The 72089-nt window shown below is 41.6% G+C and overlaps 1 long non-coding RNA gene across 1 annotated transcript; it reads left to right on the top strand.

Annotated features, from left to right (window-relative positions):
- Nucleotides 1–21088: 21088 nt before the first annotated feature.
- LOC122423213 lies at nucleotides 21089–33796 on the top strand. Its single transcript, XR_006264105.1, has 3 exons — nucleotides 21089–21150; nucleotides 27093–27095; nucleotides 33645–33796. It is a non-coding gene; the product is annotated as an uncharacterized LOC122423213 (long non-coding RNA).
- Nucleotides 33797–72089: the final 38293 nt, after the last annotated feature.

Raw genomic sequence — 72089 nt, 5'->3', positions numbered from 1 at the left:
AGGAATAGATATGCAGATATATAGGATGGACACGTGGACACTGGGGGTGAGGGGAGGGTGGGGCGGGTGGGGAGATTATGATTGACAAGTACACCAGCATATGTAAAATAGACAGCTCGTGGGAACTTGCTGCAAAGCGCCGGCGGCTCAGCTCAGTGCTCTGTGATGGACTAGATGGGTAGGATGGGGGAGGTGGGGGGAGACCTAAGAGGGAGGGGCTATGTGCATACGTACAGCTGATTCACTTAATGGTGCAGCAGAAACTGACGCAGCAATGTAAAGTAATTATACCCAGAAAAGAGGGTAATAGGTTTCTTGAGGTTTTCTTCATCTTCCTCTCCCATCATGCTTTCCCGTGAATTTTATCTTGTCATATGCTTAACATTTACATCCCTTTCTTTATATAGTATGTCCTGATCACTCTTAATGAGACAGTCTACCCCCACCAATCTATCCTTGTTAACCTGCTTTTCTTTTGTTTAGAGCATTTTTCACCTTTAAAAATAAATAGAATATTTTATTTTTAAATTATCTCTCCCCAACTAGAGTTTACATTTCATGAAAGGAGGGAACTTGTTTGTTTTGTTTAGTGCTATAATCCTAGCATCAAGAATTCTGTTGGCATAGTAAGTGAGGTGCTTAATAAGTACTTATTTAAGGAATAAATGACTTCTAATCATGCTCCATACCCCAGTTAACTCCTGTTGGCAGAAACAGCCCTTTGTGCCTGAGGAAGGCATCTGACCACCACCACCCCTCCACCCCTGCACCTCCCCACAATATGAAAGGACTACCTCACTTTCTGGTCCTCTAGGGCATTGAAAACTTCCACTGAAGGCATTGTCCAAACAGGATCCCACTAAAGAAAATTACTTATCATCTAGTTTGAACTTTTTAGGCATATTGGCTCCCTGAGGAAATGGAACCCAGAACAGGGACAGTTTGATGAGAAGGAGGAAGAAAAAGGGAAAATTTTCAGAACTTGAATTTGTTTAAGGAGGTCAAACTTGGGGCAATTTGGGATTATGAACTCAGAATATAAGCAGAGTTAGAAAAGGAAAGGGAACTTTACTTATTTAAGATATTTCTTCTTGGCTATTTCCTCTTGGAGTGACTAACAGCTATGTGTATAGCATCAGTGTTCTGAAAATACTGACCTTTTGAGTCAAACAGATCTGAGTTTCAGTTCTTTTCTGCTGTTGGTTGTGTGACATTCAATGAGTTACTCAACTTCTCTGAAAATTAACTAGCACTATTCATAAATATGAACCCATGTTTAACAACATCTACATACTCCTGCTCAAATGCTCAAGCATAAAATGAAAAATCTCTTGATTTTACTATTTACAAAAAGATATGGAAGCAAATTAAATAGCCAATGATGGATGAATGGATAAAGAAAATGTGGTATATATTTATACAATGGAATGAAGACAAGAAAATAAGGGCTGTATTGCCCAGTTATAGATGATAAATGTGTGTTAATCACTCAGTCATGTCTGACTGTCTGCAACCCCATGGGCTGTAGCCCGCCAGGCTCCTCTGTCCATGGAATTCTCCAGGCAAGAACACTGGAGTGGGATGCCGTTCTCTTCTCCAGAGGATCTTCCCAACCCAGGGGTGGAAACCAGGTCTCTTGCATTGCAGGCAGATTCTTCACTGTCTGAGCCAACAGGGAAGCTCTTAAAAATAAATAATGAGGGGGGCTCTATTTTAAGTGATGAAAGCACTTATCTTTCTCACATGACAAGCAGTGTGGTGCTAGGTCATTTTCAGGTTAGTTTGGTGGCTCTGTGGTGTTAATGAGTAAAGTCAGAGTCTGTTTTGGCTGTGTCCTCAAGACCTAATATGGCTGCAGCAGCTTGAAGTATATCCTTACATTCCAGAAAGATTAGAGAACAGGAAAGGGTTTTCTCCTTAGGTTCTTTCTTTTATCCGGGAAAACACTCCCTCCTATAAGTTCCCAGAAACGGTCATTTATGCTTAGCCCCAAGGCATGATAGGAAATGGTGATGGTGGTTTAGTTGCTAAGGCATGTCTGCCTCTTGCAACCCAATGGACTGTAACCTGCTAGGCTCCTCTGTCCATGGGATTCTCCAGGCAAGAATACTGGAGTGGACTGCCATTTCCTTCTCCAGGGGATCTTCCCGACCCAGGCACTGAACCCAGGTCTTCTGCGCTGCAGGCAGATTCTTTACTGACTGAGTTACGAGGGAAGCCTGATGGGAAATGAGTGTGTGGCATTTTGAGCCTCCATCGTGGAAGCAGGCTCCACCCAGAGGATGCAGGGGGTAGCTCTGGTTATTGAATAGACCACTGAACACCAACATACCGCAGGGATCAAGTGACTAAGGGAATGTGTTTGTAGCAGATATTTTCACTTGTCTTCAACACATGGTGCTACTCAGGCAATGGTAAACAACTACAGAGTATCTTTATGAAAATTCAAAGAGTAAACTCTTAATGCAGATTACAGAATACAAGGTACCATTTTCTACTGTGTATTAGACACTTTACCATCAACTTACTTACATTTTCCAACAAACGCTCATAAAGTAAGTGGTATTATCCCTCTATCACAGAGATCTAGCAATGTATATATAGCAAGTTGTCTAAAGCCCCCTAGCTAGTTAGTAGCTATGACTGGAAGCTACATATTTCTGTGTGTGTTATACTTCTCAGCCTCCATAACATTCTTCCCTAAATACTTACCTGCCCCAGCCAAGAGAGATGGTCTTCCTCTCAGATGCAATAAGGTGACCAGATGACTGCCTCTGAGGCCTTAACACAGTAATCTAAGAAGTGAGCATTCTTTGATGGTTTGAAATCTTTTGGTTATTTCTGTTTTTTTCCTACTGTCCTAAAATCATTTTTTAAAGTACATTTAGGTATGACTCAGTGATTCTGAATATTTTTTCTTCCATTTTTAATTTTTCTCTCTGCTGCTCCATTCCTGTTTGCAGCTTTTGTGGCTGGATAAAGCCTAAGCAAGTCTTTGGACGTCAATCAATTTGAAGGGTGACTTTCTTGCATGACTTGGTAAGATCTGAAAGGAGGATAACAGGATGGGGAGGCTCTGGTGAGCCAGCCCCAGACAGCTGGCAGTCTTGAGCATCCAAATGTAATTGCTCTATTTTATTCACCCCAGCCTGCCTGCTGTGTTCATCAGACTGCCCAGTGAACAGAGGGTAATCAGGGCTGAGATGGCCTCAGAAAGTCAGGCACGTACAACCAATGTTAAAAATACGTAAAAAAAAATTTCTTGGATGTGATTTGCTCTCATAGAACTCAATTTCTGGATAAGAACAGGAGGAAACAGTGCAAAACTGGGGCACTAAAATTCATCTTTGCTGAAGAAAATGCAGGGAGAGCTGTGAACATTTAATAACTTTGGTATCTAACAGCCCATAGTAAGTGCTTGCTTAATGCATAGACAAGACAGGGAGGTTCAGAAAGCAGGCGACTCAAGGCATTTCCAATTTATTTAAGGAACTCTTTGATCTGTTTTGAAATTTAGGATTCTGCTTTTGACTTTGCTAGATAAAGTTGGAGTAGAAATGAATTATTCATATGAAATATTGCCTCAATAACACTGCATCAAATAAACATAATGAAAAGCTGCCCATGTTATATAAGGGAAGCTAAGTCACAACTCTTTTGAATTGCAAAGCTAAGCACTCGGGGCTAGACTCTTCCCCAACATTACTCTACGGTAAGAATCTGCTTAGGAGGATGTAACACTCAGATCCTTTTTATTTCCGGTCAGACATGAATTTGCGGTTTATGGGTTTAAACTACAGTTGTCACCACGGTGTTATTAAATCTCACAGTTCTCATGCTGAATCCGTCCAAGTCATTGGAGGCCTGAGAGCAATTTCTGGGACAATGTGTCCTATACCACTTCAGCACTTTAAGTTTACCACAGAAATATGGTAAAAACCAGTATAATCCATGCTCCCCCCAACCATATCAGTGCAGTTCAGTCGCTCAGTCATGTCTGACTCTTTGCGACCCCATGAATCGCAGCATGCCAGGCCTCCTGTCCATCACCAACTCCTGGAGTTTACCCAAACTCATGTCCATTGAGTCGGTGATGCCATCCAACCATTTCATCCTCTGTCGGCCCCTTCTCCTCTCACCTTCAATCTTTCCCAGCATCAGGGTCTTTTCCAGTGAGTCAGTTCTTCGCATCAGGTGGCCAAAGGATTGGAGTTTCAGCTTCAGCATCAGTCCTTCCAATGAATATTCAGGACTGATTTCCTTTAGGATCAACTGGTTGGATCTCCTTGTAGTACCCCCACTATGGAAGGATGATGTTTTCAGGAATCACTGAAAGCATATCTATATCCATGCCTTGAAGGGAAAATTTTAAGGCAAATAGAAGCATCAGTTATTGGTAACCATTTCTTTTCTGACAATTCTTTGGATAATAGATTAAAAGAGAGAGAAGGATAGACCAAACCTAAACAGTGCACGTCTGGGGAATTGAGCTCTGCTGAAATTCAATAGATAACGCTTGCATTCTTGCTGACAATCCAGCTTTAAAGAATGGCAGTTCAATAAAGGTACAGAAAGTTGCCCGAGTCAGCCTTGGGCAAAATGGTGAGGAAGGCAGAGTTTGTCTTCAGAGCTACCCTTGTACCCTGTCCCTCCTTTCTCCATTCTTCCTTCAAAATTATTTATAGTCATGTGCAGTGTACTAGGCATCATGCTAGTAATTCAAGGTCTGTAATTCAAGTGCAAACAAGATGGCATCGGCTTTGCCTGCTGAGACCTGATGTTTTAGAAGGAAGAGAGGAAGCTAAGTAAGTAATGAACAGACATGTGCGATGAGTACAAGGCCAGGGGAATTGCAAGGTGCCTTGGGAGTGCATGGCTGGGTGACCTGTATATGAGGGCATGTGCCTTGAGGAAGGGTAATGTAAGATTGGAAGCTTACATTAGCTGGGGGAGAGGGTTGTTGATGAAGATTTGGGAGAGAGTGTTTCGTGCACAGGAAGCAGCGTGGGCAAAGGCCTGGAGGTGAGAGAGAATATAGCGTGCTGCAGAAATTGAAAAGAGTTTTCTGTTCCCGGGATGATATTTTCAAGGGGGAGACTGGAGAGGGATGAAAAGGAGGCTTCCTCTTCAGTGGTAAAGCATCTGCCTCCCAATAGAGCAGATGCAGGAGACATGGGTTCAGTCCCTGGGTGGGAAAAATCCCCTGGAGGAAGAAATGGCAACCCACTCCAGTATTCTTGCCTGGAGAATCCCATAAACAGAGGAGCCTGGTGGCCTACAGTCTGTGGAGTCGCAGAGTCGGACGTGACAGAACATGCACTCAGGGCCTTATCAGAGAAGAGAGGAGTTAAGAAGAGATCAGATTATAAAGAGTTTATATTCGAGGAGGCAAAGGGTTTGAACTTCATACTCAGAGTAATTGGGAGTTATCAAGGGTTTCAGCAGGGATGTGGCATGGTGAAATTAGTATTTTGAAAAGATCACACCATCGTCTAAGCAGTAATTGGAAGGGATGGAGGCAGAGAGATGATGGGAAGCCACTGCAGTCACCTGAGATAGGAAGAAGAGGGATCAAAGAGGTATTTTCAGTAGTACTTGGTGACTGATTGGGTGAAAGGTGACTGGGATACCCTCAGGAAAGCTCTCTTAGAGAATGGAGAATAAATTCATTGAGAGAACTGAGCATATTTAGTCAGAAGAGGTAAAGAGGATACATGAGAGACATTTTCAAATAGTACAGCATTGATTAAATAATGTTTTGATTAAATTCACTGTCTCCCTCTGAGTGACCAGCTAAGAGTAATGGCCATTTTAGATGGCCACAGGAAATGAGCGTAGGTGTTCTCTGAACTCACGCACTGTGAGACTGGGGGGTGTGTCCAGTCCAAACGTCCTCCCTCACAAACCCCGGGGTAGGAAGAGGGTCTGTGTGTGTTAGTCGCTCAGTGGTGTCTGACTCTTTGCGACCCCAAGGACTGTATTCCGCCAGGCTTCTCTGTCATGCGGTTCTCCAGGCGAGATTGGGCTGCCTTGATAGCTCAGTTGGTGAAGAATCCGCCTGCAATGTAGGAGACCGCGATTCGATTCCTGGGTCGGGAAGATCCCCTGGAGAAAGGAAAGGCTACCCACTCCAGTATTCTGGCCTGGAGAGTTCCATGGACTGTATAGTCTATGGGGTCGCAAAGAGTTGGACACGACTGAGCTACTTTCACTTTCTGGAGAGGATTGTTCTTTTCTGCAGAGGATCTTCCCGACCCAGGGACTGAACCCTCTTCTCCTGCATTGCAGGCAGATTCTGTACCATCTGAGCTACGGGGAAGTCCTTGGAAGACGGGTGCGGGGAGCTGAAGCAAAGGCCCACTGCGTCCCAGCTGTCTGCTGCACCTGCTGGGTACACGTGGGCACAGAGCCAGTGCTTCTCAACCTGAGCTGCACCGTGGGGCTTCAGAGGGGAGGGATGGAGTTACAGAGGCAGATATCAGCAAGGCATGAGGAGGGACTTTATGACAATTGTCTGGCACTTGTTTTAGAGAGGCGACTGCCTCGTTCCCAGGTGTATCCAGGTGGACCTGGCCACACACCTGTCAGGCGGGGTTTTTCTTGTTGAGGTCCGCATCACATGGTCTCTGTTGTCCCGCATGTCCTGGGTTCGGCCATGTCTGACTTTTTGTGGCCCCTGCACTGGGGCCCGCCAGGCTCCTCTGCCCATGGGTGTTCCCAGGCAAGAATGTTGGAGTGAGTCACCATTTCCTAGTGGGTCTTCCCTACCCAGGGGTTGCACCCGGCTCTCCTGCATTGCAGGCGGATACGTTACCACTAGCCACCTGGGCAGTCCACTTGTCCCTTATGAACTGTCTGAAAAGAAATGATTCTAAAGAATTACATTCCTGCCAGCCATGGGAAGCTGTCCTTCTCACCGGTCTCTGTACCATCACAAATCAGAATGAGGAACACAGGATTATTTCTACGGGAGCTTCGAGTCTCTCTGCAGAGGATCATTGTTCTGCCTTTCCAGATGTTTGCCATCTTGCAGCTGTATTAGTCTATGGTCTCTAGATATTGTCTTCATTTCTCTGAACAAAATGGGAAAGAGAATTTTCATTTTATCAAGTGAAAGCAGCCTCACTGAGTTCTTTTACAGAGATGTTTGTGTTATAATTCAGTGCATGATATCAATTTGGGAAAAATAATTAAGAAAGATCCAGAAGAAAATATTGTATCAGTTCTGCCTTTAGCTTTACTACATTACAGTAAAAACACAGAGAATCAATCTGCTGTTAGGGCTCAAAGTGAGCATGAGTTACATATGCTGTTTACAATTCCTTGTGAAAGCACTTAGGTGTTCTTTATAATATGAACAAATGGCTACTGAGAACTCTCCTAAAACTGTCAAATTCATTTTACTTATGTCCAAGTTTTTACCTATATTTGCTGAGTAAATAGAAGCCCATCACCTCTTGTGACACCTCTCTTCTTCAGGGTTATGCTTTTAAGAGCTTTTTCAACAGGAAATACGTTTCATTAGTGCTTGGAAAATAAATTGGTGAGGTGACAGATTCTGCGGTTTGATGGAAGCTCAATTATAATTGTATAACATAATACAGCAAGTGCAGATGAAATCCTATTAGGGTCTGAAAATCCAATATCTCATCTCTATGACTTTTAATTGATCTTTACACATATTGTCATTGCAGTCAAATATCTGAGCTGATTCCAGGACACGTAAACAAATGTAAGCACATTAACTCTGTTAATAATTTTAACAAGTAATCTGTATTTCCCTTTAGACTGTCTCCAATTTTGCCTTGGCATAATTAAAGATATCAGCAGTGATAAGTCTAATGTGTTATTTAAAGTATGCATGTATTGAAGTCCTGCTTTTATCATTAAGTACATCATGATGTAATCTGTGTAGACATCATTCAGAAATTAGACCTTCTCTTTCTCTGAAGTGAATATGGATGGTGGGGGCTGGGAGAAGGAGGCCCTGTGGAGTGGTGTAGAAGTGGCAGATGAAGACTAGAAAGTCTGAGTTCAAGTCTTGACTTTACCCCTCAAATACCCATGGGAGATCTTTAACCTTTCTGATCTTGCTTCATCACCTCCCTGAACAAGGAGATGGCCCTCATTTTTCCTCTTGGTGCTATGCTAACATTCTGGGTTCTATGAGGCAGACACTGACTCCGTACTTTGCTAATAATCGACAGTTGAACATAAAAACTCTTGTCTTTATGTTCATTTTTGCTCAAATTTCATCCAGTTGGACAATGTAAGCTCAGGGGTGTCTGGGGCGGTGGTGAGGGAACATGTTTCTCTTGCTGATGGTCATATCTGCAACATCAAACTCAGAGCCTGGAACTTGCTTAATCAATATTTGTTGAATGAATGAATGAAGGCATGCGTGTGTTCTAGTCATTCTACCTTCCCACGGAGATGGATTAGGGAGACTGACTGGGCATCCCCACTCGTATCCCTTGAGTTATTCTCCTTCAGTTAGATAAAAACATCATGAAGTTACCTCTGAAAGTATACCTTCATGACCTGACATAGCGTAACACTGAATGCCTTCTCCTATCCTTAATGAAATGGAAGTGAGTCACGACAGACTGCTGTCTCCCAGACTACTGCCTACATTTGCCTCTTAGTCAGAGCACAGCGTGGAGATGCTTCCGTCAGTCAAGGGCAAGTGGACACTTAATTTGTCAGTTTCCAGCTTGCTCCAAGTGGGAGCTAGCATGTGTTCATGACATTTGAGGATGCTCCTTGAGTATACCGAGAACATTAAAGTCCACACCGTGCTGTAAACAAAAACAACTTTTAATATCAGCTATGACTAACTCAGCGATCAATGCAAAGAAATAGAGGAAAACAACAGAATGGGAAAGACTAGAGATCTTTTCAAGAAAATCAGAGATATCAAGGGAACATTTCAGGCAAAGATGGGTTTGATAAAGGACAGAAATGGTATGGACCTAACAGAAGCAGAAGATATTAAGAAGAGGTGGCAAGAATATACAGAAGAACTGTACAAAAAAGATCTTCACAACCCAAATAATCACAATGGTGTGATCACTGTCCTAGAGCCAGACGTCCTGGAATGTGAAGTCAAGTGGGCCTTAGAAAGCATCACTATGAACAAAGCTAGTGGATGTGATGGAATTCCAGTTGAGCTATTTCAAATCCCCAAAGATGATGCTGTGAAAGTGCTGCACTCAATATGCCAGCAAATTTGGAAAACTCAGCAGTGGCCACAGGACTGGAAAAGGTCAGTTTTCATCCCAATCCCTAAGAAAGGCAATGCCAAAGAATGCTCAAACTACCGCACAATTGCACTCATCTCACACGCTAGTAAAGTAATGCTCAAAATTCTTTAAGCCAGGCTTCAGCAATACGTGAACCGAGAACTTCCAGATGTTCAAGCCGGTTTTAGAAAAGGCAGAGGAACCAGAGATCAAATTGCCAACATTCGCTGGATCATCAAAAAAGCAAGAGAGTCCCACAAAAACATCTATTTCTGCTTTATTGACTACACCAAAACCTTCGGCTGTGTGGATCACAATAAACTGTAACTGAAAGAGATGGGAATACCAGACCACCTGACCTGCCTCTTGAGAAACCTGTATGCAGGTCAGGAAGCAACAGTTAGAACTGGACATGGAACAACAGACTAGTTCCAAATAGGAAAAGGAGTACGTCAAGGCTGTATATTGTCACCCTGCTTATTTAACTTCTATGCAGAGTACATCATGAGAAACACTGGGCTAGAAGAAGCACAAGCTGGAATCAAGATTGCCGGGAGAAATACCAATAACCTCAGATATGCAGATGACACCACCCTTATGGCAGAGAGTGAAGAGGAACTAAAAAGCCTCTTGATGAAAGTGCAAGAGGAGAGTGAAAAAGTTGGCTAAAAGCTCAACATTCAGAAAACTAAGACCATGGCATCTGGGCCCATCACCTCATGGGAGATGGATGGGGAGACAGTGGAAACAGTGTCAGACTTTATTTTTTTGGGCTCCAAAATCACTGCAGATGGTGACTGCAGCCATGAAATTGAAAGACACTTACTCCTTGGAAGGAAAGTTATGACCTACCTAGACAGCATATTAAAAAGCAGAGACATTACTTTGCCAACAAAGGTCCATCTAGTCAAGGCTATGGTTTTTCCAGTGGTCATGTATGGATGTGAGAGTTGGACTGTGAGGAAAGCTGAGTGCCGAAGAATTGATGCTTTTGAACTATGGTGTTGGAGAAGACTCTTGAGAGTCCCTTGGACTGCAAGGAGATCCAACCAGTCCATCCTAAAGGTGATCAGTCCTGAGTGTTCATTGGAAGGACTGATGCTGAAGCTGAAACTCCAGTACTTTGGCCACCTCATGCAAAGAGTTGACTCATTGGAAAAGACCCTGATGCTGGGAGCGATTGGAGTCAGGAGGAGGAGGGGACGATAGAAGATGAGATAGGTGGATGGCATCACTGACTCGATGGGCATGAGTTTGAGTCAACTCTGGGAGTTGGTGATGGACAGGGAGGCCTGGCGTGCTGCAATTCATGGGGTCGCAAAGAGTCGGACACGACTGAGAGACTGAACTGAACTGAACTGATGACTAACCCAGTGCTTTTGTTCATTAAGTAGAAGGGACATTCTGATTTGCAATCAGGTATCTACAATCATCATGAAATACTGAGAAAAGTCCTCTCTGGCAGATCTTATCTCAGCACACAGAGCAGATAAGATCCATTTCTAGATAGATAATCTCCACACATAGGCAATCCCAGTAAAGTCTCTTCAGAGTGGTTTTTAGCAAATGGGTGACTTATTCAGGGGTTTATCTGTTTAAGTTCATAATTTTTTGAAATTGTCTTTGCATATATTAGCATATATTCATTTCACTGATTGTTTCTTTTGATGGGGATTCTCTGTCTGCTCCTTATTTCATCTGATTTGCTTTTGAAATGAAAAACCCTTTTCTTCTTTAGGTGTCCTTTGAAAAATAAATAGAATTTCCTGTACGTTAAAAAAAAAAATAAAGTTCTAATAACAAGCCTTCATTAAGGGCAAAACCCTCATGTGAAAAATTATTAGTACACTTCCTCCAGCATTAAGAACTTCTATGGAGAAGATGGAGAGAGTATTAGGAACTCCTGAAGTGAATAAGATCAACTCCAAGGTGACACCAGCCTCTCTTGGATTAGTGACCTTTTGCTTGGTTTTTCTTGTTTGCACAAGCAGAGGCTTTTGACATATTCCCCAAGACCCTTAATTCCTCTCTGTTTGGCATATTACCAGCAACATAAAAAAGAGAGAAAGAAGGAAGCTCTCATTTTATCTTTGAGCTGCTTAAATATTTATGTTCTAATTTGTTATTGACTTCATGTGGAGTTTTATCAAAATATAGATGGAAAAAGTTTAAAGATCGCTCCTGGGAGAGCACTTAATCCATTTAAAAATAAATTTCTAATGGCCAGATTTTCTGGGCTTAAAACATGAAGCTATGAAAGAAAGCAAAACCAAAGAGGCCCAGTTTATATGCTGACATTTGTAGACAAGGATAAAGGAAAATCGGTAATGAAAATGCTAATCAAATATCATTATGAATGCTCATTTTTTTTATTTTTTAAAAAATATTTGATGGAAGTCTTTACTAGATTTCTATTTTAATTACTTTTCATTTGCAAAGAAAAAAGAAAAGTGATTAAAAACACCCTGGATAAACCCTTGGGAATGAGTCTTTGTGGCATTTTGCCTCCTGTCTGTGTCTTACATTAAGTATACTTATGCTTTCTTAGACACTTAATATGTTGATTCTTTCAGAAATAGCTACATGTTAAATGTAAGGACTGGGCAATATCTATAGCAAAGGACTGGGTTTCTAATGGTGAAATTTCAGAGAACAAAAGGAGAAGTCAATTTAGACAGATCATATACACATATTCTTTCAACTCTAGCCATATGGATCTATGCTTGAAGCTGTATTCTCTATCACTGCTGCCTTTATGGCATAACCAACCTTATTTATCCTTCTATTCTAAGACCTTGCTGACTCTTTTTGACCAAAGTTCTTACAGCAACAAGCTGAATATTACACAGAAGAGCCTTATCTAACTGAGGAGATTGTTTGAATAGCTACTTCAAAATTCTAACCTAATAAGACTTACTTTATTGGCAAAAGTAGGATATACTTTAATTATTTATTTTTTTTAAAGACTAGATACTACTTTGTGCCTTGATTGCTAGAAGATTTTCTTATTTGCCTGGATCAGAGCTTCCCATATTTTAGGCCTCAGATCAGGTCCAGTTCAGAGAAAATTTTTATGGGTACTCAAACATAAGTTTGAATGGAAAAATAAAAGAAGGAGGGAAGGAAAGAAGGAAGGAACACAGTACATGAGCTGGCTGCTAGCTCTGAGGTTATAGGGTAAGCACAACTTTTAGAATTCCCCCAACTCCTTCATGTGAGATTTAATGGTATTATATCTCTTGTTGTTAATGGAGAGGACCAGGCATTTTGAAAGCCATGAAAAATGCCTTCTCAAGCCACTGGTACAAACTGCATGTTATCCATATCTAATATCAAAATTCTGGCCTAAATTTTTTTACTATTATACCAGGGCCACCCATGTTTGCTATTCATCTCACGCATCAGATTTGTGCAGTGTATTAGTCAGGGTTCTCCAGAGAAATGGAACTTATACTGGAGATTATCTAGCTATTTTTGCTATAATATAATACATATGTTTTTTAAATGTTTTATTTATTTATTTTATTTGGCTGTGCCAGGTCTTAGTTGTGGCAATAGGATCTTCAGTCGTCACTGTGGTGTGTGAGATCTTTTAGCTGGGACAGGCAAACTTTTAGTTGTAACATATGAATTATAGTTCCCTGACCAGAGATCGAACCTGGGCCCCCTGCATTGGGAGCTTGGAGTCATAGCCACTGGACTACTAAGGAAATCCCACAATACATATAATTATTATAAGGATTGGGTCATGCGATTCTGGAAGCCCACCATTTGCCATCTACAAGCTGGAGGTCTGGGCAAGCTTGTGGTGTAGTTTGAAGACCTGCAAACTGGAGAACTGGTCATGTAGATTCCAGTTCAAATCTGAAAGCCTGGGAACCAGGGCACTGAGGGCAGAAGAAGACTGATGGACCAGCTGACATAGTCAGGCAGAGAGAGGGGGACTTCAGCCTTCTGTCTTCCTGTCCTTTTACAGCCCTCAGCGTGGGATGACGCCCGTCCTCTTAAAGCCCTCGGTGTGGGATGTCTTCCTGTCCTCTTAAAGCCCTCGGTGTGGGATGTCTTCCTGTCCTCTTACAGCCCTCGGCGTGGGATGACGCCTGTCCTCTTAAAGCCCTCGGCGTGGGATGAGGCCCGTCCTCTTACAGCCCTCGGTGTGGGATGATGCCTGTCTGCATCAGAAAAGGATGTCTGCTTTACTCAGTCCAACATGAGTTCAAATGCTGATGTCTTCTGGAAGCACTCCCAAAGACACCTCCGGAAATAACATTTAATCAGATATCTGTCCTGGTCAAGTTGACACATGAAATTCACTCGCACATGCAGTCACCCTGAAACTGTCTACCTGGCTGTGAAATAGAAGATACTTCTCCAGGACCCCACGCAGCTCTCTGTTGGACTTAAGAGTAAATTGGACTTATGAACACACTCTTGGGATGTATCTCATTCATATATAGAGGACTTACTCGGCTTTCTTGGTGGCTCAGACAGTAAAGAATATGCCTCCAATGGAGGAAACCTGGGTTTGAGCCGTGGGTCAGGAAGATCCGCTGGCAAAGGGAATGGAAACACACTCCAGCATTCTCACCAGGGAAATCCCATGGACACAGCAGCCTGGCAGGTCGGATACCACTGTGAGTCGGACAAAGAGTCAGACATAACTTAGAGACTAGCACTTTCACTTCACTTGTACTCCTGGGGTCATAAAATTCTCTCTACCAGTTACTAGTGAAGCAAGAATCAGTTCTGATGACCACATTCATCTTGTCAAATATAATTTAGAGCTTGCAAGCCAGATACTGTGTGATCTTTCTCAGTATCCATTCCAAACTCTTTGCCTTACCCTTTTTTATAGAAGTTGTAAAGCTAACACATTTTTAGATTGCCCTGAAACTATGGGTGGCCATGTAACACTATTCTGGCCAATGAAACACAAGCAGGAATTCTTGCTTGAGATTTCTGATATGGTCTTGGCTTTCTTGATACAATGGACAGCACCATCCACCTTTATTTTACACTCTATCTTTCTTTTCTGCCTGGAATAAGTGTGATGGATAGGCTTCCCTGGTGGCTCAAAGAGAAAGAGAGTCTGCCTGCAATGCAGGAGACCCAGGTTTGATCCCTAGGTTGGGAAGATCCCCTGGAGAAGGAAGTGGCAACCCACTCCCATATTCTTGCCTGGAGAATTCCATGGATAGAGGAGGCTGGTGGGCTACTGTCCATGGGGTTGCAAAGATGCGGACATGACTGACTGAATCACACACACTGGAGCTCTAGCAGCCATAGCAAGACAAGGAGAGTCAGAGACCAATATCCTCCACTTGACAAGTCAGCAGTATCAGCTGCCTCTCAGATTTCTGGTGGAAGCCCTGACAAGTGGGTTTTCTAAGACTCGGAACCAAATGCAGTCCTTGACCGATGCAGGTAGGCACTGGGAAAACGGGGGGAAAAGAACAGGAGAGAGTCTCTGGCCCATGATGGTGTGAGCAGGGCATCTCTGTAGGAGTTGGAGGCTTTAGTGCAGTGTTCTCCGCAGACAAGCTCGGGGCTCATTTCCTGCCTGAGAAACCTGGAGCACGCGGGACGATGAAACACATTTCTGGCTATTAACGCAGAATCAGCGGCAACTCCAGTGTTAATCCTACAGGCTGGAAATAAATTATGCTCCGTCTCCGCCGGACCGAATCTCTACTAAAACAGCATTAATACCTATTTATATTTTTCTATCAATATTTCATAAATTTGAAGAGAAACAGCTTGAAAGAATTCAGATGATTTTTTTTCTCTGTGTGTGCTTTCAGAGCATCAATTATTGCTGTGGGGCACCTTCAGCCGAGCCTGCAGCTGCAGTAAATCCCCCAGTTCTAACTTTGAAGATTTTAGAAATGCTAATAGTGGAATGTGTATGAATTATTACTTTTGCTCTAGTGCAATGATACTTTGCTGAAGAGTAAACAAAATCCTCATTCAACTCAAGAATGAATGATCATTGGAGGAGGGGCTTGGGTTGGGAGATGTGAGTGGAGAGTAACAGGGAGGGTGCGTGAATTTCTTAATAGCTTTGAACCTAGTTTCTCACCAAGGGACGCATACAGATAGGTGAAAAGAGAGTGTTAGTATAATGTCTTTATGTGTTTTTTCTAAATATTTCACCTTTTCTAACTCATCTGATTCTTATAAAAATATTACTTGGCAGGCAGGTTAGTTACAGCTATTCACAGTTTTTAGATGAGGAAACCCAGCCATAAAGCATTATTTCCCCCTTGATGGGCTTCTCAGTGTTCTCACCACTCAGAATTGATATTACAATGGGGATCTATTGGTAGTGTCTATTACCTCATTGTCCTTCAAGCTTGGTAATTAAAAAAAACAACTTGACTAACTTCCCTCATTCAACTCTTGAAAACAACAACAACCAAAGGATAGAAATAATTGTGAATCTTTTTATATTTGCATCCAAATTGAACCAGAAGAGGTAAAGAGGGAATGAAAAAGAAAAGAAGGAGGATCAGAACTAGCAACTATTGAATACTTATTATCAAGATTGCTGGGAAAAATATCAATAACCTCAGATATGCAGATGACACCACCCTTATGGCAAAAAGCAAAGAGGAACTAAAGAGCCTCTTGATGAAAGTGAAAGAAGAGAGTGAAAAAGCTGGGCTCCATAATCGCTGCAGATGGTGACTGCAGCCATGAAATTAAAAGACGCCTGCTTCTTGGAAGAAAAGCTATGACAAACCTAGACAGCATGTTAAAAAAGCAGAGACATTACTTTACCAACAAAGGTCCATCTAGTCAAAGATATTGCTTTTCCAGTAGTCATATTTGTATGTGAGAATTGGGCCATAAAGAAAGCTGAGCATTGAAGAATTGAGGCTTTTGAATTGTGGTGTTGGAGAGTTCCTTGGACAGCAAGGAGATCAAAGCAGTCAATCCTAAAGCACATCAGTCCTGAATATTCATTGAAAGGATTGATGCTGAAGCTGCTGCTCCAATACTTTGGACATCTGACCCAAAGAACTGATTCCTTAGCAAAGACCCTGATGCTGGGAAAGACTGAATGCAGGAGGAGAATGGGATGACAGAGGATGAGATGGTTGGATGGCATCACTATCTCGATGGACATGAGTTTGAGCAAGCTCTGGGGGTTGGTGATGGACAGGGAAGCCTGGCAAGCTGCAGTCCATGGGGTCACAAAGAGTCAGACATGACTGAGTGACTGGACTGAATGGAATGCTTGTTACAGACTGGGCAGGTGTGGGAGGTGCAATGCATCATCTCAGGGACTAGGACGAGAACTATATCTGAGGTGTCTTATTCCCATCTTACAGGTGGAGAGATACACTCAGAGAGGTTAGTCACCTGCCAGAGGTCAAGCAGCTAGAAGAGTGATTATACTGAGGAATATGCTTTCAAAGTCTATGATCTTGATAAAGAAAATGTAGTATATACATAAATGGAATATTATTCAGTCTTAAAAAGAAGGAAATGTTGCCACTTGTTACAACACAGAAGAATCTGGATGACATTGTGCTAAAGTGAAATATACCATGCATAATTCCATTTATATAAGGTACCTAAAGTAGTGAAATTCATAGAAGTAGAGAATAGAAAGATAGTTGTCAAGTGTTGAAGAGAGGGGGGAATGGGAAGTTATCATTTAATTACTGTTATATATAATAAATAAGTTCTAGAAGTCTGCTGATAACAGAGCGCCCATAGTAATTAATACTGTATTGTACACTTGTAAATTTGCTGAGTGTAGATTTCCTATCAGGTGTTCTTACCACAAACAAAAATGCCTGTCACTTGTGCTTTTATAGGTACTTTTTGGGTTGTATCTAAGAAGCTTTTGTTTAACCCAAGGTCACAAAGATTTACTTCTATAAATCTAGCTGTTTTCTTCTAGGTGTTTCATACTTTCATACTCTATAAAATACTTTCATTTTTTTACTTAGAAGAGGGTCAGCCTTTTTGTTCTATTCAAACCTTTAACTGATTGGCTGAAGTCCATCACATTAGGGGGGGTAATCTGCTTTTCTCAGACTCCTGATCTAAAGGTTTATCTCATGAAAAATACCCTTACAGAAACACCAGAATTATGCTGATCGTATATCTGGGGTAACTTTTGGTTCTGTCAAGCTGACACATAATTACTATTAAGCTCCTTCACTCTCTCCTTTCTTCCCTTCTTGCCCCAGCTTTCTGGCTGTAACTGCCCATAATAGAGCTTCCATTGCACTGAGCTGGGGTGTGGAATGTATGAGCATGTTGTGACTCAAATGCCATGGATTCTTCTTATTCTTTTGAAGATTTATTAGAGTTTTCTTCAATACATGTTTCTCCATTTGCTGTATGCTGTTAAGATAATTTCTAGAGAATTTAAAATTTTGAATTCATCAGATAAAATGGAATCCATTCTCCCTCCCTCACTCCCTTTCTTCCTCCCTCCCTTCCTTCCTCCAACATGTGTTTATTAAGGTCTCTAGCCTTGACTTAGTCACATCCTTGTTTATCAAACTCTTTGGGGAAATAACTTGCAAAGATTGGAGGTCCAAGAACTCTGGATGTGAATGCTGAATGCCAGCCCTTGGATTACCAATGAAGAAAAGGTGGCCTGGAAAAGAGGTTTACACTGGTAAGCATCAGAGAGGGTCATTTTTTATAATGGACTGTTAACTTCAAAAATCATCTGTCTTATGAGAGAGGTGGGAGGGGACATATGTATACCTATGACTGATTCATGTTAATGTATGGCAGAAATCATCACAGTATTGTAATTATTCTCCAATTAAATATTAAATTAAAAAATCATGTATTCTGTGCCTTAGAGTAGTATATGGTCTAAAGCAGTAATCAAGTGTCTGTACTTATTGTCTTCTGCAAAGGGTGAGTTTTTGTTATTGATTATAACTTTTAGAATATCTTGTATCCCTAGATATAGCTAAAATTTCATTTTATAGATATTATACATTATGTGTTTTATGGTAGTGATGTATTTAGATTTTCTCTGTAAATTACTTGTGTTCCAACATCATAAAATTGAATAATGATTTTGTAATTTTCTTTATTAAAAGTAGCTAAAACAGTTGTTTTGAAACTAATGGGAGATGAACCGTCTTCAATTTAATCATGGATTTTAATCATGGATACTTGGGTGGGATATTTTGGAATCCAGATATTAAGAATAATTGTTAGCTCCTGAAACAATGGGTGTTAATTGTGTGTGCTTCTATGTACGTGTATTTATGTTCAATTCAAGAAATGGAGATTAAATGGTTTCTATGCATGAGAATCTGTGCCAGAGCCACTGAAGTCCTCCGTCAGCTTTCAGTCTACTTGGAGGGTGGGGAACATGCAAATAAGATGGTAGAGAGTCTAAGGAAAGTCACATCATAGGTTGGAATAAATTCTGTGGAGTTTCAGAAAGGAGAGTAATGCAATTTGTTGGAGGGCTCAGGATATGCACAGGGGAGGTGATATTGAGATTATAATATATGCACTTTGAGTCAGAATTAATTGCTTTCATGTTCTTTGCATTTTCGTTACAGTATTTGTTTCATTCAGCTTTAGCATACTTCATTGTTTGTATTTGCTTATTGACTAGTTTTAAAGCTTCTTGAGGACAGGGACCTTGTCTAACCATCTAATCTCCAGGGTAGTTGCTAAACAAATATTTGTTTAATTAAATGTAGCACTACTATGAAGAGAAAATTATTCAGAAGCTCAGAGCTCTAATCTATATGGGTCAAAGTACCTTTGATAAGAGGGTTTCAGATTAACATATAAATCCTATGCAGTAATTAACATGTTCATTTGAAGAGCAGTTAGGGCCCAGATAAAATCTGAGGTGATGAAAATATTTTTGAGTAGCAAAGGGGATGTGGCAGGATATCCTTGTCTACAGATACATGGGAGAAAAGGTGCTTGTAATAATTAAACAATGATTGATGCACTTATTTCATGCGCATGAGAATACATTTAACTTTTGCTAAGGATTATGTGCCCACCTCCCCATGCAAGGCTGTGTTACAAGGTGTGAGTAGCTAAAGAAAACTTGGTTCATGCCCACAAGGAGATTTTCAAAGTATGTTGACATCAGAAACACATTATCAGTGTTGTTTCTCTTGCTTCTGCCTTCTAGTTTCTCATTAGTTGATTCTCACTACCCAGCATGGAGGAGGGCATGGAAACTCACTCCAGTACTCTTGCCTAGAGAATCCCATGGACAAGGGGGCCTGGTGGGCTCTGGGTCTATGGGATCTCAAAGAGTTAGACCTGACTGAAGCAACTTAGCACAGAACCAGCACCCAGCATCTGCTACATCCTGATTCTAAAGCTGACCCAAGTGAGGCGGAAATACAACCTCATTTTCACTCTTCAGAAGGGCTTGAAAATGAGTCCCACTCCTGGGATCCAGGACCCAAGACTCAGCCAAGGACCCTGGGGTGTTGCTTCCTTGAGTCTTAACAGCTAGATTTGAAAGGGATACTGTTTTGTCATTGCATGGATGGAACTGTAGTATTTGCTCCTCTATCTCTTTTATCTGGTTTGGCACCTTCCTTTTTTGGGGCTTCCACCTTATCTCCCACTCTTTGTCAGCCATATATTTCTGCACATTTTCTCTGGCCCTCTGGCCCCAAACATCAGCCTTCTTGGCTTCATTCAGTCTCTTTCCCTGAGGATTAGGGTATTACCCTCATATATCACACTGTGGGTACCAACTCTGTAGGGAATGGGTAGGTCTCCCAGCACTGCCATTATTGTCGTCCTCCATTTCCTGAGAGTTCTTACTCTCCTCCTTTTAAAATTTGCTACTCAAATGCCAACTGTCAGACCAGCTCACCCAGGAGTAACAGTCTCATGAATTGTGCTAAATTTTCCAGACTCCTTGGATTCCAAGTCTAGACCATCCAGCTGCCTTTCCCTGTGTTCAGTCACTGCAGCTGGGCCAGATTCTGTGCCTCCTTATCACAATTCTTATCCTATCTGGTTTCTCTCCTCTTTCTACCAGTCCCGTGTTTCTGACGTCTCTTTAAACAAAGCTCAAGTCCAGATAGGTATTGCCAAATTGATCTTGTATTAAATGATGCTCCCAATCTCATTAAAATTGTTTTCTTAGCAAGTATGCACCCATGCATTCAACTGTGAATCCATCATTTTCAAATATTAACTTTGTGTCCAAGTGTTGGTATTTCTTTTCAACCATCCATCCATCCATCCTTCCTATCTATCCTTCCAACAGATATTTAGCAAGAAACTATTGAAGTTAATCTCTGTGGCTCAAATGATGATTGATAAATTCTCTGCTAGTTTCAGAGTTTCTAAGATGACAATGTGAATTCTTTAAATTTCTTACAATATAATTATGAATTATAAATTCTAGACCATGGAAAGTAACTTTGAGACTAAGCATATTTTAAGCTCAAGTAATAAAAATATGATCTTCACTCTGTTATATGGGATTTTCAAGCTAATTGTTATGTGTCAGGCATTTTACATACTTTATGAGATATATTTTATCTTATCCACAGTTTAAGATATAAAGATAAAAAATAGAGACTCAGAGAAATTTGAGTAACTGCTCCAAAGTCAGTTTTCAGAAAGCAGTAGAGAGAGACTATAAGTATTTCTTGGTCTAAAGTCCATGTTCTTACATCTTGTATCACCTCTCTAATATTTGTTGTTGTTGCTCAGTTGCTAAGTTGTGTCAGACTCTTTGAGACTCCATGGACTGTGCACAGCAGGCTGCCCTGTCTTCCACCACCTCCTGGAGTGTGCTCAGATTCACGTCCATTGAGTAGGTGATGCTATCCTTTGCCTTCAGTCTTTCCCAGCATCAGGGTCTTTTCCAAGAAGTCTGCTCTTCACATCAGGTGGTCAAAGTATTGGAGCTTCAGCTTCCGTATTAGTCTTTCCAATGAATATTCAGGGTTGATTTTGTTGAGGATTGACTGGTTTGATCTCCTTGCTGGCTAAGGGACTCTCAAGAGTCTTCTCCAGCACCACAATTCAAAAGCATCAATTCTTTGGCACTCAGCCTTCTTAATGGTCAACTCTCACATCCATACATGTGCTATGCTGTGCTTAGCTGCTCTGTTGTGTCTGACCCCTATGGATTGTAGCCTGCCAGGCTCCTCTGTCCATGGGGATTCTCTAGGCAAGAATACTGGAATGGGTTACTATGCCCACCTCCAGGGGATCTTCCCCACCCAGGAACTGAACTGGGGTCTTCTGCATTGCATGTGGATTCTCTACCAGCTGAGCTGCCAGGGAAGCCCCATACATGACTACTGGAAAAAACATAGCTTTGACTATATAAATCTTTGTCATCAAAGCGATGTCTCTGCTTTTCAATATGCTGTCTAGATTGGTCTTAGCTTTCCTTCCAGGGAGCAAGCATCTTTTAATTTTATGGTTGCTGTCATCATCTGCAGTGATTTTGGAGCCCAACAAAATAAAATCTGTCACTGCTTCTACTTCTTCCCCATCTATTTGCATGAAGTGATGTGACCTGATGCCATGATCTTAGTTTTCTTTTTTTTTAAGTTGAGTTTCAAGCCAGCTTTTCAGTCTTCTCTTTCACCCTCATCAAGAGGCTCTTTAGTTTCTCTTCAGTTTCTGCCATTACAAAGATATCATTTGCATATCTGAAGTTGTCGATATTTCTCCTGGAAATCTTGATTTCAGCTTGATTCATGCAGCCCAACATTTTGCATGATATACTCTGCATAGAAGTTAAATAAGCAGGGTGACAATACACAGCCTTGTCATACTCTTTTCCTAACTTTGAACCAGTCCGTTGTTCTATGTCTGGTCCTAACTGTTGCTTCTTGACCTGCATACAGCTTTCTCAGGAGAGAGGTAAGGTGATCTGGTACTCCCATCTCTTTAAGAATTTTCCACAGTTTGCTGTGATCCACACAAAAGTTTTAGCGCAGTCAATGAAGCAGAAACAGATGTTTTTCTGGAATTCCCTTGCTTTCTCCATTATCCAACGAATCTTGGAAATTTGATCTCTGGTTCCTCTGCCTTCTCTAAACCCTACTTGTACTTCTAATATATAACAGAGATTAAAAGCAGAATTTGAATTTTTACAATATGATTCTATTAGAATATTTTATTATTTTTTTTTAAAAAGTGGTGCTTTTTAAAATTCACCCTGATAAATTTATCCTTATAAGGTAATGTTATGTGGTCATCTCCCAACACCAACCCTGCCCCCAGTATTGATGTAGTATTTAAATAATTGGGATTGCAGCTAAAGAAAGAGGTTTGACCAGTAAAAAGAAAACACATGACTTTACTTCTGCTCAGAAACTTTTCTTGTGATGCAGTATCTCTGCCCATCACTCAAATTTTAACAGCTCTGAATTTTTTACCAAACTTTATCATGCCCTTTATGCGGTCTTCTAGCCCATGGCAGATAGCCTAAGGCTGATGAAGGCGTGGAACTGCAAGAAACCATAGCTGTTATGTTTTGGTGAGAGGATGTGGGAAACTATAATAGCAGGCAACGGGACTAAGAAAACAGTATGTGAGAGGTCATTTATTGTCAAACCCTAGATATACCTGCCTCAGTAAGGCATTGTTGTATGATAATTGCCTTTTTAAACCATTTTAAAGAGAACTGGTACATAGCAATGCACATAATGATGACTTTGGGAACCAAGTAAAAAATTAAAATATATTCCAGTTCTTTCTCTTGGAAAACAGGAGAGTATATACTGCATATAAAGTGTGTGGAAATCCAAAATGGTTTTAGGGCTTTACGGAATAAGCTTCTATTACCAGAAAAATTCATTCATTTGAAATATGCGTCCCAGTGCTACTTCTTACTCTCCCTGTGACTTTGGGAAAGTTCTTGTTTCTCGTAGACTGCTCCTTTCTCTTTAAAATGAGGCTTATAGTAATGACGAAGGGTTGGTTGTGATGATTAACTTAGATCAAGTGCTAGCGCTTGATTAGCACAACTCCTAATGTATGGTCAGTACTGAAAAAAAGAGTTTGCTATTAAATTTCAGGTTCTGACCATTTACATTTTGCCCATGTTTTTACTTGGATCCTTGGATTTACGTTTTTTGCATTTTAGAGTTAAAGAAAATTCATCTGCAGGAGTGTGTATATTAGGGAGCTTTTCTACAGTATCTTGAACTCCATCCCTGACTGATTCCCTTATTACTTCTTATGATCACATGAGACTCAGTTACATTTCTCATCTCTTTTTTTCTCTCTCCCAGTCACTGCATAGGTGCCACACGGCAGCCATGATCTAGTTTGAAGAGCACTAGGCCAGTCTTTAGAGACACAGACTTTATTTTGTCTTTACCTGTAACTATGTGAATTCAGATAAGCAGCTTAACTTCTCTGGGCTTTCTCAGTCTGAGTTATTCCCTAATATTCTTATAATCTGTTTTTATAGCATTTTCTATCAGTCTTTGGAATTATTTTAATACTTTATTTGGATAAATTTAAATATATTCATACAATAGTGTTTGTATGGACTCTGGGGTCAGTTTGACTAGCTCCAATACTTACTAGTTCTGCAAAGGCAAACAAATTACCTAACTTGTTTGTATCTCTTTTTACTTATTTATAAAATGGAGATAAAAGTATCTACTCTGAAGGCTTGCTATAAGGATAAAAAAATTGGTAATGTACCTGCAGCATTTGAAATCATGCCTAGCTTATAGTAAAAGCCCAAGAAGGGATATGGAGATGAATACATTTTTAAAGAGCTGGCAGTTTCTTGGGGGAGACTAAAGCATATACCAACAACAAGGAGGAGTATGATACATGTTCAATAGAGGAGAAACTGTAGAACCTGGTGGAGCATGGAGAAAGGAGCAATTAATTTCAGCTGAAAGGACCAGGGAAGGTGTCATGAATTCGGTCAGCTGTGGTCTGAATATGGAGGAGGGAGCTGGATGTCAAGGGAATAATTTCTTGGTGAATGAAAACACAGAAGCTACCGAACGTCCAACTCTCTTTAGCTGCAGTGTTGGTGCTGAATGAGGGTGTGAACTGGGAGATGCAGTTGGGAAAATGGCCTGGGATTAGATCAGCAAGAGGTTCACAAAGGGGTGCAGAGTTGATGCTATGGATAGTAGGAAGCATTGTGAGTTAGGAAAAAGACTCAGGTGATTCTGTCAAGGAGGAATCAGAGGAGAGAGAAAAGGGAGTCAGGGAGGACCGTCAGGGGCCATTGGAATAGTCTAGTGAGAGATTCACATGTGTTTGTGTTCAGCCGTGTCAAACTCTTTGCGACCCCATGGACTGTAGCCCCCAGGTTCTTCTGTTCATGGAATTTTCCAGGTGAGAATACTGGAGTTGGTTTCCATTTCCTGCTCCAGGGCATCTTCCTGACCCGGGGATCGAACCCAAGTCTCATTCATCTCCTGCACTGGCAGGCAGATGAGGGTCTAAACTGGAGAAGTGGTTGCCGTGGTGAAGAGAAGGGCTAGAACTGAGATCTGGAAAAACAGGTGCTGCCTTGTAAGTTCTCCCACCCGCACGTTGTTCCTTTTTCTCCATACTCTGGTTCCTCCTGCCTATCTTTCCTGGTTCTGTGCATCTCCTATGCTCATCTCGCTGTACTCATTAACCCACCTGTATAAAGGTTTGAATGCAAGACCTCAGTGATTTAGGAAGCTGACAACTTTTATCCCCACTTTTTTTGTTAAGGCAGGGGATATTTTAGAAGCAGAAGACAATGACACAACAGATAGTTTTTGTTTAATTGAGAGGCTTCCAAACAATAACTAACCCGAAAGCCTTCCTTTTCTTATAGGACACCACACTACAGAGAGGTGCTGTTGAGCCTCCTCATGCATCTGCAATGGATACTGTGTAACAGGAATTTTGTGGGGGGCATATTGTAATGCAGTGTCTGAGGTATGAAGGCATTGTATTTCATCATTGCCTGGGTTTGGTAATAGCAAATGTGAAAGGGAACATCTAGATCAATAGAGTTAACTATTATAGGTGGCATCTATGCATTGCAAGGTAGATGTTCTCTTTACTTGAAAGAGTACATTTTAAGCAATTGAAGGTCACAGGGACTCTCTTTAATTAGTTATACCTGGTCTGATAAAAGAAGGTGAAATTCATGAATCTGTGTGAAATAATGAATCCGAAACCAATCAGTGAACACTGATGAAAGAGAATAACAAAAGAAGATTAGAACCAGGTAGAAACAACTTTAGGCAGTTAACAACTTTAGAGACAACAATGCCCTGATGAGAAGAGATTGCTACTGTATGGTTCTTGGCTTCATTGACAATTATCCTGCATTGGATGTATGATTATGTATGTATACATGTAGATATATGCATAGATGTATATGTCCCTAATACACATCTATGTCAATGATGTAAGATTCATTCAACAAACTTTCCGTAACACTTTCTGTGTGACAGACACTATCTCTTCAGATAGATACTCAGACAGAGGTACTGAGGATAAAATAGTCAACAAAAACAGACCAAGTCCTGAAGAACTTATATTCTAGTAGGAGAAACAGACAATAAATATATGTTGAATCAGGAGATGATAAACTCTAAGACTAAAAATAGAGAACATGTTGGGGTGGGGCAGAGAATGGAAGGCAGAAGCAGGGTTACATTTCATGTAGTATGTCTTTAGTGTGGTGATGTCTGAGCCAAGAATTGAAGGCTTGTAGAGATGTGGGAATGAAAAGTAGTCCAGCCAGAGGGGATAGGAAGAGCAAAACCCTCAGGTGAGATGTCTTGGTGTTTTTGAGGAACAGCAATAAGGCAGGGTAGTAGGAGCAGAGAGAGGGAGAGGAGATGTTGAGGAGATGAGGTCAGAGGAACAGCTAGGTCTTTCGGGCCCTTGAAGGATAGGTAAGGACTCGCATTTTATGGTGAGTGAGATGAGAAGCTTCTGGAAACATATGATTAATACTTTATGCTGACTGCATAGAGTTAATTTTATAACTTGCATCTAATTCTTTGTGACCTATTTTTGCATCTAAAAATTCCTAAAATAAGGTATGCCCATATCTAGTCCTCTTCTGTCTTGTTTTCCATGTTCTCATCAACAGTGCCCCTCGCAGCACACTGCAGAGGCACTCGGAATGCTGCTCTGGGTCCTGCCACTGTATCCTTGGACAGTTTTAGTAAAACACTCTTCTGACTCAGTTCTCCCACCAGGAAAATGGAAATACTCTCACCAAACTCACTTTATTAATGGTATAACAAGAAAAAAAGAAAATAATACCCAAACTCATGATCTGATAATGTTCTTTGTCTTTATGTAATTGCCATAGGGTTTCCCTTCTGGCTCAGCTAGTAAAGAACCTGCTTGTAATGTGGGAGGCCTGGGTTCAATCCCTGGGTTGGGAGGATCCACTGGAGAAGGGAAAGGCTACCCACTCCAGTATTATGGCCTGGAGAATTCTATGGACTGTATAGTCCATGGGGTCGTAAGGAGTCGGACATGACTGAGTGACTTTCACTTTCAGATGTAGTAGGTATGCAATAAAAACTTGTGGAATTGAATTAGAATGGTAAAATGGGAGGATATGTAAAATGTTCTCTGTGTTTCTTTAGGGCTAAAATAATTCTATTTGCTCAGCTCAAAATATACTCTTTCTGGGGAACATCACTCTTGATACCCAAAAAGTGAATTATTCTTGTTTTCATAATGCTCCCATGGTACTCTTTTATAAGAAGTTATTTAACTCTTTAAGTTAGAGAATGAAGTGGTTGATTCCACTTAGATTTGTACTTTTGATGATGCTACAGATAATGTATATCTAATTATTCTTTTCACCAAATTTAGCCAATAATTTTAGCATATGCCTTCTCTTGTTAAACTTTGCAGAATGTTCCATGATACTTCTTTTGTGTGCTTTGGGTTTAGCTTTTGTGGTAAATTGTTTGCAAAAAATGGTGAGGAATTCTTCTTCTTCCTATAGGATGCCCTTTTGTGATGTGGCTTTGCAGCAACTCCTGTCAAGAGATGGTATCAATTTCTCTACACTCTGAACCTGGGCTTGGAGATATGATTTGCTTTGCCAGTGGGACATTAACACCTATGATGTGAGTAGAACATTTTAAAACGTAACACACAGGACCCTTCCTGGCTGCTCTTGGTAACCCTGGGATGACTACTAATTACCTGCTGGATGATAACATATGGCTAGTTACCTTTTTTTTGCTACTAGCAATAGGCAATCGACCACAAGACATGCCAGTGAGGCTGCTCTCAGCTGACACATGATTGAGCCTGACCAACAACATGGGGACTGGAGATGAATCACGTCATCTGAGACTTAACTCACATTGCTTTTTCTGGGAGCTTTGCAAAAGTCATCTCATTAGCATAAGCCCAACTGCAGTGGAAAGGGGCTTATTACGAATAACAAGACCCCATTTCACCTTTATGGCTAAGAGGTAATTTCAGGAAGAAGTCTAGAGACCAAGTATTGCCAAAGATGTTTCCATTGCTCTTATAGCTCAAGACATTGCTAGGGTTTTGGGAATTGTGAGCCAGGAACCATGGATGAAGATTAAATATATATGAGAAATGTATTTTGGGCATCTGAGTGACTAATATATCTATACTGTAAACCACAATGTTGCAGACTAGTCCCCCTACATCCACTTTTCTCTTTTTCGTTATTAATAAACCTCCACACTTCCTCCACTTCCCCATATGTGAGTTTTATCTGTGCACTTGACTGTCCAGCTGGAGACTACATTTCCCAGCTTCTCTTGCAGCTAAGGTGTGATCACAGACAAAGTTTTGACCTGTGGGTTGTGAATGGGAGAAATGAGTGGTAAGGAAGCTGCTGCTTTCCATTCTCCTTTCTTTCCTTTCATATTCCCCTCCCCATTTTCTCAGACTGGGAAATGGAGTCACCTTAGACCCAGAGATGGACCCACATGTTAAGGGTGGCAAAGATAACCCACAAACTCAGATCCCAGAATGACTTTGTAAATCAGATATCTTATTCATCCTGAACCGCTTGCCTATGACTGGTCTGTTATGTGAGAGAAAAATGCACTTCTATCTTAAGTATGCCACTATATTTTAATATATATTTTATGCCATATATATTTATATGCCTCTACCCTAACTCATATGTTAACACTGCAGACATAAACACATAAACACACACTACCTCTATAGTACTTAGAACTCAGGAGTTCAATAAATGCTAAATTCTTGTATCTATTCAATAACAGTGACTGAGCTCCTATTGTGTATTAGTCAGAAAGTTGCACGGATAATTACTCTTTTCGGGGGGTTGGTTAGGAGCTAACAAATGAGAGAGATAGAAGAAAACTAACAAAAAAGGGAAATTAAAGGTGAAGAGTACTGTAACAGACTACTCTGTCAGGGGTGCTATACAGAGAAAATGAAAGGATTTGGATATCTCTTAAAAGTTTGCTGCAGCAGGATGAAACACGAACCATGAAACGAACCATCCATTCAATGCGCTGGTACGGTTTCCTTCAGAGTTTGGAGGCCTCCTCTCGCTTGTGTCTGGGTCACTGGCCTTGAGCTGGGGCGGGGCAGGGGTGGCTGCTGGCTCACTGTTTTCTCACTGTGGAGTTCCAACACTAGCGTTTCAAAGGGTTTTGTGTGTCAGGGTAGGGGTGGCAGTAGGAACGAAGGTTAGGTTTAGAGGATTACTGACAATCCCGTAATAACTTTTGAAATAGCTTTTCAGATCAATTCCCATTCATTTCCCACTTTACAGAGAAAAGAGGGCCAGAGAAGGATCAACAGTTATGAGAAAAACTAAGAGGAAAAAACTCCACTCACAACTGGAAATGGAAGATATCTCTTTATTCTCATGTCCCATTTTCTTTCCTCCACCATCTCTGGTTGTCTTGTTTGTGGTTTTTATTTTATATTGCGAATATCCTGGGGAAAAGCTACTAAATGAGAAATCATTTCAAAAATTCCAGAAGAGAACATCTATAATATCTTGGGTGTTAACTAAGAGATGCTAAGCATGAAAACGAATTCATGCCAAATTAGGTAGTTCTATCTATTTCATCTAATTGCACAAAATCTCCTGTCATGCTCATTTACAGTCATGTTTTTTTTTTGTTTTTTAAATCTTGAGTTAAAACAGCCTTGATTTTTATGATAACCTGCCCAAATATGTCCTACATTTAAAAAATACCTTTCATATTCAGAAGCTAAGTTGCTTCAGTTGTGTCCAACCCTTTGCGACCCTATGGACTGTAGCCTGCCAGGCTCCTCTGTCCATAGGCTTCTCGAGGCGAGAGTACTGGAGTGGGTTGCTATGCCCTCCTCCAGGGGATCTTTCTGACCCAGGGGTCGAACCCACATCTCTTCTGTCTTCTGCAATGGTCGGTAGGTTCTTTACCACTAGTGCCGCCTGGGAAGCCCCGTAAGGTGTATGTTTTAATACAAATCATCCTCTGTAGGCCTCAGTTTCCTTATCTGTAAAGTGACTAGATTGTCTTCGAAATCTCCTTTGGGCCCCCAATTCCACACTTTGAGTCCCCTTACAAACATATTGATTAAAGTCTGGTGACAACTGTAGTTAAAATGACAACAGAATAATGAAGCATATTAACAGTAGTGTTAATGTAATAATCAGCTGTGTTTTGTTCCATATGGCAATTTATTTCAACAATTAAGCCAAACTCCATCTGTTTTGGCATACACAAGTTTTCAGATGGGTTCCTGAACCACATCTTTGGAAATGATTTCACGTTTTTCAAATACTGCCACCATCAATAAATGACAACTGTGTGGAATCTTTCTGATTAAAAAAAAAAAATCACTGATGCCAAAGCCCATCTTATTGGACAAAGGGATTGTTTTGCTTATTTGACCTTACAGATACATTGCACGGTCTAATCAATAGACCCAGAAAAGGAAGATAAATCTCCATGTCAGCATGGGGGGCGGGAAATGCGTGGGGTGCTGGTTTCTAGAGCAGGTGAAGCCTCAACCCTGTCAGCAGCGGGTTTCTATTTCTCTGACCCGAGGATCCTGTTGGGGCAGGATGGGCCTCAGTCTATGATGGAGATAAGATAAATGGTACGTTCCACACAGCTGGCCGGGGTGCCTTTCTTGGGCCTGGCTTGAGCTGCATTGACAGAATAGCAATAGGGAACATTTGTCTTTATCTTTATAACACTTGACAAGAGGCATGATTACTGCGGTAAGGATATCAAAATAAAGAAAAAATGGGCTGTCCGAGAGCCCTGTTATTTATCACATTCAGAAAACGCTAACCCAGACTAGCAGGATAGAAATTCCTTGTCAAATTGCTTCTAAAGATCATATTTTCCTCCCAAGATAGTATGTGAAACCCAAGGATGTCTCCTATACTGTACTCCCCCCTTCCTCTGACCCCTCCTCCATTTTTTCAAGTTGGGGACAGTCTTCTCCTGGCCCATGCTGTCCCTCCATAGCCTAGGAGTTGCCTTCATGTGGCTTATTGCATTTGCCAGCCCGACAGTATGCACGCCATTCCCTGTATGTGCAGGAAACACAGGGGAAAAAAAAAACCTGCTAGCTGGCAGCTTATTAACAAATATTGAATGTATACAGCAAGAATTCGATTTATTTTGTGGCAAGTGTTAGGATGTCTCCAGGCAAATTAGAGCCAGAGCTGACTTTGTTCAACCCCTTTATTTATTTTCCCGGTCCTTGTTTCCTAATTAGGCAGGCTTTCTTCTGCTTCACAAACACCCTCTCTGCCTAAATCATTGCAGGTCTACTGAATCCTGAACACAATGGGCTTACACATTCATATTAATACCATGATAGGGAGGTATAATCCACCCTTTTGCATAAAGCCACCAAATCACTACAAGAATGATAGCAAATGCCTTTACGACACAGTATGCATTTTCCCTGTCTGACTTGTGGGGGCCTGCATGTGCTATAGCCAACGAATTTTTCAAAGAAATTGTGAACAGTAGATGGGTCTAAGAAGTGTTTGCTTTGAAAGGCCACCTCCTTCAGTGTATGCCACCAAAGTCTCTCTCTCTTTTATTTTCCTTCTGAGTGTTCTCTTTCAGCAGGCCTTTGCAAAAGAGGGCACTTGCTCACAATTCCTCATGAAGAGCAATTCAAGAGTTAAATCAATGGCCATGCCCAGAAGCTTGTTTGGAATTCAACATTTTGTTAACTTAGCATTCTTTTGTAGGGTTTAGAGCAGTTCTCAACCTCAGCTGTCCATTAGAATCATATGAGGAGCTTTAAAAAATGTTGATGCTTAAGCCCCTTCCCAAGTCAATTGAATTAGAATGTCAGGGTAGAACGAAGACTTTGGCATTTCTAAGAAGGTCTCCAAATGATTCTAATAGGCAGCAAGGGTTAAAAGTCATTGGTATGTAGAATTTTTATCATTAGAATACATCTAGAGAACTCTCATTCATTCATTTAATAAGTATTTGAATGACTACTATCCATTAGGAAAAAGACTGTGTGCAATTGACTGGGTGTTCAAAGACATAAAAGGATTTCTATGTTTTCAAGATAGCGGGTGAGCTAATAGAGGCCCTGAGCTTTTTAACCTTTTCATACATATTATTGAGTCATGAAGAGTTGACTCATTAGAAAAGACCCTGACGCTGGGAGGGATTTGGAGCAGGAGGAGAAGGGGACAACAGAGGATGAGATGGTTGGATGGCATCACCGACTCGATGGGCATGAATTTGAGTAAACTCCGGGAGTTGGTGATGGACAGGGAGGCCTGGCATGCTGCGATTCATGGGGTCGCAAAGAGTCAGACACGACTGAGCGACTGAACTGAACTGAACTGATTGTGTATTATAAGCACTGAGTCAGTAGGGTCCAAAGCCGACAAGGCGCTTGCTCTCGTTGAGCTTGCCTTCTATCAATAGTAAACACATTTTAACACAGGTACTGATGAAGGAATTCCCTGGCTTTCCAGTGGCGAGGACTCTGTGCTTTCACTGCTGGGGCCCAGGTTCAATCCCGGGTCTAGGAACTAGTATCCTGCAAGCTGTGCAATGCAGGCAACAAACAAAAAGTGCTGCTGAGTTCTGTCGAGGAATGAATACAGAGGTAACATGATAGAGTGACTGGGACCGCCGAAGAGCTCCTGGATGCTTCTCTGAGCAGCAGATCTGAATAATGTGAAAAAGGGATCAAGTGAAGATATTGAAGGATTGTTTCCTGGGCAGAAGGAACACCAGTGCCAAAGTCTTGAGGTAGCAGCAAACGATTTCATGGAGCAGATTGAAGCCAAAGTTCTCAGAGGAGGTGGGAGGTCAGAGATGAAGTCAGAGGTAGATGGGGGTAAATATTCTGCATAAAGGTAACTTTGACAGAAGAAAGCAGGCAAGAGCTGAAGATGCAGATGAATAGTTCTGAGCCTTCAGAGAGGAAGAACTACTGCTTTTGCAGGGCCTTGGTGGTTTTAAATTGTACTTTGAAGGAGAGCACCTGAGAAGCTGGAGGGGAAGGGCATTTTAAAAAGTAGTGCATGAGTGCTAAGTCACTTCATTGTGTCTGACTCTGAGACCCCATGGACTGTAGCCCACCAGGCTCCTCCATCCATGGGATTTTCCAGCCAAGAGTACTGGAGTGGGGTGCCATTTTTCTTCTCCGGAGAAGCCCCTTTAAATAGTGGTATTTTTCTGTAAAGACATAAGAGGCAGAACAATTTAGAGTATGGACAGAGAGTAGTAGATTGTCCAGCTTAACTGGAATGAAGGATTCATGAAGCGGAAAAGGAAGCTTAGAGGTTTAGATAAAAAAAGGACTTTGTATGTTGAGAGCTTGGGCTTTATCCTAAACACAAACAGAAACCCCAATATATTTTCTGCTTATATTATCACCCTTATCTCTGGCCAGTTCTTGCCTTGCTTCTTGTATCCCAGGTACTCCAAACTTCTTAGCACCCCACATCCCATATACACACACTTACAGCACCATGCCAGTTAGGCTTTTGTGATTTTCATTCACTCTGTTCAGAATATCTTTCCCATACCCTTGGGTTCCTCCTGGTCAACTAATCAAACTGCTACTCAGGCTTTGAGTTAGCCATAGTTCCTCCAGGAAGGGGTTTCTTGACCCCCTTGGTGACTCCATAAAATAAGAGGCTTATTTGCTTAAGGACAATTACCATGCTGGGTCACTCATTCTTGAGCTGTTGTTCAGTCACTAAGTTGTGTCCAACTCTTTGTGACTCCATGGACTGCAGTATGCCAGGCCCCCCTGTCCCTCACCATCTCCCGGAGTTCATCCAAGTTCATGTCCATAGAATCGGTGATGCCACTCAACCATCTCATCCTCTACTGCCTTCTTCTCCTCCTGCCTTCAATCTTTCCCAGCATCAGGGTCTTTCCCAATGAGTTGGCTGTTCACATCAGGTGGCTAAAGTACTGGATCTTCAGCTTCAGCAAGGAATATTCAGGGTTGATTTCCCTTAGGATTAACTGGGTTGATCTTCTTGATGTCAAAGGGCCTCTCAAGAGTCTTCTCCAACACCGCAATTTGAAAGCATCGGTTCTTTGGCATTCAGCCTTCTTTATGGTCCAACTCTCACATCTATACATGACTACTAGAAAATCCATAGCTTTGATGATATGATCCTTTGTTGGCAAAGTGATGTCTTTGCTTTTTAATATGCTGTCTAGGTTTGTCATAGCCTTCCTTCCAAGAAGCAAGCATCTTCTAATTTCATGGCTGCAGTCACCATCTGTAGTGATTTTGAAGCCCAGGAAGAGGAAATCTGTCACTGCTTCCACTTTTTCCCCTTCTATTCTCCATGAAATGATGGGACCGGATGATATGATCTTAGTTGTTTGAATGTTGAGTTTAAGCCAGCTTTTTCACTCACCTTTTTTACACTCGTCAAGAGGCTCTTTAGTTCCCCTTTGCTTTCTGCCATTAGAGTGGTATCATCTGCCTATCCACATTCTTGGGTGCTAGAAACCAGCTGTTTGTGTGTTGGGTACTGTTCTAGGTGCTTGCTTTACACGCTGATAGACAGCCAAGAAACGCTGAACATGACAAAAGCAGATTATATAGTTTGTTATAAGATAGTGAGTATAATAGGAAAAAGTAGTTCAGGGCATGGGAGTGGTGCAGGAGGGCAGATTTGAAGGTCAGAGAAGGCCGAGTTGAAAAAACAAAATTTGAACAGAGATTTAGATTGAACAAATTCCAATTTGCCTGAGACTGAGGTGTTTCCTGCAATGCCAGATTTCCAGTACTGAAACTAGGATAGTCCTGGGCAAACGAGGATGGTTGGTTACTCTTATTTGCTAATATTTGTCCTCTCTATTAGTTTTGCACAATTGAGAACAGGAACTAGAGAGCTTGTGTAATGTGGCTAAGATTTTAGGCTTTAGACTTTGACTGGCTGTGTTCAAACCCTGGCTCAGCCATTCACTAGCATTGTGACCTTGGAATAGTATGATTTTTTTTTTAACCTCCCTGATATTCTGCTTTTTCATCTATGAAATGGAAGTCATTGGTATAGAATGAACAGTTAACAAATATTGCTATTATTATTATTCATAGTGCCTAGCATTGTCTCTGGGACAGTCACTCCTCAATAGATGATTATTGAAGGAACAGATAAACAAATGATAATCCACCATGTACAAAGCCCTGGGCTAAACTCTGGACATACAACAACAGATAAGGCATGATTTCTGCCTTTAAGAAGATCACAATCCAGCAGGGGACATACATACACCACATTTTATCATCTAACTGCTGCTTTGATCCACCATTACCATCCTTATCCCCCTTCTATGATGTACTTTTTTGTTTTCTGTAGAGCACATGACCTTCTAATATACTACGTAATGTACAATATTCTTGTGTGTCACAATTATTCCTGCTGGAATGCAGCTTTTCTCATTTTAAACAATTTCATTGGAATATGGTTCGTTACAATATTGTTAGCTTCTGCTATGCAGCCAAGAGAATGAGCCACATGTACACATATCCCCTCTGTTTTGGGTCTCCTTCATTTAGGTCACTGCAGAGCATTGAGTAGAGTTCCCTGCGGCACACAGCAGGTTCTCACTAGTTTTCATCTGTTTTATACTTAGCAGTGTGTACACATGAACCCCAATCTCCCAGTTCATTCCACTCCTTCTTCCCACCTTGGTAATCACAGGTTTGTTCTCTACATCTGTGTCTCTTTTTATGCTTTGCAAATAAGTTCATCTGCACCCTTTTCCTAGATTCCACTTATAAATGATATTTGTTCTTCTCTTTCTGACTTATAGTCTTCTGTATGACAGTCTCTAGGTCTATCCACGGCTCTGCAGATGGTACTGCTTCATTCCTTTTTATGGTTGACTACTATTTCATCCCACTGGAATGCAACTTCTTTAAGGCAGTGGCCTTGGTTTTATTCATTGAGATGTCCCAAGTTTCTGGAAGTGTACCCGGCACCCAGGAGATGATGCTCAATAATGTTTGGTGACTTAATGAACAGAAGTTTCTTTTTTTTTTTTTTTAAGAAGTTTCATTTCATGTGATGAGAGCTTTAAAGAGGTATGTACAAGGTGTGGATGATTCCTTTTGGACAATCAGGGGAGATTCCATAGACAATGTGGCATTTGAGGTTGACCTTGAAGAATTCATAGTGCTTCTTTAGGAGAAGAAGATAGCATGGTATTTCTGGCTCTGAATCCAGCAAGAAGACTTGCCAGGAGCAGGAATTTTCAAGAGAATGCAGGGTCATGGAAGGCAGAGAGAGGGATTAAGGAAGTGATCTTATAGCATTAAATGTTGCAGAGAATCTGAAGCGGTTGAACATGGGTGAGGTTTAAGAGACATTTCAGTTTGTTGGTAGAAAATGGACCAAAGGATGAAGCAGTGTGTGAAGTGACCGTGTAGAGACCGGTATGTAGTTACTTAAGAACGTGGAGGGGTGAGTTGGTAACTTGAGAGGTTGATCTTAATTTCTAGTGAAGTAAGATCACTTGAGCACATCACTAGACTAAGTGGAAAGAAATAGGCAACAGAGGAGGTAAGGATAGACACAGAAGAGGGCACAATTGATGCACTGACGTTCTGGAAGGGGTGAAGTTGAGAGGACAGAGAGAGGGAGAGTTGCTCATTCTTTCTCAGTGACTAGAGATAAGGAGAGGAGGCTGCGCATCTTATTACCTGTGTGAAACCCAAGTGATTCATCAGGTCGTGGAAGGTGGTATTGTTACAGATGAGATGGGGCAGGTTCAGGGTGGTATGACCTGAACAGATGATGATTTTTTTTTTTTTAAATAGAAACTGAGTCATTATCGTCAACTAAATTGAATTCTGTTAACTTACTTTATGTTGGATGACAGTTAAGAAATGTGGCAACTGGGAGACATTCTTCATGAGAAGTGTTACGTAAAAAACAATAGTTTTAATTGTTAGAAAACACAGAGTGTTTTCTATACTGGAAACACTGGTATATTGGAAATATTGGTATATTGGAATTTTCTAATTCAGAATTTACAGAGAAACCCTTTATGTTTCCAACCATTGTTAAAATAATTGCATTTTTTTTCTTTCATGAGAATGATACTTTGAAGAAATATTTTGTTTTAAAAATTTTGAAGTGATTCAAAAATTTTCTCCAAATTTTAATTCCAGTTATCCTGAGTTGCAGAGGTAGATACAGATGGTGTAAGAAACTGGCATTAATGGATATGGAGCTTAGGATGCCACTGGAGAGAGTCCACCCCTCTCCAAGCCCCCAATTTCAGTTGCAGCAAAAGTATTTGGTAGACTGAGGATTTCAGTTATTTAGCTTTTACTTATTTTTGACTTTTGTATTGCATCTGAAAATTAACTTCTAGAAATTAGGAAATGGAAGCTTATAATAATGAGTAACCCGGGTTTTGCAATTTAAATTTTTGCTTATAAATTTTGTATTGGGTGGGTAATCTTTATATTCTGCCATCAGCCAAAAAAGTGGGTTGTCTCTGAATATAACTATTATATTATCAGCCATAATAGTCTTTTCCTCAAGGGCAATTTCTCAAACAAATGATTTCGAAATCAATAAACACCCTGTAGCCTCCTGTTTCAGAATTTACTTATTCATGAGATGCTTATCTCTCTGTAAATTCCCAGGAAGAATTCTTATTGCTTAATCCCGCCATATTGGAATGAACACTTATCAATTCAAAATCAGTTCTTATTAAATTTTCTTGGCAACTTTGTAACCATCTCAGGGGTTTTTCCCCTAGAGAGTTTTCTTACTTTAAATCTTGCATGAGTAGAAGCTCATTTTAACATCCTAAAGTTCATTATAAACACCGGCCTGCCCATTTGCAAAGGGTTGCATTTCAATATTAGTTGGGGCAAAGGCCATACGCCCATAAACAGTGCTTTTTAAAAGAGACCATTTTGCAGGGCTGCATGTTTTCATTATGAGACACTCACATTCTCCATCACTGACCGGCAGTGACAAATTGAAAGCTGACGTGGGGTAGAGGCTGATGTGGGTATCTTCTCATTTTTCACCCTGAAGGCTGTTTCTGTTGTCCTTTTGTTTGGTCACAGGATCATTAGTAGCTTCTCTCCAAATCTAGGGAGGTAATCCGATGTCTGTGGAGTTCTATTACCACGTACGTGGCCAGGTAACCAAAGCGGGATGGATGGTCTGCTCCGACTGCCTGATGGTGAGCGGATGCCTGTTCAAGATGGCAGCGCCTCAGAAATGATGCGCTGCTGCGGGCTCATTTGAATAATCTCTCCACTCATTAAACACAGCTGCAAGGCAGGAGGCAGCGGAGTTCAAAAAGCAAGCCAAGGGAATATATTAGTAATAGAATTATAGTTTAAGCCTTTAGGCATGTTTCCCCAATATTTTTGTACTCCATTAATTACAACTAGAACACTTTTGTCACTTACTTAGAAAAAAGGTTAGAGGAATATTTTGACTAAGAAACGCAAGTAAAATGTATATGTTTTATAAAAGTGTTAGGTAGGCTGCAATTAAATTTTAAGACAAACTCTGGAAGTTATCCAACAAGTCATTTCCTTATTGTACAGTTTAAATCCCTGGTGAGCTGGGATTAGAAACTGTCGGCACAATTTAGCTTCATGAGTCACTCTACCCTCTGCACGACTCATGGGTGTCTTCACAGTCTTCTGCTGAGGATGACTCTGTGTCTCTGTGTGTGTAGGTGGGGAGCACGGGGGCGCATATGCCTCTGGTCTGTTGGGTGATCTCTGGTCTAAAATCCCAGAATACCTCTTACACTCATTCAGAACATTACATTTATTATAGGGCTAGAAATTATTTAATGGAAGAGAGAAAATTAGTGGAAATGAAATGTGGAAACAAAAAACAAAGGTTTCCTCTGGAAGGCCTCACTGGCACCCTTCCTCCTCCTCGCTGGTTCTGAGGCTCATGGTTGCCCTGGGCTCTTCCGGAGTTGCATCTCTCAGCTCTTGTTTTCACTCTTGATCTGTCTCCACCCCTAATCTCTTCCACCACACCATGGTGCCTGGATGACTCACCAACATGACATTTGGAGATATTCGGAACCTGATGTATTTAAATTCTGAATGGTTTAACTCTGAATCCAATTCTGTATACTCCCTTGGGCCCAGGATTGAATTGAATTGAGTTTTATTACCCCAGGGATGCATGTCCTCTTCCAGTACAGAAGCAAATGGCTTTCACTTTGTCACAGAGTTTCTATAAGGTTTTTAAGGATATACTGAATTCCCAGGGTGGACAACTCCATTCTTTCTCCTCTCCTCACACATCTGCTTCAGTTGACCAAAACTGAGGGTAGATGTAGCACAGTCTCAGGATGCAGAGAGATTCAGGGTCTCGGTTTTAACTCTCATTTCCATATTAAGCTCTTCCTCGGCATGATGCAAAATGGTGATCCTAAGCAGCTTTCTGTTTTGTTTTCCTAGGCATCTTATTCATCTAGCATTGTATAAATAAAGAGTTCCTCTAAGTGAATTTTCCTGATAACTGAATATAGCAAAATTTAGAGACGAGTGATCTGGTAATTTGTCACTTGCTTTCAGATTGGCTCTCTATCTATATGACTTTGTGTTAAATGATAGGTAAGCAGTGAGTGTGGTACGCTGAAAAATGGGCCCTCAAAGTATCTCTGCATTATAGTCCCTAGTGCCTGTGAATTTTACCTTGTTGGACTCAGAAAAGGGTCTTTATGCATGTGATTAAGTTAAGATCTTGAGACAGGTTGATATAATGGATTATTCTTTCATGCGTGTGCATGCTAAGTCCATTTTGTTGTGTCTGATTCTTTGTGACCCTATGGACTATAGCCCACCAGGCTCCTCATTCCATGGGATTCTCTGGGCAAGAAAAACAGAGTGGATTGTCATGCCCTCCTCCAGGGGATCTTCCCAACCTAAGGATTGAACCCATGTCTCTTGCATCTCCTGTTAGGCCCTAAATGCAGTAACAAGTATCCTTATATGAATGGAGGACTTGACACACACTGAGGAGAAGCTGATGTGGAGCCAGAGCAGAAGGATTTCAGGATTCTGGCCTCGCAGATTGGAGTGAGATAGCCACAGGCCCAGGAAATGCCAGCGGCAACAAGAAACTGGAAGAGGCAAGGAAGGAAATTTATCCTAGAGCTCCTGGAGGGAGCGTGGTCCTGCTGACACTTTGGTTTTGCCCCATTGATACTGATTTAGAGCTTTTGACCCTCAGAACTATGAGATAATAAATTTCTGTTATTTTAAGCCAATAAAAATCTGTTATAACGGTAACAGGAAACTGAGTAACGTACTCTTGTTTTTCAGTTGCCAAGCTGTGTCTGACTCTTTGTGACCCCATAGACTGCAGCATGCCAGGCTTCCCTGTCCTTCACCATCTTCAGAGTTTGACAGACTCATGTCCATTGAATTGGTGATGCCATCTAACCATCTCATCCTCTGTTATCCCCTTCTTCTCCTGCCTTCAATCTTTCCCAGCATCAGGGTTTTTTCCAGTGAGTTGGCTCTTTGCCTTAGGTGGCCAAACTATTGGAGTTTCAGCCTCAACATCAGTCCTTCCAGTGAATATTCAGGGTTGATTTCCTTTAGGATTGACTGGTTTGATCTCCTTGCATTCAGGGGGCTTCTCCAGCACCATAACATTTAAACATCGAGGCCTACCAGTCAGACTAATGAAACTCTACAGTATTTGTTCCATTTTTGCAAGTTATCTTCTGGGCTAGTTGGAATAATCTAGTTGCCTGTTTCAAATTCAGCATTTATAAACATACAATATTTAGCAAAAAGAAAATAAGTTTGTTGACTTAAAGGCTATAGACCAAAAGAAGACTATAGCCTTGGCATGCATTGGCTCATCCCTCTCTCTTGTTTTTGGTTTAAAAATGATACCAGTTCTTATAACCTGGATGCTTTTTTTCAGGAAGGACATAGATAACATTGGATGTGATGCAAATAACTCTACTTGGATGAAGATTTGATTGCTGCCATGTTCCCATCTTTAATTGCCTGCTGTGTTTTTATAGAAGTCATGAGTTGTTAGCTTTGGTGTATCAGGTGGTCCAGCAAGATCCAGGCCACAGCATTCCCACCCTTGAATGAAGCTCTGACCTTTCACTGATCCTCTGATTCAAAGCTCTGACCTCTCACTGACCCTCAGGGAATAAAGACATCTTTGACTGGCCCTACCAGCTCCATTTCACTTAGGGAGATAAGTTGCAAAAAGAGAATACATCAAAACATCTCTTTGGCTAGAGTAATGAAACCAGGATGATATATATCTTCTAAGCAAAAGAGTCTGAATCACTAGACTATTAACTATATCTGAATGACTTCTCTACCAAGAGGAAGAAATTTGGATCTTTCTCTGGACAGCCTCCATAGCAAGGACAGTGCTATTTTACATTTTACTCTTCAAGGTTGGAAATCATGAACAGAACTTTAATAACTATTTCATATATCTCTAAACATAATTATTACATAGGCAGCCAGATCTCACTAGCTTAGACTAATGATGTGAGGTGGAGGAGGCCATGGACAGCTGATAATCTGGTTGCAGGAAATTTTTGAAGAAGAGCAGTTTGAATACATAGATAGTGTCAACTAGAATACATCAGAGAAAGATATAAATGTACATTAGTCAGTGGAGTAAAACAAGTTGGATTCATTTAAACATTCATTCACACTGGATCAAAAAGACAAAAGTCATTTAATATGCAAGACTTTATTATGCCTCTTCAGTGGTCTAAGTTAACAAATCTGGAAGCATGTTCATGAAGAAATGCTTTGTTTCAAGAGCTTTTGGTTCAGTATGACTACTAGTTTTAAACTGGGTTCCCTCACTAGAAGAGTGAAAGGGAAATTGTTAGTCACTCAGTCCTGTTTGACTCTTTGCGACCCCTTGGACTGTACCCTGCCAGGCTCCTCTGTCCTCGGTCTGCTGCATTCCTGGCTGACTCTTTACCAGATGAGCCACCAGAGAAAACCTCCCTCACCAGTAAACCCCCCAAAAAGTTTTCCAGGAATGTATCATTTTGACCTTCTATAATAGATAAAATGGGCAGACACCATGCTTGATGATTACATTATCTGTCCTCTCATTTAGAACTGAGCTTATCACAAGCATCATTTTCACGTACTGCCTGTTTATTCACCTCCTTTCCAACTTCATCTCAATACAATTTTTCTTCTCCTTGATTCCGTCAGAATTGTTCTTGGAAAGAGGCACAGTGATGCAGTTCTTAAGCCCACTGGACTATTTTAGTCCTTATTTTATTGACTTGGAAGAACAGTGCGATCTGGTCTCTGCAGTAAGCCCAGTAACACAGCTTGCCATCTGCTTTGAGAATTCTGCTGGGCTCAAAACAATTATGGCCCAAAGCCTCCATCACCCTGATCATTGATCCAAGCCTGATCCAACTACCTTTTCTTCTTTGAGGACCTCCTCTGGGCAGACCCAGTGCTTTGGATGAGAGTAAGACAGTAAGAGGGCTTCCTTGGTGGCTCAGATGGTAGAAGAATGTGTCTGCAATGCAAGAGACCTGGGTTCAATCCCTGGATTGGGAAGATCCCCTGGAGAAGGTAATGGCAACCCATTCTGGTATTCTTGCCTGGAGAATTCCATGGGCAGAGGAGCCTGGCAGCTACAGTCCATGGACTTGCAAAGAGTTAAACACAACTGAGCAATTAACACTTTCACTTTTTTTCACTTCAGGACAGTAAGAGCAAACGAAGCTCTGCTCCCAGGGTAACCCGTCGAAGTTCTGATCCTAAGTCAACCTCCTGGGGCATCAGGGGAATCCATGGTTCATTTGGGCCAACTACTAGAAACATGAAATAACTCTATTATTTCATACAACGTAGGGCACTTTTTCTCCCCCTCTCCCATTTTAGCATCTTTTACAGACCATGGCATTTCAGATCACTGTTATTCTGGGCTGAAACTAACTTTTTCCCTGAAAAATTTGAGTTTCCTTCTGCTGGTCACTTGAATTCACTGTAAATCAAAACCTCTTTAAATTCCTCCCCCTGCCCCACCCCCAATACCTCTCCAGACTTTTCCTCTGGGTAGAACCTGCTTGGTTGAATATAGCTCCACCTCCACATTTGTTTTTCATAGTAATACCATCAGCATGGCATGGGAGAATCCCTTCCCCATGACTCTTTCAACCAGGAGTGGGGTTGGTATTAATTGAAATTTATTAAAATGTACAGTTTAGTCTTTATTGAATGGGGCTTCCCTGATAGCTCAGTTGGTAAAGGATCCACCGGCAATGCAGGAGACCCCGGTTCGATTCCTGGATGGGAAAGATCCCCTGGAGAAGGGAAAGGCTACCCACTCCAGTATTCTGGCCTGGAGGATTTACTGAAGCAAAGTCTTCACTAGAGTCTTTACTGAAATGGACTTTCTTCCTGTCTGGTCACTGGGCCAGCAGGAATACACAGCAGTTTACACTCCCAGCCTCCTCTTTCTCCTGCTGTATCCATCTCTCCTTGTATACCGGTTTATACCCTAAATGTACTAATTTAACTCCTTTTACTTCAGTGAACTAGCTTTGAAACTTCTTTTCTGTGTGCAGAATGTGTACAGAATCACATCTCGCATCGCTCATATCACGGGGCTGACACTTTGTACATCTTAGATTGTCCTCTTTTCTTCATTGACACAGCGTCCTGGTCACGGCGGACCCTTGGTCTCCACCAGAGCCCTTTCTGGTCTCATTCTCATTCTCTTCTCTAGGTCATCTTATTTCTACTCTCTTAGTTAGCTATACTCTCATTTTATCTAAACTTTCAATTGTGATTGTTACCCCGCTGACTCCACGGTCTCTATCCCTGGTCCAATCCTTTGGTTGAACTCTAAACCCATCTACCCAGTCTCCTTCAGACATCATTCCCAGGAACCTAGGACTCAGTAACTCTACAAAGCGGCTCAGCATCTTTCCCACAAATGTGTGCCTCCTGTGTTTCTAATCCCATTCAGCAGTACCGCTGTTTAGCACTCGGCCCAAGCTCCAAACCGGGTCATCGTCCTTACTGCGCTGCTTACTTGCCTTACAGGCTAATTACTTATTTGTCTCTAAGTCTCATTTTTTCTCATTTATAAAACACGAAAAATAGTACCTATTTCACAGACTTGTCAGAGTTGAACGTATATGTATGTGACAGTCAGCATAGTGACCGATTTATAATAAGTGCTCAATTCATGTCATTTTTTATTATAATTCATTCCTTCCTTTTCAGCAGCTCCATATCCAGTTGATCACCAAAGCTTCTAGTGCCTATCTCCTATTCCATTTCTATGACACGTGTCTTTCTAATTTACCAGCTTCTTACATCCCTATTGCTAGGATTTTAGTTCAAGACAGCAGCGTCCCTTAGGTAACTCATTTCAAGTGGTTTCCTCGCTTCCCATCTTGCCAGCTGTCAATCTATTTTCCACCATCCACCCAGAATCATATATCTGATTGTGTAATGCCTCTGCCTAGAAATCTTTACCGCTTTCCACTGTCCTCAAGGTGCCGAAATGCTTGTGTAGGGCCCCCGTGGTTGGCATCTGCTCATCTCCCCCGCCTTGTCTCACTGCACCCTCTCATTTTGAAAAAGTGACAGGCGCCAGTCTCTTGGACTTCCTGTGAACTTAAAAGAACTTGCACCTTCTCTTGAAAGTCCTTCCCTCTTTCTCTTTTCCTGATTAACTCCTATTCACCTTTCAGATCCTGGTTCCCAAGTCTGGGTTACCAATATCTCCTTATACACTTCTTTAGCACTCAGATCACACTTTTCACTTACGCTGTGTTGAAATAGTCCATTTACCTTCTCTGGGAGTTATAATATATAATAGATAAAAATCCAGGACACTTAGTTAAACCTGAAATTAAGATAAACAATGACTAATTTTTTAGCATGTGTGTGTCCCAGACAGCCGTTTGTTCTCCCACCAGACTGGTCTCACTTGAGGGTCATCCTTGTTCCCACACCTAGCATTCTGCTTAACCCGTTGCACAGAACTTATTCACTGATGACAAAAGGAGTGAACTACTTAAGAAATATAAACACATATTCGTTATTTGTATATAATGTGCAGACTTGATCCAGAGCTGTCGTTTTGATACTGTGTTAATCATAAAACACGTTCTTCTAGTCCTGTTGTCTATCTTTCATATGTGTTTTAAGGCAAGCAGAGAGCTTAGGAATTTCTCCCCCTTCCCCCACCACAGTTTGCTTTTGCATGAATGATTTGAAATGCCTGTGTTTAAATCATCACTGTGTCAGAATGAAGTTGAAATTTCAGCCACAATTTTCATTGAAAAACAAAACAGAAGCAAAAACATACCTTCATCAACCCAACTGCCTTTTCCTGTTTGACCAGTCTGAAGGGTTTTGTTCTCTCTAATACAAGTGTTTTCTGTTCATGCATAGCAAAGACATAATCTGATCTCCAAGGTTTATTTGCCAAAAGAATTGCTAGATGTGGGAAGGAGCTAGGGTTTGAATTTTTATTAATTTGGAATGCAAGTTCACCTGAGAATTAGTGTGCGTGTCTCTCAGAGGAATCTTTTCAAAATAAAAGCATAACTAAGGGAAAGTTCATAGACATTTTCCAACCTGTGAACTTAACAAAGTTTAGTTAGCCAGACACTCACATTGTGCAGATTATGAATGGAAGCAAACCCAGTTTCAAGGTAAACCTTCATGCTTTGAAATACTCAATGCCTTCCTTTTAGAGAGAACAACAGATGCCTTCAGCTACTTTATAAAATTTGAGAATACCTTGGGGTCTGAGCGCTCTACTCTCCCTTGTGACTGGCCAGTTCCTCTCTCCTTCAGCTATGTCTATTCTGTGGTCTAGTTTAACAAACGAAACGCTGCACTGTTTTCAAAGAAGGGACAAAACACCCCACTGTATTTTCTAGTCTACTGTTCTCAAGGTGAGTAACCACAGGGATCATGCCCTAGAATGTTCTGCAAATGAGATGAAACAGTACCTTCCACACTCATTAAAAAAATCTTCTCCTGCTTCTGGTTAACAATGAAACCAACATCTCATATTCTTTTTGGTGGCTGTATGATTTACACAAGTCCGAGGCCAAAAAAGCATTCTACAAGAAAAAGGCATACACCAACCACGTCTCCCAGGGGATCAAGCACATTAAAATCAAGAGGCATTCTCACTGTAGGATTTAATTGAACTATTTTTCAGTAGCTGGTATCTAGTTTGCTTTATTTATATTTAATGCAACTGTAAGTGGGAAGACTGTGAGTTGGGTCTCTGGGCTAATCATGCTGAAGTGTTCAGGATGAATCTTGGTGGGGCGGGGTGGGGGTGGCTTTCAATAGTGGAGTTCTGTGGTCAGGTCAGCACTGATTGTTGAGTTTCTGAGGTTGATGGGCCGTGTCAGTGTACACTTTTACAGATGAGGGAAAGAAAATTACACCTGGTGGCAGCAAGAAGAGTCAAGAGTGATTTGCAGTGAGTGAGCAAAAGGAAATCCTGAAGGAGATTGAGTTTGTTTCGCCAGGAGGTGTCACTGTTGCCAACTCACATTACCGGAGGTGGAAGGGAGGTAGGCCATGGCTGGCATCCTTTGACAGTAACAGAAGACAATTTTTTGGATCCTCCCCACCCCCTTTCTTCTTTCCTTTGATGCTGCAGTTTACATCCTCTGTCTCTGTTACACGTAATGGGTGCGTTAAAACGCTGTTATTGTTAATAACATCAGGAGGAACAATTCTGTGTTGTGGGAAGAATGGAGAGAAATTCACTAGTTTTGGGGTCACCAATTCATTTACACTTTAGCTTTTTCTCCCTCTTAGTTTTGACTTAATGATTTTAAACTAATGAAATTTTGATACCATAAAGTTGTGGGAACTGACTCTCTTGCATCTCTGTATTCCCACACAACGCAAAAATGTTGCTTATAATTGTCTGTAGTAGGTAGAATGGATGGTCTTCTCAGTTCCTGCTTTGCACTATTATTTAGGTTTTTAAAAATGATGTAGGAAGCTTCTGAGTTGTCTTTATTGTTGCTCAGGCTCTGAGATGAGGTCAGAAGTTTTGAGTTGAGACTCTGGATTTATGTAATTCAGCCATGTAAACTTCTTTGGCAAGTTGTTCACTCTGCCAGAGCCTCAGTTTTCTCATAGAAAATGAGGATAATAACATTATCTATTCTCATAAAAGTATTGGGAGGATTAAGTGAGAGTGAGGGAGACAATTAGTGCAAAGCACTTAACACACTGCATGCTGTGTAGTTAGAGTTCAGTAATGGTAAACCTGATTATTAACTTTTGATACTGACATCTGGGCAAGATGATGATAGAGAGGTCATGGCAGAGACTGAGTCATACTCCAAACTCCCTAACTTCTCTGTCAGTTGTCTCTGTGGAATTTGGGAAAGACCTTATGCCCTTGTTTCTTCTCACATCATTGTGCTTGCCCTGATGTTCATTTGGTTGATATTTTACAAACATGCTGATGAGGCTTATTGAGACACTATCCTTTGTTGGAAGATGGTGATTTGCTTTTCTTTCTCCTCTCTGCAGGTCCAAGCTCTTCTTCAAGCCCCAAATCAGCTTTTACTTTCCGTATGCAGTCTTCCTTGTCTTTCTTTGGCTGAATTCCTGCAGCACTTAGGGTCTATATTCAAAAGCTTGATTACCGTCGCTACTGTCTTTCCCCTTCTAGTAGTAGTGTTAGTTGTGCAAACTACGTCGTTAAAGAGCCTTTCTGTTTTTTGATGGATATAAGGACACTTGTGTCTTTCCTTTATTGCTTGCAGTACCCAGATTAGTTCTGAAAATACAGGAGGGACTGAACACATTTTTTTCACTGGTTGATTTATTGAGACTTCAGAATGTCAGGGATGTTAAACCAAACACAACCAAGTAATTTTGCAATTCTAAATAATATGAAGGAATTCAATAGGGACTTGGAGTTGAGGGTGGAAAGGTAGATTTTGAGAGAACTCAGGAGGGAAAAAAAGAATTTGGCTTCAACTATGATGAATGGCCAGGAGAAATATCAATAACCTCAGATATGCAGATGACATCATCCTTATGGCAGAAAGCAAAGAGGAACTGAAGAGTTTCTTGATGAAAGTGAAAGAGGAGAGTGAAAAGCTGGCTTAAAACTCAACATTTGAAAAAGGAAGATCATGGCATCTAGTCCTGTCACTTCATGGCCAATAGATGGGGAAACAATGGAAACAGTGAGAGACTTTATTTTCTTGGGCTCCAAAATCACTGGAGATGGTGACTGCAGCCATGATTTTAAGACACTTGCTCCTTGGAAGAAAAGCTGAAACAAACCTGGACAGTATATTAAAAAGCAGAGACATTACTTTACTGACAAGGGGTAGTCAAAGCTATGGTTTTTCCAGTAGTCATGTATGGATGTGAGAGTTGGACCAAAAAGAAGGCTGAGTGCCGAAGAATTGATGCTTTTGAACTGTAGTATTGGAGATGACTCTTGAGAGTCCATTGGACCACAAGATCAAACCAGTGAATCGTAAAGGAAATCAGTCCTAAATATTCATTGGAAGGACTGATGCTGAAGCTGAAACTCCAGTACTTTGGCCAACTGATGTGAAGAACTGACTCATTGGAAAAGACACTGATGCTGGGCAAGATTGAAGGCAGGAGGAGAAGGGGATGAGGGAGGATGAGATTGTTGGATGGCATCACCGACTCGATGGACATGAGTTTGAGCAAGCTCCAGGAGTTGGTGATGGACAAGGAAGCCCGGCGTGCTGCAGTCCATGGGGTTGCAAAGAGTCGGACACGACTGAGCGACTGAACTGAACTGAACTGATGATGAATGGATAAAGGCAGAGTTGTGTGGTAGAGATGATGGGTTCTCTACAAATAGTGCTAGAGTCCCAGTTTTGGGTTTCCATTCTATCACTACTGGTTGTGTACCCTGGAGAAAACCATGCAACCTCTCTGGACCCCTGTTTCTTTGATTATAAAATAAGAAGCTTGGATTAGATGACCTCTAATGCCTCAACTGATTCTTTTCTCTTATTGTTATCACAGTGCCACATCTTATTGTTTTGCTGACATGCAGCACTGTGAATGTCGTGATGCATAGCTTTAACACCTGAATTTTTTAAAAAATTTTAATTGGAGTATAATTGCTTTGCAATGTTGTGTTAACTTCTACTGTACAGAAAAGTGAATCAGCGTTATGCATGCATAGATCCCCTCTTTTTTGAATTTCCTTTCCATTTAGGTCACCACAGAGCACTGAGTGGGGTTCCCTTTGCTATACAGTAGGTTCTCATAAGTTATCTATTTTTATAAACTTCCCTATAGCTCAGACGGTAAAGAATCTTCCTGCAGTGCAGGAGACCCGGGTTTGATCCCTGAGTCAGGAAGATCCCCTGGAGAAGGAAATGGCAATCCACTCCAGTTTTCTTGCTGGAGAATCCCATGGACAGGAGACCTGGCAGGCTACAGTCTATGGGTCACAAACAGTCATACATGACTAAGTGACTAACACACATGCATCAATAGTATATATGGTCAATCCCGATCTTCCAATGCATGCCACCACCATGCCTTTCCCCCTTGGTATCCATGCGTTTGTTCTGTATGTCTGTGTCTCTATTTCTGCTTTGTGAAGCCCCAGCTGGTTCTAAAACTGTTTTAATAAGATTGGAGCGGAGTAAGCAATTTTAGACAGCATTGGGTGGGCAAATTCCTGGGATTCCAGAAGTTCCTGTTTCTGTCCCCCACAGTGTAACATCAGCAGTGCGGGTTGAAGCGCTGACCCCACTGCCCGTGACGCCCCGTGCACCACCTGTTCATCCATCTAACACATGTTCATGGAGCCACACAGTGTGGCAGGCATGGGGCCAGTGCTGGGGATGGGTGTATCCCTACCCCATGGGATTTACAACCTAGTGCGGAGGAAATACAGAAATGTGATGAGTTCTAGGCAGGACATGTAGATGATGGGTGAGAGGGATCTGACTTGGACTAGAGTCTGGGAAGGCTTCTGTGTGAAAATTATCCAGAGGAGTAGCAGGTAGAGGAAGAGAGTACCTGTGAAGATTCTTTGGTCAGATGTAGATTGGCAAGTTTTGGAAACAGAAAGAAGAGTGTAATTGGAACTTAGAGAACTAAAGAGGGTGATTTAGACAATCTTGAAAGGGAGGGAGTCAGATTATGGAGGGCCTTGCCACACATGGTAAGAACACTGTTCTTTAAGAACAATCAGAATCCGTGAGTGTGAAAGTGGGGTCATCAGCTTGTTGGTAACTGAATTTGAGTAAGGCTGGAGTGGGGGCAAGTCTAATCCATTGGGAGGAATCCAGGTGAGTGATAAAGTGATAACCCCAGCTTAGTCTAGGAAGGTAATGCTGGAAGCAAAGTGATACAGCCCTTCAGGATCTCAATTTCCTCATTGCAGAAGGAGTGAACTCAGCACTAGGATGCTGTCTGGCAGTTTCTTGGTTTGGTGGACTGGAAATACTTTGGGGGAGAATATGTTGCGTGTGACCACGTGACTGGTGTGTGCCAAGCACTCTTACACGGTGCCTTTTGCGGGGGGAGCTTTTCCTGGATGTGGGGGTTCTCTCTGAACTTCTCAGATGAGACAAGCTTTACAACAGTGCTTCAGTTTCATTGTAGGACTTTCTGGCAACTGTATTTAAATTTTGTTTTTACTTTGACTTGAATTGTAACATAGGATGAGAGATTATTGAATATTTTTTTGACTTAAAACCTTCTCTTTTTTTAAGTCCATATACTAGACACAACAAAACAAGCAGTTTCATCTACTAGTTTTAATTCTGGCTCCCCTGGAAGAAATAATGAGAGCACTTTGGAAACATTTTCCCCCAGGAAGCATAAATCCCATGAAAATCTCAAGAATTTTATACCGTGACTTAAGGCTTCCTAGTATAACAAGAAAAGAAACAATCTATTGTAAATTTTATAGTCTTTCCCCTGACTATAAAAATATGCTCACTGCAGAAAATTTCAGAAAATATGGACAATGGTAAAAAAGAAAATTAAGATTGCTCATAATCCCACTACCTAGAAATAAACACTATCTAACATTTTCATTTATTTATGATCCTTTCTTTCCTACCAGTATAAATCTGTGAACATATTTAGACATCTAGACGTAGGCACCCTCTGTTGTTCCTGCAGGGTGGCATAATGATTAGGGTGATGTACTTTGTAGTTAGGCTGCCGTGGTTCAAATTTGGGTAAATTTGGTAATTTTCTACTTCCCTAAGCCATAGTTTTCTTACCTGTAGAATGAGCACAACCAACAATGATGCTAGTCTCTGGGACACATGAGAACTAAGTGATATAAAGTACATAAGGTCTTTGCTATGGGTCCTGACATCATTATTTTATTTGCATTAATAAATATGTGACTTTTATATCATTTATCTCTATTGTCTTAGATTTTCTTCTTTTTTCCTGTATTCTCAGTTATTTTCAGTTTCTGCAATGATTTGGAAAGTATACATTTTATTTCTATTTCTAGTGGTTACCTTTGAATTTTATTTTAAAACTTTGCTCAGTCTGGTGGTTTAGTAACTAAGTCATGTCTGACTCTTGCAACCACATGGATCGTAGCCCTCCAGGCTCCTCTGTCCATGGGATTTCCCAGGCAAGATTACCAGAGTGGGTTGCCATTTCCTTCTCCAGGGGATCTTCCTGACCCAGGGATTGAACCCATGTCTCATGCAGGCAGTCTCCTGCTTTGCAGATGGATTCTTTACCAACTGAGCCATCAGGGAACCCCTTGCTCAGGCTGTTTCTGTAAGTATCAAAGTCAAGAATGAAATGGTACTTTTTGACCTTCCCCCATCTTGAAAGATGTGGACTATCTTAAGGGAGAAAGAACCACTGAATGTTTGGGGGTCCCTCAGGACATCTGGTTTCCTCACTTTTCATAAGAGATAGACTGTTTTTCCCATTGCAAGATGAAACAGGCTTAGAGAGAGAAAATAACTTGGCTATGGTTGCAGTTTTAAGGTACAGAGCCAAGGGTCCAACTCAATTCTTTTTGACTCCAAACTTTTTCATTACTGGCTGATGTCCTCACTATCAAGTGGTCATGAATTTCTGTATGAACATTGCTGGGGACAAAGGACTTAGCACTCTTGGGGCAGCCTAATCCAACTTAAGCAGCGCTGAAGAGTCTTTCCTTGTACCAAACTGGAGTTTTGTCCTCTCAACTGCCTTCCCTGCAGTCTGCTCCCTATCACTTGTAAGATAATACTAATGTACTTTGAATAATCATCCAAACATTTCTTGATCCTTACTATGTGCCTGGATTCAAAGCAAGCACTGTGAGGTTATGAACCATGATCTTTGCTCTCAAGTAGCATTTTGGTGAAGACAGATCAAAATATATAAAGCAGTTAGACAATAACAAGAACCTGTAAAAAAAAATTGGGGTAAAATATATTGAGCAAATTATCAGCTTATGAAAGTTCAACAAAAAAAGGGGAAAGCAGGGGGTACAACTGCTATTGAAGGTTTATCTTTGTCTCATCTCTTACTCCATCTGAAATGATATAATTATAATCAACACTTGGTGATTCAAAGTGCATTATTAGAATTAAATAGCAATGTAATAGCAAAAGAAACTTCTTCAGGGGTCCTTGGATGTTTGATGTAAATGTAAAACAGATTCCACTAAAATAATAAATGTCAAATATAAAATCCATTGTTTCCAATTACTGCCACTTCACAGACTTTAACTACCTAATTTAGCCAAAGCATGAGGTGAAAATATTTTGCACTTGAAAATGTAAATTAAAACATTTTCTAATGCAGTAACAATACTGCATTATTGAGCTTGGCAGACCCTGGCTCCATCTCCTATGGTCCATTACCCTGGCCCAGCGCCTTGGAGCTTATCGGAGCTGCAAGACATTCTTTGCTTCAGACTCTGCCTCTTTGATAAGGGTTATCACTTTGCTAGATATATAAAGCTCCTAGATGCCAACTTGGGGCTTGCACCAGAAATTCATGACAAGGTAAGGGGCAAAACTGATGTTTTTTTTTTTTTTCTCAGAGCCTCATTATTTTTACTGAAAAAAAAAAAAGGGGATATGTTATTTCCATCACGATTTGCCAACTTCCTAGTGGTAAAGACACAATGCTTCTGCCTATTCAGTGTCCTTCATTGAACCAAGTGTTGGGTTCTTTAGGTGGACCAGCTCAGAGAACAGGAAGGTTGACCCATTCTCCAGGGAGTTTATTTTAAGGAAATTGTTTCAAGGTCATCTTCAAGACAGGTTAAGCTCTGGGAGTCTCTCTCAGGAGCTGGAGGGTCTTTGTGACACATGGCTTCTCCCTGCACACGCTCCATTCCCCCTTAGTGTTGACCGGCTTCCTATGGTCTCTCACAGCTTCTGCTTTCTCACAATGGCCTGCGCATGGCATGGACTCGCCTTGATCTTGGGGTTTACCTGGTAATACTAGCTATTACTTGCATGGCACTATATGTCAGCTCTCATTCCAAGCACTTTCCATATTCATATACTCTGAATCCTTAATAAACCTACAAGGCATGTTCTGTGATCAACTCCATTTTATAGATGAAGGCACTGAGACAGAAAGAGGTGAAGTATCTTGCCCCAGATCACACGGGTGGGAAATGACAGAGCTGGCGCAAGGAGCCAAGCCATCTGGCTCCAGTGTTCATTTCCTGTCATAATCTGCCTCCTAATAGTAATAGTATTCTTTCTGTTTAACTTCCATCTGGCATTGCCTTATTCTCTAAGTATTTCTAGGTTCACATTCTATTAGAGACTGGATGTTTGTGTCCTTCTCAAATTCATTTGCTGAAAGTTTAACCCCTAAGGGGATGGTATTAGGAGGTGGGGGCATTTGGGAGGTGGTTAAGTCACAAAGGTGAAGTTTGACTGATAGTGTTAGGGCCCTTCTTTAAGAACCCTTCCTTCTCCCACGTGGGGTGAGAGTAAGAAGGTGGCTGTCAGTGAGGAAGAGGCTCTTACCAGACACCGTATCTGCCAGAACCTTGGCCTTAGACTTCTCAGGCTCCTGAATTGTGAAGAGTAAATGTTTTGACATCATCCAGTCTATGGTATTTTGTTATAACAGCTCAAATGGACTAAAACAGGTTCCCCAGGGAAAGAATCTGGTTGGCCTAATTCTTCATTCTATGCCTGGTTTTATCTTAAAATGCTAGTTTTGGTCCAATTAGCTGTGCAGTTGAGTAAGATAACAGGATGAAACGTGATTTGAAACGTGGCTGGCTTGGATTTATTTTTTTGTCAAAGGGGTCGTAGAGAGGGCAGGGTTTCCTAGATCAGGTAGTGGAAAAGTAGGTCCTGTTAACTGACCTCCTGTGTCTACTGACACTATTTTTGACTTGTAAGATTAAAATATTTATATGTATCCATAGGCTTGTCACTGAACCTGTTAGCTTGAATATCTGTCCAGTCTTTGAAATGTTCATCCATATTATTGTTACCTGGTTGAGATGAAGGCATATTGCAGTCTTGAAAGCATGCTGCCTGCTGGTTTGTTTCATGTGCTCCCCATGGAGCCCAGCATAACCCACTGTGTTAGCACATCAAGCACTGCCTGCTCACAGGTGATGTGTAGAGTGCGTGCTCAGTCACTCAGTTGTGTCCAACTCTTTGTGACCCCATGGGCTGTAGCCCACCAGGTCCTCTGTTCATGGGAGTATTCAGGCAAGAACACTGGAGTCGGTTGCCTTGCCCTCCTCCAGGGGATCCTTCTGACCCAAGCATCAAACCCACATCTCTTGTATGCTGCATTTGCAGGCAGATTCTTTACCACTGAGCCAAGTGAGAGACCTGGTGTATAGAGTACAGAACAGGAATAAGAGAATGTCTCTGCCATAAGGAACTCATAGTCTCCTTTAGGGGAAAAGCTTCATGCAGTGAAACATAGAACAAAACCAATTCCTACTGATAAAAGACAAATTCTAGCAATATTTGTCAACTGCTATACTGAATGTTTCTACAAATGTTACCTCAACTTGTCTTCATAATAACTCTGAGATTTATGCTCCTTTTTCAGATAAAGAATTCATGAGATGGAGATATATCTTCTCCAAGACACAGTTGATGGTTGATATACCACAGGCATGGTCCTCAACTGCATGGTGGCCTCACTGGTCACTGATGATGGAAGGCCTGCCTTGATGAATACTCACAGTCTTTGGTTCCACATGGTTTACCCTCAGTCAGAATGAGTCACATGGGTTTTCTTTTTATGTAATTGCCTCTGAGAGCCACCCAAAGATGGAACTTGTTTAGCAAAGCTTATTAAGCAGGTATTTGCTATAACAAAATGCTGAAAACCTTTGTCTTGGGTCTGGTTTGTTGCATAGATAAGAACAGCAGGTGTGGGCTGGAGTTCAGTTCTCCCAAGTGGAGCTTGGAGGAATGCTGAGGTGAGGTCTTGCTGGATGCAGAATCTATAGGAGAATGAATCAGGAGCTGTGTTCAGCTTGCTCCGCCACTCTTTAACTTAGGTGCTAAAAAGGAGCTCGGATAAGTCTTGGGCTTGTATGATCCCTCCCTTCTCTGGTATTTAGCATAGTGATTAAGAATTGGACTCTGCCGTGTGAGAGGGGACAAATTATGTGATATCCAGAAACTTCGTGTGTCTGACTTATGCTTGATAGATGGTGTCTGTTATCGTTAGTTATTATCATTTCTTTCATTTTCCGGGTCCTACATTCTAAGGAAAGCATTTTTTTTTTTTAAGGAAAGCATTTTAAAAAGGATTTTCTAAAACTGAGCTGCTTTGGGTTAATTCTTCTTTTTTTTTTTTTCCTCTCTTTCTTTGAAAATCAGTATTTACTTCTCTGTGATCTTCTGATCAGTGAGGTTTGTTCTTTGGGTCAGGTGATGAAATGACATGTGGAAGTAATGATGTAAAGTGTCACCAAGCAACCTTACACAGGGCAACCTTGAGCATGCATATGTGTGCCTCATGCTGCTATATAAACGCACAGTGGGCAGTGTGCCTCCTGTTTTACTAACAATGAAACTGCCCACCTCATTCCACTCCTAAGAAATGTTTTCCTCACCCTAATTATGAGGTTTGGATGTATTCTTATGGATCCCACCAGCTTGGCCTCCACTAATTGGTCTAGCATGGACATGTGATCTGTGTTAGGACAATCAGAGCACTTTCCAGGCTTTTAGAACTGGGGATGGTAGAGATTGAGATATAATGCTTGATCATGTTGGTGACAGTGTTGTCTCTCATGTGGAGGAAGCTTATCTGACAGAATGAAACATGTGCAGAGGGAAACAGAGATGAGAGATAAAAGAAAAGAGTTCTGGCTCCTTTTGGCTTCCTTGTTCCTTTTTCCTGGAAGCCAAGCAACCCCAGACTTTTCCCATAGTTATGTAGGTTAAAAGTCAGTTCAAATTGGGGTCTGTCACTTGCAACCTGTATTGTTGTCTATTGCTGTAAAATAAATTATAAAATGTAGTGGCTTAAGGTAACAATGTACGTGTTATTTCTTACAGTTTCTATGAGTCAGGAGTTCTGGAGCAGCTCGTCTGGGTGGTCTTGACTTGGGGTTGGTTGGTCCATCCATTGTTGGTTGAAGCTGAAGTCGCCCAAAGGCTTGACGGGGGCTGAAAGAGCTCTTCCTGAGCGGCTCAGTCACGTGCTGGTACTGGTCCTGGCTCTTGGTAGGAGGTGTCAAGTCCTCTTCTCACAGACCCCTCCACAGTGCTGCCTGTGACTGGCTTCCCCTAGAGTGAGCAGTCCAGGAGACTGTGGCGGAGGATGCAAATGTCTGCCGTAACAGCCTTTTAAGTCACTCATTGTCACTGCTTCAGTATTCTGTGGTTGAGAAGGGTCAGCCGTGATTCAGTATGGGAGGGGAACACACAAGGACATGGATAGCAAGAGATGAAGGCTATTGGAGGCTCTCTCGGGGACTGGGTACAATTAACCAAGCGTCCTGACTGGTGCATTATGGTGACAGATGTTCCACCTCAAGGCTAGGTTTTATACCACTTAGGTATCCTGATCACTCAAATAATCAATGTTTATTCTTAAGGTAATTGCAATTATTCATCACCTCTTGTCTTTTTGGAAGTTAAATTCACATAATATATTTCTTTTCATCATATACCTTGTATATATTTGATTCATGAATACAGAAGTTCCCTATTTGTCTAGAGAGAGTTTTCACTGCTTTAAGGTTCCTGCGTGTGGACAGGGAGCTATGAGATGATGACTTGAGGAAATTGGGACTAAAGTGCCAAGCCAGTCTCCTCTAGTTCCCAAGTTCTACCATCTTCCTAGTTCATAGGTGATATGGTTAAAGCAAAAGGGGTGGATCTGGCTTCTAGTTCTAAATTTTCCACATAAACTGTGTGACCTTGGTCACTTTACATTGATGAGTCTCTTTCCTCACGTTTAAGAAAGGGATCAACTTTTTAAAAAAAACCTTTTATTTTGTATTGGGGTATAGCCACTTAACAATGCTGTGATCGTTTCCAGTGCTCAGCAGAGTGACTCAGCCACACACATGCCTGTAGCCTTTCTCCCCCAAACTCTCCTCCTGGCCGGGCTGCCACAGGACTTTGAGCAGAGGTCCTTGTGCTCTGCAGCAGGTCCTTGTTGATTATCCATTTTAGATAGAGCTGTGTGTACATGTCCCTCCCAAACTCCCTAACGCCCCCTTCCCCAGCCCTTCCCCCTGGTGACCATAAGTTCATTCTCCAAGTCTGTGAGTCTGTTTTTATAAATAAGTTCATTTGTATCATTTCTTTGTAGATTATATAAGGGATATCATATGACATTGCTCCTTCTCTTGAAAACTGAGTGGGAGTTAATTAACTAGTTCAGGGAAGTGGATGAGAGTTTGGGAGGAGAGTGCTCCAGGTGGAGGAAAAAGCCTTCATAAGGAATTCAAGTAAGAGAACACCCAGGATGGTCAGAAAATCATTTGCTGTGGCTGAAGCCAAGAGGCAAAGGCAGAATAGTAATAATATGTAAGCTAGAAGCTTTAAGAGACAATGAGTCATAAAGCTCTTTCTAGACTCTGCCTTGGATTTCATCATGAAGGCAATAAAGATTCCCTGAAGGATTCTCAGGCAGGAAAGAGATACAATCAGATTTGCATTGTAGATCGATGGCTCTCTCCATGTTTCTCAACGAGGCTTCTATTGGCATTTTGGGTGGAACAATTCTCTGTTGTGCAGCTCATTCCAGGTGTGGTTGGCAGATTAATGTCTCCCCAAAGATGTCCATGTTCAAATTCTTAAGAAACTGGGATTATGTCATTTTACATGGCAGAGGGGGTTTTGCAGGACAGGACCTTGCTGGCTATCAGACCCCTCCAGGGTCTGCAGTCCATGGGATTTTCCAGGCAAGAATACTGGAGTGGGTTGCCGAGTCCTCCTCCAGGGAATCTTCCTGACCCAGGGATCGAACCAAACCCACATCTCTTATGTCTACCTGCATTGGCAGATGGGTTCTTTACTGCTAGTGCCACCTGGAAAGCCCCCTGAGCCCGTCATAGACTTGCTTTAATCACCCTGTGCCTTCAAAATAGAAGAGGAAAGCAGAAGTCAGAGAAAAATGAGGTAGAAGAGAAGGCAGGAGACACAAGCTGTAAGAATTATTCAACCTGTCATTACTTGCTTTGAAGGTGAAGGGGGTCATGAGCCAAGTAACATGGGAGACCACCTAGAAGCTGAGAACCATCCCTGCTGATAGCCAGCAAGGAAACCGGAGTCTTGGTCCTGCAATCCCATGGAACTGAATTCTGCCAACAACCTGTCTATGCTTGGACAGGGAATCTTCCCCCAGGCCATCAAGATCCTCCTGAAATCTCAGCTTTAGCCCTTTAGACCTTTGCCAGGCTTCTGCCCCACAGAACTGTGAGATAATAAATGGGTGTTGTTTTAAGCTGCTAAGTTTGTGGTATTTCGTTACCAGAGCAATAGGAAATGAATATGTTAGGTATTTCAGTGTCCTTGGTTCCTGCCCCCTTAATGCTAGTATGTTCGCCCCCACCTCGATCATGACAAGCCCCAAACACTCCCACACATTTCCAAATGTTACCGAGGGAGGCACACCCCTGGCTCAGAACTACTGCCAGGAGAATTAATAGGAAGAAGCTGGGGTCAAAGTCAGAGGAACCAGTGAGAAGGTTGTTGTGATATTTAAGCTGAAGAATGAAATGGCCTGAAGGAACATAGTGGGAACATTTCATGGGAATAGAGAAAGGGGTGAACTTGAGAGATAATTAGGAGGCAGAGTCAACAGGACTCACCTGTGGGGGCTTGATTAGCATTGGGGGTGAGCCATCTCCTTGGTCCCTGCCCTCCCCTCCACCACCCTTCCACTCCCACCATCGCAGCACATCGAAAAGCAAACAGTATTTTTGCAGGAGTGTGATTGCCCTTCCAGCGAGCAAGTGCATGAGAGGACAGCTCTCAGAGCTGTCAGCAGTTTGTACCAGGCTCAGCCAAAGAAGAGAAATTACAGCAGAACTATCGCAAACCCGAAAGGCCCCTTATGGCCAAAGGCACCCAATTGGTGAGACACAGTAATTGCTTGAACAATTTGCAGCCATTCCATGTTGCAATTGACGATAGGAAATGAGGAGAGATTTTTATACCTCCCAACAGAAGCAAGTCAGGCGATCCAAATGCCTGAAATGCAGTTTGAACCAGGGTGTCTGGTTAGGCCGACCAAGCTCCTGAGCACAGTTTGAAAGCATTTCACTCTTTGTTGTTGTTCAGTCTCTCCGCCGTGTCTGTCTCTTTGCGATCCCATGGATTGCAGTATGCAGGCTTCCCTGTCTGTCGCCATCTCCCAGAGCTTGCTCAAACTCATGTCCATCGAGTCAGCATTACCATCCAACCATCGTGTCCTCCTGCCTTCAATCTTTCCCAGCATCTGGGTCTTTTCTAATGAGTCAGCTCTTTGCATAACGTGGTCAAAGTATTGGAGCTTCAGCTTCGGCATCAGTCCTTATAATGAATGTTCAAGATTGATTTCCTTCAGAATTGATTCTAGAGACTTTTTGGTACTTTGTCCAACAGGCCCGTGCCCTCCTCTACACTCATGTAACCAGCGCTGTGTACTAGACCCCTGCTGTACAAAGTGATTCGTGTGGATTGCCAGGAGGCAGGGGACACAACAACAGTGTATCACAGGCCTGTTTCAAACACACATTTGTCCTCACGCCAGGTGTCTCCAGCCCCTATCCAGCTTATGCTGAGCTTCCTAGTCTAGTGGCTGGCAAGACCACCGCTGCATAATTAAGCCCTGATCTTGGGAAGCTGAGCGCCGCAGAGCATGTAACCAGCTATCCAAGGCAAATGCAAGGGTCATGGGAGCCTTTTAAAGTTGGTTCTAGGTGAGCAACAAAAATTTCCCTGGCATTTGCATTTTTCCTACGTTCTTGAAAACAGTGACATGAATGAAACATCAAGTCAAAAATAATGATTCAACATAACTCATAAGTCATGGTAGAGAACCTGAGTTTTCTGTGCTCTTTCATGCATAGGGATCGATGAATCTCGCAGGTTTTCTCGGCACTAGCACTTTGGGTGAGGTGTTCAGTGTGTGATATTAAGGCTAATTGGCACATATGTAATTCACATGAAAGTTTTGCCTGTCAAAGTGTCCTATTAAAGTTGACCACACTCTTCCATCCCCAGTGGAATTAAAATGGCTATGGCATTGGTCCCCAACCTTTTTGGCACCATGGACTGGTTTCATGGAAGACAATTTTTCCAGACGCCAGGGGTAAGGGGGACAGTTTTGGGATGATTCAAGTGCACTACATTTACTGTGCACTTTATTTCTATTTTTATTACATCAGCTCCACCTCAGATCATCAGGTATTATATCTTGGAGGTTGACAACCCCTGGTTATGGCATGGGTAGTTTGGCTCTGGCTCTCGTTAAGTAAGACATGTCCCCCTTCTCAGACTTTTGATCAAATTCCATTACATGGAGTCAATTCTGTTTCTTAAAGACAAAGCTGTTTCATATTGAAATCAGGATAGTAATGTTAAGTTTCAGATTCAGCCCTAAAGTGGGAAAACCCAGCAGTGACGATTCTGGCTGCGTCTACACTTACCTTGCTTTGGAGTCATTTTTAGGTCCAAGAGGCTGTCTTTTTCTGCTCAGGCGCCGAGGAAAAACCAAGGACAAGAAGCGAGCATGCCTGTTCTTGGTGTCGTTTCCCGACTCTATCAGTGTGTGTGATTTTATAATTACAGCTATTTATTTGATCCCGGATAGGCAAATCAGTTTGGGAGCTGAAGGGATGTTTTATGTCAAGACGCTCTAAATTTGGTTGGCAATTATCTTCTGAATATTTAGGAATGGTGACAGTCATCTCTCCATTTTTGAATATATTTCTGACTGAAGTCAGAGCTTCAGTCCCCAAAAGGGAGAGAGAACGCTCCTACATAAGATGAGAGAACTAATAAAACTATAGAATTGGGATTTTTTTCTATAAAAGAAAATCCATAACTGACAAAATACCTCACCAAGTCATTTTTCCTCCCCAATGTCTTGCGCTGTACATGTGCTTGGCACATGCACAAATTAAGTTTACAGATTTCGTAAAGCAATTCATCCTGCTCTGAGTCTAGTGCCAGTAATTTTTCAAGGAAGTCAGCAGAATGTAGCCCAAGAAGGAAAACATTGGCATTATTTTTTTTTAAACCATTATTTTTACTCAATCTGTTACTGAACTGTGACTAAATCATTTGCTCTTCACATTTAATTTTTAATTTTGTGGTATTCTCCTCCCCACTCCTCACCAAATGAGGCTGAGTCCTAAATCCTTGTACCCTAACATCCCAGCTGTACAATCATATAAGAGGTTTGTTTCAGTAAAAATGATTACTGGTGTCTATAATAGAATTGTAATAACTCAATACTATTTTATAAATTTTTGATTCACTCTGCAGTTTTTATTTGACAGCTTGCCAAGTTCCAGTTTTTATCTGATCATCTTTGCATCAATTATGCATGAGACTGAGATCTTCTGAAAGGAGGATACTTTTTCCTCCCCCTCTCACTGAATACTTGGCTTTTGCAGCAAAAATATTGATTTGGATTCAATAATCTATAATTCTTTTGGTTTGATCACACTTAGTAGGAAATCCTGGAAGGAGCAACAGCCATATACTTGCTAACATGGAATCAACTGCTCCTCTCTAATAAATGGAATCATTGAGCGCTTGATTCATACTATTGCTTGTTATATGTAATTAATTAAAGGTTTGAAACAGTAGAGATTTGAATGGCTCTGGGTTTCCCTATTCAGATCCTCTCAACCAAAAAATAACAATCAACAAAACCTTTGCCACAGAAAGATGATGTTTCTGATTATAATTTTTTGACACCTCCATCAACGCACATTTTGTCATACTCTGCTTTTAAATGATCCCAGCAATGCTGCTAATCTCAGTCAGCTTTCACTCCCAGCTGTTCGATTTCAAATCCATTGTGAGTAACCGGTCCCTCTCATCACCTGCCTCCAGGATTGTTGTAAAATAATCAGCATCAGGAAAAGAAACTGACAAGGAACTGAGAGGGCCCTCCAACTACTCATCTTCATCCATGGTCCTAATTTCCGTCTGTAAGAACTGCACCAAGGGCATCTTGTAGAGTTTGGTATTCCCATCTCAAATCGATGACAAGAGCTGATGAGTGAGAGAATTGCTAACCCAGTGGTTTTTAAGCAATTAAATCAGAATCTCTAGGGTACAATGTGGGTGATAATATTAGTAAAAGCTTCCCGGTCCTTTTTATGTGGCTCAGTAGTTCTCTGCCTTGAAACTTCGCCACTCTTGGTGCAGCTGGGTGCCAGCCTCATGGACTTAGTAGAATTGCAGGAATTTACCAAATCAGGTTGACTCTATGAGCCTTGTCTGAATCAGAAACTGCATATCAGCAAAATCTCCCAAATGGTTTGTAGACACATTAAAGTTTGAGAAACAGTGACCTAAATCAATGTTATAAGAAACCTCCCCAAGTTAGCAAACCAATTACTAAACAGAATGGCAGCCTTCAGTGTTTCTAGAAGAAGCAGGGGTCGGTAGCTGTGAGTTCTTTTGTCAGGCAGTCCTGGCTTTATACCCTGGTTATCCGTTATTAGCTGTGTGCTTTGGGTCAGTCTCCATAAATTTGAGTTTGCTTATCTGTGATGATACTAATGATAGTATCCACCTCCATGGTGTTATTGTGAGAATGAATCAAAATAATTCGTGAAAAGTACATAAGACCATGCCAGACGCGTTGTAAGAAAGCAGTATGTTTTAGTAGTTAATACTAATACTAATAATAAGGCTGTATTCTTCACAAACTACTTCAATTGCTAAATTGTCTAAATGTTGGTAATAATGCTCTTAAAATTTATCTTTTTACCCTTAAAGCCAACTGAAGCTCTCATGGAAGTTGGTCCTAATGTCTACCCTTGCACTTTTAGCTTACACTTGATCTCATTCATCACTTACAGAAGGGACAACAGGAAGGTCAGTGGATGCTTGGAAAAACAGTGCAGTGGTAAGGTCAACTTGAATGCCTTTCTTGCGCCCGAGCCTGGGTGACTTCAGCTTAATTTTCTCTGGGAGTCATGCCATTGTGTATAAAAGGACTCACAAAGCTGGCTTCGGTGTGAGGTGGACTCTGTTCACCTAAATTTGGCCTGATTTGGAAAGCTTTCTTGGCTCTCTCCCACCAAATCCAAACAGGGATGAGAGATTTTATTAAAATGACTTGGGCCCAGCCTGCTCTGTGCTCTGAACCATTGAAGGGAGCCAAAAATGTCCCCTGGTGTCCATAGAAACATTGTTCTTATTTTTCAAAATTAATCCAGCTGAATTTGCAAGGCTGCTTCACCTCCATCCGAGCTGCTGACGGCCAGGACAAAGAACTGTTTTGATGTTCCCAGCTGGGAACCCTGCCCTCAGCAAATACAGTTGATATAAATAAATGGTCTCTTGCCTGCCTACATTCATGCCCATCTGTTTGGAGGGCATGGTGCCCAATCAAAAGTTGCCTAGATGCTCACCATGGGCACCAGAGCCAAGGAAGGACGATTCTGTGGCAGCCTGCCTAACGCTGTGAGCGCTGTCCCTTCAGGAGCAGGTTCTCGTCCTGGACCACAATAGGAGCACTGGTACTGAATGTTTCCTTACTGCTGATCACACCTGTTGACAAGACAGTGCCAAACCAAAGGAAAGAAAACTGCTGTGTAGGGGCATCTCCAGGCTCACGGGGTCTGGTGGGCCCACTAAGACAGATTCTAATTAAGGAGAGAAAATCTCTGCCATGGATATTCTGATGGGGCCCAAGACTGGCAAGTCAGACTTTGTCTGGCTTTATTGCAGGGGCAGAGGGCAAGCTGTTCCCAGCTGGCAGCTCTTCCCCTGTCTAATATAGGAAATATAATAGAACACTGGTCTTTGATGACATCAGGAGCCAGATAAACCAGGAGGAATAAATCAGGCTCAGCCCGGCCCACACTCTCCTAGCTCCCAATTTTCACCCACCCACTGGCAGCAATTGGCCTGATGAGTACCAGCCACAGGATGTAAAAAACCCAGGAGCTGCTTTTGTTTTGCATTGGCTGGACTTGAGGAAGAAAATGTAGGCAGTCAGTAGAAAGCATGATGTAAGGACATTTTTATGCTGATAAAAGCGAGTAAATTCCCTCTGAGATTGTTAAGCACAACTGGAAATACATTCACGTAGTTGGTCAGCAGGGGATCACAGAGGGGTCTAGGAGAGAATGCTCACACCGAAGCCGGGCGCTCACGCCTCCCCGTGGACGTCTCCAGGACTAGGCACAGCGGCTGTCAGCCGTGGGTACTGCGGTGCTGGGGGTGCGCAGTCTCTGTCGGTGAGAAGTTCAGATGTGCTGCCTCGTCCTCTAGAATGAAAACAGGTTGAGAAACTGCTGGCTCAAAGACTCAAAGCGACATGCCTTGTTTATACATAAAAGCACGTTTGTTAGTTCAAGAGCTGGATGTTGAGTTTTTAGTTGGGGTATAGTTGTTTTACAGAGTTGTGTTATGTTTCTGGGGTACACCAAAGTGAATCAGCTGTGTGTGTACTTCTATCTCCTCCATCCACAGGCAGCAAGCTGAGCCCCATGCCACACAGCACCTTGCCACTAGCCATCTATTTTACACACGGGAGTATATACATGTCAGTCCCAATCTCCCAGTTCATCCCACCCACCCCTGCCCCATACCCACACATCTGTTCTCCACGTCTGTGTCTCTATTCCTGCCCTGCAAGTAGGTTCATCTGTGCTGTGTTTGTAGATTTCACATATATGCGTTAATTACGACATTTGTTTTTCTCTTTCTGACTTACCTCTCTCTGTACGGCAGACTCCATTTGGTGTTGATCCTAAGTTGGCACTTTCTTCTTGAAGTTTCAATATTCTATCAGTTAGATTTGTGGCTGAATCTTTGTGGTGGGCTGGACAACAGTCCTCTGAGATGTCCAGAACCAGAGAATATACCACCTGATAGGGCAAAAGGGATTGCGATGTGTGATTAAATTAAGCATTTTGAGGTGGGGGGATTATCCTGGATTATCTGGGTGGGCCTGATGGAATCATAAGAGTTCCATCAGAGCAGAAGGCAGTGTGATGAAGGCAGAAGATGTGTTGAAGATGGAAGACGGGTCCAGAACCCAAGAAATGCAAGTTGCCATCAGAAGCTTAAAAAAAGCAAGGAAACCAGTGCTCTCCTCAGACCTTCCAGAAGGAAGCAGCCCTGTAGACAACTTGACTTTGGTGCAGGGAGACCGATTTTGCAGTACTTAGAATAAATATACGTAGCTACAAGCCAATAAGTGTGTGGTACTTTATGGGGCTGACTGAGGGTGGCCCAAGATGAGAGCTCCCAGACTTTAAAAAGAAAGCTTAGAGCAACACCATCCATTGGCTGCTCCAATAAACAAACTAATTGAGTTTTCTGTTTTCCCCACTGGCTTTTTTTCCTCCCCTAGTGAACACAAAGGATCATGGTCAAACCCAGTGTTCTTGTTTCTGTTTTTTCTTTTGGACATTGTGCAAGTCTAAGTTTAGGAGAAACAGGGCCAGAATACCACCCACATTGACCTAAGCTATTGGTAATGCCAATTCCATCACAAGCATTCATTTCCCAAAGGCAGGAAACAATTTTAGAGCAGCAATTCAGATTTATGTTCAACTAGTGTCACTATAGCCCTACTAAGTGCCAGGCACTCGTATAACATGTTTGACGTGTGGAATATCTCCTTAAGCAACACAGTGGGTAAACTGCAAATTTTCTGGACACACACATGACATGAAATAGCCACTACTGTAAGAAGTTAATGCTTATTCTTCTCAGCAAGTATCATACACTGCAGGTCAGCCGCTGTCGCTGAGGGTTAGCAGCAGGTGCCCGTCTATGTACCCATCCATCATTCCATCCCAGCAGCTGGATTGCTCATCATTTTTCTGCCTGTGGTGGCCCTGATCTGCAGAAAGCAGACTCCAGGAAAGATCCAGAATTAACCTGTGGTTACAGTATGCTTCAGTCAGGTTTTATATGTACACACACACACACACACACACACAACTCAAGTAATATTCAATACACTACTTAGAGTGGGCCTCTTCTGCTTGTCTTTCCTCTCAACTGTAACATAATACACAGTTAACAATAAGTCTGCACCACAAGTAACCATGCACTCCAGAGTGACCAGGATCTTATAGAAGGAAGAAGTGATAGTTTAATTGTTTTACTTTTCCTTCAAATAAATTAAGCACACTGAATTTCTTTCATAAAAATTTGAGAAATTGAGACTCTGCTAGTTCTATTTTTTATCTCTGTTGAATAAAGTTAAAAGAGATCTTTTCCAAGTTGGTTGAGTTTTATCCATGTTCCCTACCAACTGGTCTATTTCAACATGCATTTCCAGTGTTGGGCATACTAAAAAATTACCCCCATCACTTTTACATCTACTATTTGGTCCTTATTCTGCCCAAGCTTGCTTTTCAAGAATAAAAGTAAATGAAAATATTTCTCTTGGTGAAGTGCCATTTTCTCAATGCTATTTTCATTTTTTTTTGCTTGCAATCCAAGTTAGTGATAATTTAGTCATTTATTATGATGATAGCCTCAATATTTGAGATGCCTATCAGAGTGAAATGAAAGTGTCTCTGTAGAATTCAATAGACCAGAGAAGAAAATAATCAAAGTACTGTTTATTCATTCACTTATCAACAAACATTTATTGAACATTTAGTTGCCTTGGTATCCTCTCTTTTTTTCTGCTTTTTCATTTGCTTCCTTCCTCTCTCCTACAAAATTGACATCATATTTCAGAAACTGAAAATTCAGAGATGAATAAAATATAGCTCCCATCGTTAAGGACTTAGAGACAGAAACAATACAATGCAACTGTTCTGTTATGAAAAGGAATAAAGAGGTGCCATAGGTGTATGAGAAGGGAGAGGCCATCTGTGCCTGGAAGCATCAGGGAAGGCTTCACAAAAGAGGTGACTCTTCAATAGAGGTTTGAGTAGGAGTTCACCAAGAGAACAGGATTGGGGGTGTATTAGCTTTCTATCTGTAAGTAACAAATGACCACAATACCTTAATGGCATAAACATTTATTATCTCACAGTTTTTGTGGGTCAGGATTCTGGGCATGGATTATTTGTGTTCTCTGTTCAAGGTCAGGGCTTCCCTGATGGTTCAGTGGGTAAAGAATCTGCATGCCAATGCAGGAAACACAGGAGATGCAGGTTCAATTCCTGGGTTGGGAAGATCCCCTAGAGGAGGACATGGCAACCCACTCGATTCTCTTGCCTGAGAAATCCTGTGGACAGAGGAGCCTGGTGGGCTACAGTCCATGGGGTTGCAAAGAGTTGGACACAACTGAGTGGCTAAGCATGTGCAGTTCAAGGTCAGACAAGGCTCAACTCAAGATACAAGGTGGGCTGAATTTTCATTTTGAGACTTGAATGTGGAATAATGCATTTCTAAGCTCACTTATGTTGTTGGCAGCTTTCATTTCTTCATGGCTGTATGACTGAGGACCCGAGGCTATCCTCAGGTCCTAAAGGCTGCCCACGGGTTTATTGCCATGGTCTTCTCCAACATGGCTTCTCATTTCCTTAAGCCAGCAAGGAGAGTCTCTAGTCTAAGACAGAATCTTATACAGTGTAACAAAATCCCATGACCTATTCTATCAGTTAGAAGCAAATCACAGGTCTCATGTGCATCTAAGGACAGAACCATGAACAACAGAGGTAAAGTCATGAACACCAAAGGAGGGTCTCACTGGGGTTCATGCTGGGGTCTATGACACAGGATGACGAGAGGAATTAGATAGACAGATAAGATGCCATGTAGGGAATGAACAGTGGTTCCATATGGTTGTAATAGGATGGAGAAGTTAGGGAAGAGAGACTCAGGCTGGGGAAGTAATAATCACTGCCAACATTTACATAATACTTACTCTGTGCCAGAGTACTTTTATTTATGTTAAATCATTAATCTGACCAAGATATGGAGATTGTAAATAGAGAAACTGGATTTTAATTGCCTGGCTCCTGAGTCTGTGTCTTTAAACCACTATGCAACACTGCCTCTGGGCAGGTATTGAGGTGTGCCAGGAGCATATTATGAAGGGTCTTGTTAAGGAGTTTAGTTTTACTCCAGGAAGTGCTAAAGAACACAATAGGGGTTTGAAAGTTGCTCAGACTGCCACACAAACAGTCTGAGGAGGCATTGGGGCCAAAGAAACTGATGCAGCTGAGGGAATGAGTTACTAAATGAATGTGGGAGTCATGGGCTTTAGAGGAAGGGGACAGATATGGGAACTTTGCAAAATGTACACGATCTGACTCAGTGATTGTGAGGGCTGGGCGTATGGTGGTGAAACTGAGGAAGAGGGATGTGTCTCAGGTAAATTCCACCTTCCTGGCCTAGGTGGGTAATGGAGTACGAGACTCACCCATTGAGCATCAGGTTACTGAGAGGCAGGGACTACATTCTTCTCTTTCGGTGTTACATCCTTGGGCCCAGCAGAGGGCTTTGCCCATGGTTATGAAAACACCCTCTTATACTGTGCCTATTACAATTACATGTCAAGCACTGATCTAAGAGCTTTGCTTGTGCTAACTTGTCTAACCCTCACAAAACCAGTGTGATACTTACTATTACCATCCACTTTCTACAAAAGAGGCAAATAAGATACAGTGTGGTTAAGTAACTTGTCTAAGTTCACATAGTTTGTAAGTATCACAGCCAAGATTTGAACTCAGCAGGCTTCCTCCAGAGTCTATGTGCTTGGGCACCACGCTGTGGTCATCTCTCCTTCCCTCAACAAACAAAACCCCACACAAACAATAATCTTTGTTAAATGTTATGTGACTTTATGGAAGAATGAATATTTACAATATGATGTGATAGATTTATCAATAGCCTTAAAGGCCTTTGTATAAGTCTCTGTTATCACATTTAGGGAGTTGCATTCTAAGGATATGTTGAAATATCTTTCTCTTCCACTACTGTTGAGCCCCTCAAACATAAGGGCTGGGTTCTATTCCAGACATTTCCATGGTGTCTTGTACAGTGTACTCAATAACTGTGGGATGAATTATTTTCTTATGTATTATATGAATTATTTATAACTTCTAAATTGTATTGACTGTGTTATCTCATTTAATACTGACATCAACTAGGGACAGAATGTCCTGTTATTCTCATTTTATAGACGTGGACATCGAGGCAGAAGAGAGTGACCAAACTGAACCCCGAAGTTCAATCGAGAGTACTCATCATCCTTCCTCATTATAATAAATCTTGGCTAGAATAATGGAGGCCCTTGAGAATATAACATTCTAAGCTGAAATACTCAATATAATGGCTGTGATTCTTGCAATCCTTTTTTTTTTCTTTTTTACAAGCACTTCAGGGAAACAAGACCTGAAAACATAGGCTACACTAAAAACTAAAAGGAGGAAAGTATCATGACTGGCATTAAGTAATTGATTAATTAATTAATTATGTGGCCATCACAGAGTATAGTCTAAAGAAGAAGTCTATTTATTGAGGAAATTATTAAAAACTAAAAGCCAGGGGAACAGACTGTGGCTGTCATCCTTGCTTCAGCATATGCCCATCTCTGTCACTCTGACCTCTTATCCACTCACCAACTCAAAATAAATCTGGGAAAATCGCCTTCATCAGCAGCGTGGCTTTCAACTAATCCACAAGCAAGACTAACGGTCTTTGTTTTTCCCTTCAAAATTCACCCCTATTCTTTTCTTATCTATCTCAATTGTCTGATTTCCTTCCATTATTTGAAGTGTATCTTTTTTTCTGTTCTTTTCCTCTGAGATAACAGTTTCAGTTCAGTTCAGTCACTCAGTCGTGTCTGACTCTGCAGCCCCATGGACTGCAGCACGCCAAGCTTCCCTGTCCATCACCAACACCCAGAGCTTACTCAAACTCATGTCCATTGAGTCAGTGATGCCATCCAACCATCTCATCCTCTGTCATCCCCTTCTCCTCCCACCTTCAATCTTTCCCAGCATCGGGGTCTTTTCTAGTGAGTCAGTTCTTCGCATCAGGTGGCCAAACTATTGGAGTTTCAACTTCAACTGGAGTACTGGAAATAACAGCTTAAGAAATAAGATAAACATTTATCCTTTTCCCCTCTTTTCTCTTGTTTGCTTGTCCTATCTCTTCCATGACCTACTTTCCTCCCATGTAGACAGAGATCGCCTTTTCTGCTTCAAGAATCAGCTCAAGAGTCCTTTTGGGGTAGACTTATTTCTAAGAAGACCCCCATGTCCCCTGCCTGTTTGTCTTCAGTCCTTATTGCAGTCTCCCACCCCTGCTTGAGCCTGGGCTGAACCTAATAATTTGCCAAAGACTGGCAAAAGTAATGGGATAATTAGTATGGCAAAAGTGATGGGGTATCACTCCAAGGTAGGGTTATGAACAATTGCCAGATTCATCTTGCCATCTTCATCTCTCTCTTGCCTTCTTGGCTTGATTGTTTTGATGAAACAAGTTGCCACATTGGAGAGGTCCCCATGACAAGGACCTGAGGACAGCCTCCAGTCAACAGAAAGGAGCCAATGCTCTTTCTGACACTGCACACAGAAATGGATTCTGCCAACAGCCATCATGCTTGGAAGTGGGTCTGTTCCCCAGTAGAGCTTTCAGATGAGACTGCATAGTTGGACTAATACCTTGATGGCAGCCTTGTGGGAAACTATGAAACAGAGGACCCAGCTGAGCCACGCACAGGTTCCTGACCCACTGAAATGATGAGATAATGTGCATGTGCTGTTTTAAGCCACTAAGTTTTGGAGTAATTTGTTACACAGCAGTAGATTACTGGTACATCTCCCTCCCGAGCAGCTTGCCTGCACCCTAGGCACCTCTCCTTTGTGCAGCCGTCTGTACAGCCTTATTCTTGTGCTTAGAACACAGCGTTCTAATTACGCGTGCCTTTGTTTCCTGCTCTGCACCAAGCTCACCGAGGGCAGTGACCTGATTTATCTCCCAGCACAGCACCTGGCTCAACAACAATTGTGTGTGGGGTAATGAACATGCATTCACTAGCCTTCTTAGCCCCCACATCTCTCCCACTAATCACCGGCAATTGGTACCATTAGAGCAAGAGAAGATGGTTCAGCTCCACCCATCTCAGGTAACTGCTGTAATTCTGCCTGTGCCCCCGCTCTCTTCAGCCCTTTGGGCAACGTATGCTGGCAGAAATGAGATGAGCAGATTCCAGACACATTCTCTTCTTTGATCCTCCCAGTCAGTCCTGTGAACTCGATACCAGGACCCAGGGTACAATGAGGAAATTAATGTCTTGCGCTGAGTTGCACAGATGATAAACAGCAGAGTTGAAGTTAGTATTTGAATAAATCTGACTTTTGATTCAATACAAATCTCTATTCACAGTTATGCCACACATCCTGATCATGGACAAAGTTTCCTATTCTCTAGGATAAACTATTAAAATGAAGATAATAACAAAACAATGTTATTTGAAAACATTTACTGAGTCCTTGTACTATGGCAGGCACTATTCTAAGCCCTTTAAATGTAAGAGCTTTAAATGTAAGCCCTTTAAAGAATGTAAGACATTCTTACAAAAGCTATGAGGCAGATATTATTACTATCTCCATTTTACAGAGAAGAAAACTGAGACGAAGGAAGGTTAAATAACCTGCTCAAGGTCGTATGTCTGGAAAGTGGGAGAGCAGAGATTCAACTCATAGATTCTGGGTTTAGAAATCAGCCTGGTTTTAGGGGACATGATTCATTTCAGGGAATTTTGATTTGCTCCTATAAGAGAGCAAAATGGCAGACCACTACTCACAGGTATTTGAATCCTAGTTTC

This window comes from Cervus canadensis, chromosome 21, assembly GCF_019320065.1.
Source record: "Cervus canadensis isolate Bull #8, Minnesota chromosome 21, ASM1932006v1, whole genome shotgun sequence".
In the NCBI taxonomy this organism is placed as follows: Eukaryota; Metazoa; Chordata; class Mammalia; order Artiodactyla; family Cervidae; genus Cervus; species Cervus canadensis.
Note: the sequence above shows the minus strand (reverse complement) of the source record. Positions and strands in the feature narration are given on the sequence as shown.